At 36.5% G+C, this 72089-nt stretch overlaps 5 protein-coding genes, 2 long non-coding RNA genes and 1 pseudogene across 9 annotated transcripts; 4 read left to right on the top strand and 4 right to left on the bottom strand.

Moving 5' to 3' along the window:
- The first annotated feature begins 14598 nt into the window (after positions 1-14598).
- Positions 14599-23105, top strand: LOC147485629 (double-stranded RNA-binding protein 1-like). 3 transcript variants are annotated; one of them, XM_086572699.1, is made up of 7 exons: positions 14599-15095; positions 15182-15274; positions 15513-15650; positions 16807-17045; positions 17157-17376; positions 17914-18045; positions 22497-23105. In XM_086572699.1, exons 1-7 carry the CDS (start codon positions 14828-14830, stop codon positions 22877-22879), a joined length of 1473 nt encoding a protein of 490 aa, XP_086428825.1. In that variant the 5' UTR covers positions 14599-14827; the 3' UTR covers positions 22880-23105. The 3 variants fall into 3 exon arrangements, with proteins under 3 accessions (XP_086428825.1, XP_086428826.1, XP_086428827.1); XM_086572700.1 differs by having other exon boundaries at positions 14715-15095; positions 22503-23105; XM_086572701.1 differs by lacking the exon at positions 15182-15274 and having other exon boundaries at positions 14717-15095.
- A 3018-nt stretch (positions 23106-26123) lies between these two features.
- On the bottom strand, positions 26124-26954 carry LOC147485628 (putative disease resistance protein RGA1). The gene has a single exon (XM_086573567.1). The coding sequence runs from the start codon at positions 26952-26954 to the stop codon at positions 26124-26126; it is 831 nt and encodes a 276-aa protein (XP_086429693.1).
- Positions 26955-28120: 1166 nt separating this feature from the next.
- LOC147485627 (uncharacterized) lies at positions 28121-34369 on the bottom strand. The gene is given in 14 exon segments (XM_086570305.1): positions 28121-28669; positions 28671-28700; positions 29263-29385; positions 29484-29777; positions 30395-30496; positions 30585-30721; positions 31454-31536; positions 31697-31782; positions 31964-32063; positions 32487-32569; positions 33003-33070; positions 33164-33899; positions 33985-34079; positions 34156-34369. Coding segments are annotated over 14 exon segments (2304 nt in total). The 5' UTR covers positions 34160-34369; the 3' UTR covers positions 28121-28306.
- Positions 34370-38364: 3995 nt separating this feature from the next.
- On the bottom strand, positions 38365-38908 carry LOC147485626 (blue copper protein 1a pseudogene; annotated as a pseudogene).
- Positions 38908-40448, top strand: LOC147485625 (uncharacterized). Its single transcript, XR_015202680.1, has 2 exons — positions 38908-39762; positions 39971-40448. It is a non-coding gene; the product is annotated as an uncharacterized LOC147485625 (long non-coding RNA).
- An 11162-nt stretch (positions 40449-51610) lies between these two features.
- Positions 51611-52825, top strand: LOC147485624 (uncharacterized). Its single transcript, XM_086573566.1, has one exon. It carries the CDS (start codon positions 51611-51613, stop codon positions 52823-52825), a length of 1215 nt encoding a protein of 404 aa, XP_086429692.1.
- A 4646-nt stretch (positions 52826-57471) lies between these two features.
- Positions 57472-58392, top strand: LOC147485623 (uncharacterized). Its single transcript, XR_015203308.1, has 4 exons — positions 57472-57758; positions 57845-57950; positions 58046-58120; positions 58203-58392. It is a non-coding gene; the product is annotated as an uncharacterized LOC147485623 (long non-coding RNA).
- An 8519-nt stretch (positions 58393-66911) lies between these two features.
- LOC147485622 (uncharacterized) lies at positions 66912-67745 on the bottom strand. The gene is made up of 2 exons (XM_086573565.1): positions 67240-67745; positions 66912-67158 (listed from the first exon to the last, which is right to left on the bottom strand). The coding sequence occupies exons 1-2, from the start codon at positions 67743-67745 to the stop codon at positions 66912-66914; spliced, it is 753 nt and encodes a 250-aa protein (XP_086429691.1).
- Positions 67746-72089: the final 4344 nt, after the last annotated feature.

Below are 72089 nucleotides of genomic sequence, written 5' to 3'. Positions count from 1 at the left end.
GGTGTTTTTATTTCTTAGTAAGTGATTTTTTTCATTAATGGTTAAACAATTAATTGCCATGACACTTTTGAACTTGGACTTCAACTTTAAAACTTTTAGTTTGGCTGATTTGAGACTCTTTTCATTATTATTATTTTTAAAATCATTGAAGCTTGCATGTACTTCACGAGTGGATGAACTTTTAATAACCATTAATGAGTTTATATAGTTCATTGTATTCTTGTACTCCCTTGTTGTTCATAAAAAATAATTAGGTGATGATGTAAAAGAAAGATGTGCACTACACTAGTAGTTCTAAAATTGGATGGACCTTAGGACCTTTACTTGCAATTTTTTCATGCTGGTTTTACAGCTTCCATAGTGGACAAATATAATGACCTTTAATTGTAAACCATTACTTTTTTTCTACAATTTTTAATTGTTCAGTTTTTACTCTCGGAATTTAGGCGACACAAAAAGGCTGTCATGTTATGGTGTAGTGTTTATGGGTTAGGGTTTAATGAATTGATGACTTAACAAAATGTATATCTTTTGCGGACTTGCAAAAGAACCAATCGCATTATAATCCAAAAAGTCTTGAATGTGAAGCTCCTCGCTAAAAATCCTTTGGATACAATAGGCTGTTGGAATGTGGTGCTTCCGTGTAATTGCTTGAAATTCATTGTTAGACCTATGAACAAATTATATCCACTTTTTCTTTTCCTTAGTTTCCTTAGTTGGTTTGTCCCCAATATGGAGTTTTTTTTAGCAACATGCATGTAAAAGAGGATTTCTATACATGTCTTCCCTGTTATAGGGTATCATCCTCTAAGGTTTACAAAGTTATTCCTCCCCACCGCAATTGATGGTGGGGTTCACAACTTAGGAATATTTCAATATATGCATGCCTTCTCATATAGGGTATCATCCTCTAAGGTTTACAAAGTTATTCCTCCCCACCGCAATTGATGGTCGGGTTCACAACTTAGGAATATTTCAATCTATATCATGGGTTGGTTGTATCATTGGAATCAAATTGGCAACAAAAGCTATTAAGAACATGAGTGCCTAGCAATCCATGCTGATGTTTAATTGTTTAGTAGGTTGTTTATAAAATAAGAATTAGCATGTTCATGCCCAGACTACCTGGAATCATTTTGAGATTAAGATTACAGAAGTCTGATAAAAATGTTTGAGCTATCCACAACTATGATTAGTAGTAGTTTACGCCTTTTCCTTAATGTTCTTTTATCATGTGGGGTTCAAGTGATTGAATGTAATTGTAATTTGAGTAAAGAATTTCCCTTTGACATTTTTTTTTGGTTGGTAGGAAACTGAAGTAAAAGGGAAACCACATCTTGGATCGAAACAATGGTAGAAAGTTAAAATCTACTTGGTTTTTGTCAGGGTTTGGCCTGGGAAGTTAAAAAGTGTTAGAAGACTCCGTTTTGTTTTATGTAAAGAGCTTGACATCCTTGTAGACTTGGGCATTACAACAGTATGGAAAGATGGTGTTATAATTTCATCGAATCATTGTTGTTACACTTCCTTTCTACTTGTGCTAGATACTAAGTGTAGCTCTTTTGTAATAATTGTGATGTTGGTCTGAAAAATAATGTGATGTTGGGATCTTTTATTAAAATCCCAATATATATATATATATTTAATAAAAAAAACTAATTTTCGACGGACATAAACTGTCGCAGGTATACCCGACGGTCAAAGACAGTAGGAATATCCGACCGTCTAAACCTAATTTCCGACGGACATAAACTGTCACATGTATACCCGACGGTCAAAGATAGCAGGAATATCCAACGGTCCAAAGTTGTAGGAATGTCTGTCGGCAAAGATCATCAACGCCGACGGCCTATTCTGACTGATTTTAACAGTCGGAAGCCTATGCCGATCGAGCATTTTCCGGCCGGTCTTCATGGTAGTTTTGGTCCGTCGAGTAATACCTTTCGCGATAGCCATAGTCAGTCGGGTAAAGTCATTCTTTTTGTAGTGTAAGATGAGTTATTATAATGAGTTAATAGAATGAAAGTCTTGCTTGGGAAGAAACTATGCCGGTTGAAATGACGGAACAACCTGTCTTCCAAGCTGAGAATGATTAAGTTATGGGTACATATAAAGTGTGGTTTGGATAATTAAAGTATGTAATTGTTTTTATGTTGTTAGTCTACTCATACCAGCAAATTCCATTTTGTTGACCCATGTTTGCTTTGTTTTGGCAACGTGGGTGTGTTCTTGGGAACATAGGTGGAAGGCAGTGGAACCACGACATTTGATTTGGATTCTTTTCTGGAGCAGTCTGTTAGTTCTTTTATTAGGTCTGATCTTTTTGGAAGTATGTAATAACGTAGTTTCATATTCAGCATGACATGAGAATACGATGTTGAAGACCTTTTATTCTTAGAGTTTTATTTTGATGATTTTTGGATGGAAGATAGTCTTTTAATAAAGTGATGGTTGAGAAATTTTGGAGATTATTGTTGTTAAGTTGATTCTTTATGATGTGGGTTTTCGGTTTTGGCATGTGTTGTATCCACCCCGTCATAGCTTGGGTTTTTAAACAATTGAACATAGTGATGTTTGAGATATTTATATTTCAAATATTCACTTTGTAATTGTTTAGAAATTCGGGGTGTGACAATAATAGAAACCCTAGAAATGGTAATAAAGTAATTACAGAGGTAATATAGGAAAATACAATAATAGCTCTGCTAACACTCCCCCTTAAGCTGGACTATGGATATCACACATACCCAGCTTGGACAAAACCTCTGAAAATAGTCTACTACTAACTACATGCCTTCGTGAGAAAGTTTGCAAGCTGCTGAGACGTCGGAACATATAAAGCACAAATCTGTCTAGAAGTCACTTTCTCACGTAGAAAGTACCGATCAACCTCTATATGTATGGTATGATCATGTTGCACAGGATTAGCCAAAATGCTAAGAGCAGACTTATTGTCAAAGTAAAGCGTCATCGGAAGAGAGACATGTAGATGAAGGTCTTGTAGAAGACGTTTTAGCCATATCAGCTCACATACACCTTGGGCCATCACCCTGTACTCTGCTACGGCACTAGACCTAGAAACAACATCTTGTTTCTTACTCCGCCATGTAACCAAATTACCACCAATATTGGTACAATACCCAGAAGTAGATCGACGATCAGATCTACAACCTGCATAGTCAGCATCAGTCCACGCCTCGACCCGAGAATGACCATTATTTTGAAACAAAAGGCCACGTCTAGGACATCCTTTGAGATAACGAAGCACACGAATAGCTGCCTGAAGATGAGGAAGGCGCGTCTTGTGCATAAAATGACTGAGAACTCTAACCACATATGTAACATCAGGATGGGTAAGAGAAAGATAGAGGAGCTTCCCAAGAAGCCGCTAATACTGACCAATGTCATCCAATAACTCCCCATCATAGTCGACTAGGTGATGGTTCTGTTCAATAGGTGTCTCAGCAGGACGACATGCAAGTTGCCCTGAAGCAGAGAGAAGATCAAGAATATACTTTCTCTGAGAGGTAAAAATACCAGAACTAGAATGAGCAACCTCAATCCCAAGGAAGTAACGTAAGGGGCCGAGATCTTTCACCTGAAAGCGGGTACTGAGATAGGATTTTAGGTCACTAATACCCTGAACATCATCGCCAGTAATAACAATATCGTCCACATAAACAAGCAATACAACAATCTTCGTACCAGAGTATCGAAGAAACAAGGTGTGGTCAGCTTGACTCTGAACATATCCATATGCTGTCATGGTTGCATCAAATGTTTCAGCCCAAGTGCGAGGAGACTGCTTATGCCCATAGATAGATTTTTTCAACCGGCACACCAAGCCCGAAGTAGAAGAAGAACGGAAACCAAGTGGTGGAGACATATACACCTCTTCTTGTAAAGCCCCATTGAGAAAGGCATTTTTCACATCCATCTAAAAAAGGGGCCATGACTTGGACGCAACAAGAGAAAAAATAACTCGAATCGTATTCATCTTGGCCATAGGAGCAAAGGTCTCCTGATAATCAACCCCATGAATCTGTGCATACCCCTTAGCAACTAACCGAGCCTTGTACCTAGTAACTATTCCATCTGGGTTTTGTTTCACCATGAAAACCCATTTACACCCGACTGCTCTACGGCCAGGCGGAAGAGAAACCAAGACCCAAGTATTATTGACCTCCAATGCATGTAATTCCTCCAACATCGCAGCCTTTCAATGAGGTCAGCTAACGCCCTCAATCGTGACGTGGTATATCAACCAATGAGAGAGAAGCTTGAAAAGATTTGTAACTAGGAGACAAACGATGATCTGAAGTATAATAAGTGATAAAATAAGCCACAATATTAGCATATCTAGCTAGCATTCCTGCAGTACACTTCTCTTTTCGAACAGCAATAGGTGGAGTATCAGTTCTATCAACAACCGGTAAATCAACATCAATAGTAACTGGTACAGGAGGGATAAAAGATGGCTCAATACCTGATAAAAGTGAATCAGTGGCAAGTGGTGAACCTGGAGAAGCAGAAGATGTCGGGCAGTCTGGTGGAGAAGGTTGGCGCCTTGGATATCGACGAGTATAGACTTATAAAGGAGGTGAAACCAAATGTGGAACTGGAGGGGAGACTATAGGCTCTGGCTGAACACTCATCGGAAGTGGAAAAGAAATAGGAACCAAATGTGAATCCTCATAAGAAAAAGGGAGTACTGGAAACCACTCCCCTTGAGATAGAACATCACCTGAAAAGAACGGAGCATGTTCGAAGAAGGTAACGTCCATGGAGATGAAACAACGATGCGATGAGGGGTGATAACACCGATAACCCTTCTGAGTATGAGAGTAACCCAGAAACACACATTTCAAGGCATGTGGATCTAGTTTAGAGATAGACCTGGTGACTTGGACGAAACAATTCAAACACACCCATAAACACGAGGTGGGATTTGAAAATCAGAACGATCAGGATGAATAATGGAATACGGGGTGCGAAAGCCAAGAGCTCGAGATGGAGAACGGTTAATGAGATACACCGCCATAAGGACAACATCAGACCAGAAACATGAAGGAACATTCATGCCAATAGACATAGCACGAGCAAGATCAAGAACATGATGATTTTTTCTTTCTGACTTGCCATTTTGCTGTGGAGTCTGAAGTGTTAAAGGTTTGATACAAAATACCATTGGCCTCACAGAACTGTCGAAGACCATGAGACAGAAATTCCTAACCTTGATCGGAACAAAAGACTTTAACTGTTGTACCAAACTGTGTACGAACCATTGTAGTAAAACTCAGGAAAATGGAGGGGACTTCATCCTTGGATTTCATTAAATAAACCCAAGTACACCTAGAGAAATTGTCAATGAATAACACAAAATAATGAAATCCTAAAACAGAAGTGACCGCAAACATTGGAGTGCACAATATCAAACAAAGACGAAGTTTTATTACTACTTAATGGATAAGGGCTACAATGATGTTTAGCCAGTTCACATGTCTCACAAGATAAACTTGACATGGACACTTTGGAAAAAAAAAGATGGAAACAAATAACGTAGATACTCAAAAGAAATATGACCTAAGCGGTGATGCCAACGTAACACCCGCTTTACATTTTCACTACCGCATCTAAGACTCTAACCGGAGGGCATGGGAAGAGATCAAGAGACAGTCTATCCAAGACATATAAGCCACCCCTCTTCACGACCATCGCCAATCGCTTTCTGCGACACCAGATCCTGAAAAACACAGTAAGATGGATAAAAGGTTACATTGCAGTTTACATCTTTAGTAAGTTTACTAACAGAAATAAGATTGGTGGTCAACTTGGGGACATGAAGAACATCAGGTAACAAAAAGGAATCAGTAACTGGGATACAACCCCGCCTTACAATAGGTGTTTCATCCCTATTGGCAAGATGAACTGTTCGTTTCCAAGAACTAGATGCATAATTCCGAAAAAGAGAAGACATACCAGTCATATTATCAGTGGCACCCGAATCAACAATCCAGGGTGAAGTCCGGGATGCATAAGCACTATTGGTAGATGCAAAATTACCTGCATGAGAATGTCCCGGTTGAGAAGACATGTCACACCCCGAATTTCGACAGAATTCGGAAAAACAATATTTGTCCCTGACTCTTCGATTTTCGAGGTGTGATGCACTATCAACTTCCAAAAACCCATAAACAGTTTAAATTTGCGGATAATTAAAAACCAATAAAATTTTTAACTTAAACAAAAGTCCTCTTCATTACAAAAATTCACAAATAAGATTAGGTTACAAATCTCTTTTCAATAACTCTTTATTTAAAATTACAAATAAAAATACAAATAACATTGTCTCAACTGAAAATCTATATCACCTCAAGAGAAAACAAAACATATCTTGAAATGCGACGCTAACGCAAACCACAAGCACCAACCAACTTTCTTCAGCACTAAACCTGTCAAGACTTATCAACTATGTTCATTTAATGAACACACCCGATAAACAAACATGCAAATCGGGTCAGCATTATAAAAATGCTGGTGTGAGTAGCTCTAATTAAAATACAACATATACTTATACATATACATACACAATCCATAAGGCAGTTAGTTCCTCCGCCGAGGTGCCTTAACTTCCAACAACTAATACGACATTCTTAACTACAATAAGGAAGGCAGGTAGTTCCTCCACTGAGGCGCCTTAACTTCCCACTAACCACACAACAAACCATACGCATAATAAAAAGGCATTTAGTTCCTCAACGAGGCACTTTAGGTTCTAACTAAACTAATAACCAGCCAAACATATTCTATACTTACCGCATTTCATGCTCAATTACAAAGTGGGTCATCTCTGCACAAGTAATTAGTTTGACCCACCCTTCTGTAAAACCATATACAATTATCTATCTAAATATATATCATTAACCAATATATTACCATAATTATATTAATTTAAGGCTTTCTTTGCGTGTCCCTAAAATCACGTCGTATCTATGTCTTACCTAGTTTCTCTGGCTACCACAATCGCTTTCCAACGCCGAACATGTACATCCACATGCCTCCCCTCGCATAATGAACCACTCCGTGCGTAACTACCCTGAGCGGGATGCCGCACAGCAGATAACCCTCACACGAAAGCCATTATGTGAGTACTGCCACTATTCGGCATAAAATATCGCGCGTTTCATTCTAATTTTGCGAACGGAATAATCAAGCTACTATTTGGCTACGCCAGAAGGGCCATTCAGATTCACTGAAATGCCAGAAGGGCCAATCACATTACTTACGCTAGAAGGGCCATTCATATTCACTGAAACGCTTGAAGGGCCAATCATATCACATACGTCCATCACAAAGGCCAAATCACATGAGTTGTGGTAGCTAGGTTCTAGGATTTTTGTTACATAATTTATTCAAGTGTCATACCTTTATATCTCGGAATAATTCCTATTCTATCCCATGCCAGTATACTTAATTGTACTGAAGCTCAACGTTTCTCGTTAGAATAAAAATCCACATTATCACATGCCAATACTATTCATTGCACGATATCCAAGTATCTCTATATCAAATCTCGAAACTTATTATTTCACGTGCCAATCATATATTGCACTATGGAATATCTCAAGCCTTCATAAATACTACAATTCATTTAACTAGCAACTCGTAATAGTAATCAATCCTGTAACGTATTCGTTCAATATATTTATGTGAACTCAATTTCCCATCAAAGCACGCATTATTTTCATTTGTGCACCATACAAATATTAAATAAATAATCAAAATATATGTCCATTCTACCAATGTCAAAATGGAACGACTTTAAAAAGAAAGAACAACTCAAGTCCAAACATCACGCATGATTATTCGAGTCCAAATCACAAGTCAAGTCAAACTGATCAACCGTCAAAAGCCCAATACTAAAGTCCATGAATCTAAGTCCATGTGTAGTTTAATTCTCATAAAAATGTATATATCTAAGTCTTATAAGAATTTCCCTCTTGTTACGTGCCAATATTTATATTATTTACACACTACTCACGTCAAATCTTAATTAGATACTGACAAACAAAGTTATATAATTTTTGACAATATTTTATTACTACATTTGTCCATATTCTTAAATATGTGAAAATATGGAAAAAAAGTCAACATTACACAGTCAACGGTCAAAGTCAAAGTCAACCTGTCATTGTCAAAGTCAACCTGTCGTTTCCATGTTCAACAGGTTAAGGGTCATAGCCATGGTTCATGGCTAAGGGCAAAGGTGCATGGCTCATGGGCTCATGACTAAGGTCATGATTCGGACCTAACCAGCCAAGCCCATGACTCAACCAAATATTCAAATAATGTTAGCCGGATCCACATAACAATAATGACCCAGCCCACAAAATAAAAGAAAACCGGCCCATGTATACAGAATTAAAACTTGCCCAAACAAAACTAATAGAACTGGCCCAAAACAAAACAAATAGAAATGAATCTGGCCTAACAACTAAAATTAGATTTCGGCCCAGCAAGAAATAGAACCGGCCCAACATAAAAATAGAGTTTTGGCCCAACCAAACAAATGTTTAGGCCCAAGCCCCAAGCCCCAAGCCCAAGCCCAACCGGTCATCTTCTCCACCAGCTCCAACAGCTCTACCAGCTCAGCTCCTCCACCAGCAACCACTAACCACCCACCAGCACTCCAACCTCACCAAAAAGGTTCGGTTTTGAACCCCCATAAAAACCCCATCTTCCAATACCAACCAAAACCCGATTCCCCACTCTCACTAGCGCCAGCAGCTCCAATTCCGCCACCGTATTCCATCTAACAACAACACATAACCCAATCGGCAGCCACCTTCCACCCACAATCAATTGCACCACCGATTCTACCCCGACAACCAACAAAACAGTCCAACCAAAACTAATGAAACTAATAACACAATCAACAACACTCACAGTAACAGTTTATATCTATATATGGATAAATAATTAAAATTTATTAGTAATCAAACCCAATTTTATTAGTATAACTTGGTTTTAGCAGCAGATAGAATATTTCAGCACACAACAGAATGAACAGCAAAAATAAACATAAAACTCATATATTTTGACAATAAATTCGTAAATTTTAAATAGACAAAAATTCTAGTTTTTAGTAGTCGGTGAAAGATAAAATCTACTCACCTAATTAACAACTCGACGAATCCCTCCTAGTCCGAATCGTCGCGCTCCAACGCTCTAGCCAACAAACTTTTATTTCTGCCTCCATTTTTTATTTTATTTTTATCTCCAAACCCTATTCTCTAGAAAAATATGTATATATACCTGGGTTTGAAACCTAAGCCCAACACAGACTCGGGCCCAGAAATCAGGCCCACGTATCCCAAATTCAATCCAGCGAATTTTAAATAAATAATTAAATTAATTAATTAATAAATAAATACGTATTTTAATTACGGACGTTACAAGACATAGAAAGAAATTGTTGGAACCTGCTGATCTCGTCTGGAGAAAGAGCACTAGAAGTAGAAGACTCTAATGTACTAGAGTCAGCAGATAGGTGTGTTGAAGACTGAGATGTTGATCGTGGTGGTTGAAAACTAGGAGGACGACCGTGTAATTAATAACATGTTGCATTTACATGCCCAAATCTACCACAATGATCACACTTATTGTTTGGAGGATGAGAACTACCAGAGGTCGTTGGCAATGGCAAAAGCCTAGGTAATGGTGCCCGGAAAGTTTGTGAAGGAACTGACGGTGGTGGCGGATAAGCATAACGGACTGCCATAGCAGAAGTCTTAGACAGAAGACTAGGAATATGAGGCACAGGTGCTCGACAACTCTGATCAGAGAGACAATAGGCATGTGTTTCCTCGAGAGTTGGGAACGGATGCTTGTCAAGCAAATGAACAACAACATACTCAAACTCAGGATTGATCCCAGCAAGAAACTGAAATACTCGATTCTTCTCCATAATTTTTGCATAAATCTCTGCTGCATTAGCTGGCCATTCAATAAAACTATCGTAATGAGATAGTTCTTCCCAACCAGATCGAAGTCTCGCATAGTAAATGCCCCCCAGAGATCGAGTTCCTTGTTTGAAATTTCCAATCTCATTGGAAAGTTAGAAACTCCTTGCATTATTCTGTCTTTGAGAATATACTGTATGAAGAGATTCCCAAATAAGATATGTAGTGTCTGTAAACAAATAGCCAGCAGAAATCGTTGGTTGCATAGAATTAATCAACCAAGTCCTCACCATAGAATCATCTGAGAACCACTTAGCATACTTCGGATCAGTTTCTACAGGTGCCTTTTCTGTGCCCAGAAGAAATCCTATCTTTCCACGGCCTCCAACAAATAGTTTTACAGACTATGCCCATCGAACATAGTTCAAACCATTTAGTAGCTGTGAGGTAATTTTCAAATTCGGATTATCATGAACAGGGTAGAAGGACTGGACATCTTCACCCGTTCTAACCGAAGAAACAATCGAGATAGTAGACTCATCACTATTAGTCATATCGATTAAATAATTACCTAAAAAATAATAAACATATTTGAGATTTAGATCAACACCTATCGCATCTCGCGCTTGGTTATAAAAAAAAGATGAAAGAAAAAAAAAAAAAGAAAGAAAAAAAAAATGCGGAAGCTTAGGATGCGATAAGAACAATTTGCTTTAATGGTTCTGATACCATATAGAAAGTAATTTAGGGAAAAGTTAAGTAAATGAGAGAGCTTATCACTTATATTTATAAAATCATAATAGAAACCCTAGAAAGGGTAATAAAGTAATTACAGAGGTATATAGGAAAATACAATAATAGCCCTGCTAACAATCCCAGCATTGCCAGTACAAGGAACTCAGGTGACCAGAGTACAGAATCGAGGCAAGCCACAAAAATAAAAAACAAGATGGACTCCAAAAAAGACTGCTCAAACTGGACAGACAAGCTGTTTACGAGATGCAAATGGTGTTCCTATCACTACTGAAGGTCAATCAGAGGACTCTCCTGTTATCTTAACAGATGATCAAGAAAAATTACAAGAGGGAACTGACAAGGAGATTACTACAAACTTGGAACCAACAGTAAGAGGTTCACAAGTGGTGGTACATGCTAAAGTCCAGGCAACAAATTGTTTTGAGGTACTTATGCCAGCAGAAGAAAACATTATACAGGAGTCAGACCCTGAGCAACAAAGCAACATGGAATTAGTTCCATATGTGGCTGCCACTAAAAGAGGAGATAAAGAAATATTACTGAAGGAAAATTATGAGGAAGTTAGAACTAAATTTGATCCCTCTGAAGAAGGATTTCTTTCTACAGAAGGGGAGGAAGGACTCTCAGAGGATACGGAGGAACAAAGAGTTGATGCGGTGTCGAACACTCTTCTTGCGGAGTCAATACCAGTAGTTTGTGTGGGTCCTTCCACTGTTAAAACAGAAGAAGTAGGCCAGAGTAGACATGATCAGGGGAATGGAACAGAGGTTGAAGAGCTCAACTCGATCTGGTGGACATGATACTGGAACTGATCCTTCCACTAGACTTCGGCTAGCACTTTATGTGCCTGCTGAGATAACAACTCCTATAGTAAATAGGATTGGTGAAACTATGGATACTCCTCAATCAATTGCAAAGAGGAACTTCAAGTAACCAGAGAGATAAAAACAATATGGCTACACCAACCCAAAGTCATCAGCCTAGAGTTATTCCGATTAACCAACTGCCAAGTAGTAGAGAATGAAACATGTATGAAGGGCTAGTTGTTGGATATGAGGATGAAGATGATAATCTCTCAGAGAATGAGACTGAGTTCTTTACGGATGCTACTATAGTAGCCCCAACTATTGTTTTGCATAAGAGTTCATCAAGGTATGTTGCGCCTTCTAAGGATCAACATCAATGGACTATTGTGAAACCAAAAAGAAGCAAAAGAATACAATAATGTTCTTCAGGAGAAATAAAGCCTACGCTTGCAATGATGAAGAAGGTAAAGTCGCTAACGAAAAACAAAAAGATGAGAAATCTAGAGGACTACACCAAAGAGTTTTGGGATGATACTTTAAGACTCACTTATGTGTGTTGTACTTGCGAAGGTTTCTTTTGCAACTATGAGAAAGTGCAGACTCATCTTAGGAAGGATCATCCTAAGATTGTTAAAGAAATCATGACTAGGAAGTAGGATTATTATCTCTACTTTCTTAGGCTCGACTGTAGGATGTCTAAGATGTTATCTTATGTATGTTATTAGCTTGAAGCCTGTTGTTATAGTGTGGTTGTGTTCCTCCTTTTAATGATCTAACTCTTAGGGAGGCTTGTAAGGTTTAATCTTTTGCAATAATGGAATAAGTCATTTGTTGACGGACTTGGGCCGTGTATTCTGGGCGAACATGGGAAGCAGCCCAAGCCCGTCAGGAGGCCCAACCCTAATTTTTCCTCATGGTCCCTATTGTAGCCTATATAAAGAAACCTTTTCTTCTTGGCCATTTTTCACTATTCACTTGATTAGAAAAAGAGAGGCAAAGAGAGAAAGAAAGGGTGGTAGATCGTTGCCCACACAACGTCCATTCTAAGGATATGAATACAATAGAAGATCAAGAGATTGCTAATTTTGTAGATCTTGGATTCTCAGAGATATCACGGCTAATCTAAAAGTATGAATTCCTAACAAAATCGTGAACACCCTTTATTCCGCTGTGCATGGGTTTTCGCGGTTTGTAATCATTCAATGCAACCATAACGGTTCCTATAATAATAACAGGTGGGGGTCTGCCTTAACCCCAGCTTAATTTTTCAAAAAAAAAAAAAAAATTGTCCACCCAAGATGCATATGTAGATATATAAGACCAATCTGAGCCTATGTTGGGTCAATTGGTACCCCTGATAATTGGTTGGTCGGCTATTCTTGGTAATGTAAGTGTTTGACCTAAAAAAGGATGGCGGTGATAAGAGTTTGCTTGTTGTTGAATGTGAGATCATTCCAGTCAATCCATATGGAGTACATGGTTTTGTAGCTACGGAGCTAAGCATGTCTATGATATTATGTTTGTTATTGTGTCGATTTATAAGACTACTAAAGACAAAGTTGAGATTATCACTCGGATTTCAATTCTCATTTCTTAGACCAAGACTAGAATTAGACCAAATATGCTTGATCCTATTACAATGGAAGAGAGCATGGGAAGTAGATTTCACCTTGTTATTGTATCTCGGACAAAGTAGATGATTGGACTATGTTCCGGTAGCTCAAATTTTCCCTTGTCGGCAAGACATTTCTTACGACTTTCCACAAGAAGATATTCACCTGTTGAGTAGTATCGAGGTGCCAGATGTAATTCCATAATAAAGGCGAATTTTTTTGGTGATCACCGCTAAGATCTTTGTATACCAACTTAAATGTGAGTTCACTATTTTTATCTTCTGACGATCTGATAGTGTCATTATGAATATTCTGACTAGGTGAGATCTTAAGGATTTCGTTTGCCACTATGGCGATGAATAACTTGTTTATAATATCTAAGTTCCATACTCGGTTAATGGGATCAATAAGATTTGACATAAGCCTAAACTAATTTGGCCTTGGTGGTAGCCCAAAGGGTTTATGGTCATGTATGGTAGGAATCCACAGATCCAATCAAATATCAATGTTTGCACCATTTCCAACATGCCAACACAAGTTTGGAATGATTTTATTGCGAACTTTTATAATACTCTTCCAAAATTTTGAAAGAATTAGGTGAGCTTTTTGGGTTAAGAATGGGTGTTTTAGGAGAATATTTTTTGATAATGCTAGATGCTCACTTCTTTTCAGGTTCTCCTATCAATCTCCTGAAAAGCTCATAATATCGCCAAATTAGGTAAATTCTTGATCCAATGCCCATCTTACCGAATGAAAACACATCTCTAGGGTGATTTTGCACGTGGCATGATCTAATATTCTAGTGGGAGATTATTTAGCTGCTTGATGTTTATTTACGGCAAAATCAAAATTATTGGACTATACGCTATCTCACGACGATGTGATCATGTGACTATGCCAAAAACCCAAAATGAATAAAATTGTTTTCCTTTCTCTCTCTAGATAACTGTCATTTAAGAAATGAGATGGGATCTTTTTCATCAATAAAACCTTAAAAATCAATCAAATCCTAAACCTAAACCTAAACCTATGATAAATGTTTCCTAAAGACAGACTCCTCCAACTTCTCTTCCTCTTCACACTCATATCCCTTTTCATCATTCACTCTTACCACTCATCTTTCAAAACCCCATCACCCAATATCACTTTCCATCAATACCCAATGAATAAAGTCAAAATTATTTTGTACCACACATCTCCTCCTAACCCAAAATAGAAACTTTTCTTTAAAAAAAGTATTCATATTTTTTGATAAAATCCAAATTTATGGCCCAAAACCTGAATTATTGCCCTTTTATTCGAATTGAATTATAATTCAAAATTCGTGTTTAAAACATAAATTATTTGCGAATTTACTGATTAACAAACGAACTTTAAATTAAGTCTGTGCTAGAAAACTAGTGACGGCCCAGCTCACAAATTCACCCATACCACAATGGTTTTGTGTTAACGTTTTTAGTTCAATTCCCATTTTAAAGTTACCTCCTTTATCAGCATTTTAATTGCCGGCATACAAAAGTAACGATATTTGGTGGCATAAAGCAAGCACACTAATCTCCTTGGCAAATATTCGCTCACATAAATTTCATTTGAATAATTTATCTCCACACTATAAATACCCCATCTCCTTCTCCACTTGTCTTTCCTCCAAAACATTATTATTTTCTTTCATTTTCAATTTTCGAGAGCGATGTTTAAGACCAAACTTCAAGAACTATGTCAGTCAAAATTATTTCCATTGCCAAATTATTCATCAACTAGGCAAGGAGCAGATCATAAACCTAAATTTAAAGCAACAGTTATTGTTAACGGCGTTTCTTTTGATTCTTCTGATTCTTGTAAATCTTCTAAAGAAGCTCAAAATGAAGCTGCTAAATTTGCTTTTCTACATTTTACTTTGCCTTTTCAACGACCTGTTTCCTCTTCTTCATCAAATTCACCGGTTTCTTCTTTGAAAGGTGATTTTTATTTGTTGTTAAGTGTTTGTGTGTTTTGTTTCAAGAATTGTTTGTTTTTTGTTGATTTGTGTTTGAATTATGTCAAGGAGCTGGGAGGGAACAGGTCATGTCACCTAAGCCTTCAGTTGAGTGTTTTCAGAGGCCTGTTTCTTCATCTAGTTCAGTTTCCTCCTCAACAGGTAGCTTCACCTGATATTATAACTATATCTCATCAAGATTAATGCTGATACTGTAAATATTGTTTCGCCCTCATGTTTTAGATGATATTAATATTTTGATCCTTGATTATAGCAAAATGAAAAGAGTAACTAACAGAATCATTTAAGCTTTAGGGGTATATGGTTGAAAATGTAGGCTTATGTATAATTCTCATTAACTCTTAACAAATGAATACAACAATCTCAATGCTTTTTTCAGGATCTTCAAGTGGAATCACTCTAATGGGAAATAGCCCAAGTGGCGAATGTACACTGTTTGAAAAGAATGAGGAAACCTCAAAGAACCCTCATATACATGCAAATGCTTCGGGTGTCAAAGACGATCAGGAATTTGAAGGTCAGGAGATGCTCCATAATAGCACATTCTCTCGCCTTTACTTTTACTCTTTTTTATCATCTCTCCTGGTGTCATGTAAGACACTGAAAAAGGAAAAAAAAAATAATCACTTTTCTTCCACTAGACTGAAACAATTTGCATTGTGATGTTTTGGTTAGAACTCGAGGAACATATCACCCTAACTGCAAGTGAGACATATTTGTCAAACATCCTATTTGTAGTGACAAATAGTGACATGTGGAGTCTATTTTTGTTACATTCTTCTCTTAATAATCAAACGTTCAGAACATAGGACACCAGGAGACCTCAAACTAATGAAGCCTACCAATTAGTCCAATTACATGATCATGCATAATTGGCATACTGAATTGGTGGATGTCAGGCTCACGTACTTGAATAGCAGTCCATAAGTTTCCATGAATTTTGTCACTTTGTGGGGGCATTTGGGTTCTGTTTGTTGATAGAAAATGTTAAGAAATATATTGCTTTTTAGAAACCTTTGCAGTCGATAAACTCACACCTAAGTTTTCACAATTGTTTCTTCTTCTTCTTCTTCTTCTTGCGCAAGTAGCAACCTCTATAATATGTACAACTGAATTGAACTTCCAGATATCTTGTGAGCTAGACAGATGGACCAATGGGAGTTCAAGAAATTTCCAAGAAATATACATATGTTTCCTAGTTGTAAATTTAGGAGATTTCGTTTGGTAAAGGATTATAATTTGACTTGTTTCCGAGGTGATCATAAAAAAGCAGTGGAGGTTTTCTGTCTTAAAAGTCAAAACAATGGGTATCGTGAGGAAATATGATCTTTGAGATTGATGGTGTGGAAACAATTATGACAATTTTGTTGAATTCTTCTGCTTCCAGTTCCCATCTGATCAGTAGAGTCCCTCAGTTTATCTTTGAAAATCTTCCTAGCAAAAAGCTTTACTGTTCAGAACAGATTCTGTTTCATATAAGATTAGACATGGCTTGCTAAATTACTCTCTTTTGGTGGTGTTGGATTGTTCTCACTGTAATTAGTTTAAATATCATGGTTATCTTGTTGTTCTTGTCTGTTAGTTTTCGAATAAGTATGTTAACTTGTATCTCAACTTCCATCCTATATTATTTTGAGGAAGTCATCTGTTTTACCTGTGAATCTTGCCTATAGATGTGCAATACTTGTACAAGAGCCAGCTGCTAAACTACGCTCAGAAAAGGGGCCTCAGTGTGCCTGTTTATTCGTGTGTACGTGAGGGCTTACCTCATGCTCTCCGCTTTAAAGCTATGGTCACAGTTGATGGTCAAACCTTTGAGTGCCCCAAGTTTTGTCGCACAGTAAGGGAAACAGAACATGCTGTTGCAAAAATCGCTTTGTCCTCGTTGTCAAAGGATGGTGGCATCCAAGAGGCAAGTTTTATGTCACTCATGGCCTTCATAGTTCGTACTTGTTAGCTGTACTTATGGTTCTTTTTAGCTCATCTACATCTAATCAGTTATTCATGTCCATCCTTCTTTCAGGATGATAGTGGTCTCTACAAGAACCTATTACAGGAATTGACTAGAAAAGAAGGTTTCTCCCTTCCAGTTTATACGACAACCAGATTTGGTGAATCTCATGTGCCAACATTTACTTCCACTGTTGAGGTAGAAGGTGATATTTTTCATGGGGTAGCAGCAAAGACCAAGAAGCAAGCAGAGATAGGTGCAGCGAAGGTTGCTTATTTTTCTTTGAAAGAGCGTAAGTTCTTCACCCTTATTCTATTAGTGCCTTGTACCTTCAACTGAAAGAAATATTTCAACTTGCGAGCGTAAATTTTGTTTTTCATGGTGTAAGTAGTTTCTTGTAACTCTGTTGGCCATTGATATATAGATTGTTTCTTTGTCTCATATATTACAGTTTTGGATTTCTTCAATGCTTGCTACAGGGTGTTAAAATTAATTAATGCATGATGAAGATTAAAATGAAAATATGAAAGGTACATGAACGTATTCACGAGTGAAATGGGACTGAAATCCTCTGACAAAAATAATGCCAGATCCCCTTGACTATTTGCTGTAACAGGATCTGGTTCTTATCTAGTGGGATTCCAACTGCATCTTATTGAAAATTCGTTTTATTGTTTTAGGCCTGGGATCATCTTTGTAAAAGTCCATTGACAAGCATGACCCGTCTTTCATTGTTGTTGTTGTTGTTGTTTTTTTTTTTTTTTTTAAACATTTTTAATTTTTAGTTTCTCTTTTTGTTGTTGTTTTAATTATAAGTTCTCTAATTCAGGTCAAATGAGTAGAAGGCATGTATCTCTATCCCAGAGTGATGATGATGCAGAAGAAGCTCTTGAATGCATTTATTCCAGCTCAAACTCCGCTAGCCTCGCCGTCGATTTGCAACAGAAGCTGAATCTCCAAGGTATCTTATTTAACTCCAATAATCGTTTTTTTTTTCAATATAAATCTTTGGGGCCATTTGGCAAGCATTATGATAATCCATTATATGACAAATAATATATTATGAGTTCCATAATTGATTTTGGATATAAAAAAAATTGTTTGGTAAATTTTTTTAGAAACTATTATCTCATTCTCAAAATGAGATAATCCATTAAAACATAAACAAAAAAAAGTAACTTAAAGAATGAGAAACAAAAATTATGGAGCCTTCCTTTTGAAATGAGTCGCCTTTGATTCTTTTTGGTTTTTGGTAATTTCTCTTTCTATTTTTGGTTTGGTCATTAAATCAATAATTGATTTGTATTTGGTTGTTTGGTATTATTTCTTCCATAAATATTTATCTAAAAACTATTTGTGTTAGAATTGATTTTAGAAACATAATTATTTCTACTTAAAATGGTTGCCAAACGGCCCCAAAGTTATTCTCCAAACTCAGACTCTAATCACCCTTTACAACTCATTGAGTGTATGCAGTGGTGGAGCCAGGAATTTAAGTAGGGGTGAGCCACCCAGAAACCAAGCATAAAAAAAAAAAAAAAAAACTATTTTTTTTTAAATAAAAATTCAAACCCGGTCACAAAACAAGTATATTTTGAACATAAAAAAATCATGTAAAATGATTGCAATAAATGTATTATAAAAAAATAAGAAAAGAAAAAAGAATTCAATCTGAACAAATATTTCTTCATAGTTGTCTTCGGTGGCCTTTTTTTTAGTCATCTTTCTTCATTTTTTGGAAGCGTTGCAAGATTAACTTCGGTATCAATGCTATCAATTTTTTTTTTTTTTTCAATGTATGTTATTAAACAATTATTCAACCCATTCATCCGCCATCCGATTGCGCAGACGATTTTTATGATATTCATAGCAGAAAATGTCCTCTCCATGATAGTAGTAGCAACAGGTAAAATCAATGCCAACTTAATCAACAAATACACAAGTGGGTACACAATGTCTTTCTTTGTCTCAACTATTTTTTTGGCTAGACCACTAATTCCATTTACTTTACCAAACTTAGTATTATAACGCACATCAATAATATAATTTTCAAGCTGATCTGCTAATTCCATCTAATCTATCTCTGAAAAATCATCGGGATAAAGTCGAGCAAAATAGATAAACTTTTGCTCGTAAGTAGCGAACGACTCACAAGGATTAAGACATACCATGCAAAGAAGTAATTATGTGTTTGCTTATTAAACCAGTTGTTTAACTCTTGAAGTTGCAAATCAATACAGTGATAGAATAATCCAACACGATAGTAATGTAAATTGGTGTTTCCTTCCGCTCTTCGTTGAGACCTCCCTCGAGCCACATACCTCTCTTCCATATTTGGAATAACCACATTATGTTTGGCACACAGTGAAAAAACTTCAATCAGGAGATTATCCCATCCATCATCTCTCATCGTCTGTAAGCTTACCTTTGTTATTTTAACAAGAGACAACGTTGCAAAGCTTTTGACAAATCATTGCTAATTCATAGTATTGCTTTCATCAAATACAAATTTAAGATAAATTCAAAAGACAGCACTGAACTCAATAATCCGTAAGCCTCACCTCTTTATTCCAAGCTTGAACCATCTTCTGTTACATTATCAAGCACATCAAGTACTGAACCATAAATGTTTATCATGCCAAGAAGTATATAATAGTGTGAGCTCTATCGAGTGTCACCAGATTGTTTAAGACTAGTCTCTTGATTCAACCATTTGCCACTTGAAATTTCTCCGCTTAGTAAGGCTACAACAACTGTAGCCTTCATTGCTTTGACGTAATATATCCCGTCGCTTATATGATGCTCCAACAGTATTTACTACATTAGAGATTAGAGAGAACATTAAAAAGGTTAGCAATTGACTCATGGTTCTTTGCAACTGATATAAGGGCTAACTGAAGCTCATCATGAGCGAAACAATGAACATAAAATGCAGATTCATTCTCTTTCATTATAAATGTTTTTAGGCCATTCAAATCACCCTGCATATTGTTGGCCCCATCATACCCTTGTCCACGCAGTCTAGATATGCTTAACCCATGCTTAGAGAACAACTTATCAATTGCCTTTTTAAGTGTTACTGCACTAGTTTTCTTAACATGCACAACTCCAAAAATCTCTCAATCACGTAACCTTTCTTGTCGACATAATGCAAAACACCTGTCATTTGCTCTTTAATTAATATATCACGTGCATCATCAACTAAAATAGCAAACAATGAATTTTCATAATTCTTTAAAATAGCATTTGTAGTTTCCACAACAACTATATTCACAATCTCTTTTTGTATATCAAGCGAGGTCAATTTCCGTTTTTTAGAAGTATTATCAAGAAAGTTCTTAATGACTTCATTATGATATTTCAAAAATCGTATAAGTTCAAGAAAATTGCCTTTATTGATCGACTCCTCTGATTCATCATGGCCACGGAAAGCTAAACCTTGTCTCAAAAGAAACCTAATACAATCAATTATTGCAGTTAGATGTATTCGATAATCTCTTCGAACTTTGTCAGATTGTCTCTCAAGAAATGTTTCGATATGCTGCTCTTGATTTAGCAATGCCCGTGCTGCCCTGTAAGCAATATTATGAGCACTATTTGGTACTCCAACATGCTCTTTTAATTTGGATTTCCTTTCCCAATTAGTAAACCCTTTGTGAAAAAAAAATCTCTGCCTCGTTGTGCCCCCTGATTAGGTTTAAGGAGATAACCATAGTGACAAAACGCGGCATCCTTGTGAATACTATATTCCAACCAACTAAACTCTCCATACCACTCTTTTGAAAGCGACGATTCCTCTTGCCTATTGTCCTTAGAGGAAAAGTATGATTAGGCTGGTAAGGACCCTAGGCAAATATGCTCTTCTCACTGAGTCATGATCATTAGGATGATAATTTGAAATCTTGTTCCTCAATCTAGGGTCTCTTGGAAGACTAGACAAGTCAAGTTCTTCACGATTTTCATGTTGAACCCGGACGTATGTTGTTCAACACCACCATCCTCAGTTTCTTGGTGACTTCGCTTTAAAGAGGATCCCACTTCAACACTAACAACATGATCTGTGTTACTAGTTGATTGAGAGGGCAACAACTTTTCTTTGATCAAATATTTTAGCGTAGTTATTTAAACAACTAAAATAAACCACCAATCAATTTAATTGAAATTGCACGAATTAAAATAAACCACCAATGATACTCACAAAATAAAATAATAATCACAAACATATAAAAATCTAAATAATATGGTTTAGGAATCAGTGCAAAAAAATAAAAAGACAATAAAAAATTAAATAATATAAAGGTTATCTAGTTACTTTCACAAAACCGGTAGGTGTAAAGGTGTTTGTTTGGGTAGAAGAGTAGAAGACTTAAATTTTAATATAGAGTAATAGAGAACGGACAGGAGAAATAGAGTAAGTGAGTTTTTATTTTTTGATAAATACGAGAGGGTTTCTTTGTTTGGGTTTATATATGGGTGGGCTTTTTAATTTGAGTGATTGTTGGGTTTTCTATTTTGTTTTTTTTTGGTTTTTTTGGTTTTTTGGTACGTCTGTACATCAAGTTCATCAGTACATGCTTTTTGGGTACATCAAGTACATGTGCGCCCTTTTGTTTGGTTTTCTTTCAAAGCAAGTTAAGTGATAAACATCAAGTACATCAGTACGTGTGCACCCTTTTATTTGGTTTCCTTTCAAAGCAAGTTAAGTGATAAGTACATTTTTTTTTAATAAAGTTGAGGGTACGCCAGGGTGTACCCTGGGCCCTCCTGGCTCTGCCACTGAGTGTATGGCTGTATGCGCGCGCGCTCACACATGCGCACACACACTTTTATTAGTTATTCTGCATGCTCTTCTTGATTGCTTCAAATACTGCACATGATGGTTTCCGTTTGGTGGGTCAACCACTTGGATCAGGCATAACCTGTTAATGTGATAGCAGTATCTGCAAGGGTCTACAGTTTGGTTTTAAGATAATTTAAGAAGAAGCAAAAGGCTTACAGTATATTTCAAATGAGGTTCGATTATTGATGAATTTATTGATCGACGTGGTCGTGGTGTTTGGTGGTTTTGGACTATCAACGGATTTTTTGGTCCCCACAAATTGGTCAGTCTAAAATAATGATACCATAGATGGTATGTTATAACTTATAACTTGCAGAACAAGGAATTGATCTTTGTTGTTTAGTTATTATTTTACTGTTTTACATGACGAGTTCTATACACAGCTTTCCTTGAGGCCATAGGTGTAATTTAATTGTACACGTGCCAGAACACGAAACTAACCTCCCTTAAACATGAAATATTAGCATGACTTTTTATGTGTATAATACAGATCTTTCGTCCATGCTAGGCATAAATTTATTTTTAGACGAGTTAAACTTCCAAAACGTATTCATGACATTCATTTTTGGCAGATGCAGGGCAGGAAGCTGTTTCATCTGAACTCACCAACCGAGTGAAAGATGGTGCTGATCATTCATCAGCTCATCTGCTAAAACCAGGAAAAGTCTCTGAACCAAACAACAATGTATCTTTCTCCCCTGACATTACCTATGATCATCTGCAAGTCCCACTTCAATTGGTAGCTTCACCAAAGGATGGTTCATCATCTCCTACCACTGTTCTGGAGCCTGATCTCTATGTCACAAAACAGAAGACAGATCTCAAGTTACTGTGCAACAGGATTCTGGTTTATCCTCGCAAAACAGACCTGAAGTTTCGAAAGGATATCACTGTGTTGCCGTTGCCGTTCAGTGATGACGAATGGGTGGCTGTGAGATTGGATTATCCAAACTAACAAGTTAACTAATGTCTTTGTATGTACAAACAAACTTTTGTTTGTGGCTTCACTTGGCGCATTTGTTCGTACTACTGCCCAGAGTTCAGTTTGTATTCAGTCATACACTCTTACTTGCTGAACTAAATTGTTAACTTACTGCGAAACTCAAAACTATAAACCTTTATTTTCTTTATACCCTTAACTCTAAAAGATATTAAGTAATACACCTGAGAGATTATTTATTTATGTTTTCTTGATTAGAATCTGCTGTATTGATGCGGAACCATTAATCCACATACAGATACGAGGTGGTGTAGTTTTGACACCTTACAACGTATTTGGAAAATTGACGGAAAGGGGATACAGTTGGATATAAGTAGATTTTGTGGCTTGATCATAACTAAAGTTTTCACGATATCTCGAATAAAGGCCTTTTCGGATGCTTTTGTAGATTTCTCTGTGATTCTGTTATTGTGTAGGGATTTTGCAAATTATTGCCGTCCTAAGTTTTTTTGTTTTTTTTGGGTAGGTAAGCGAGGTTTTTGTAGAGGTCCCTGCCTCTTTTTTATTGAATTAAAAACACAGCTTGTTACACTCTCACGTACTCTTTTCCTGATGCATCCTCAGTTACAATACTCCTAAGTTCCTCTGAGAAAGAACTAGGCATTAGTTCAGCCAAGTTTACAAATTAGTTCAACCAAGTTTACATTTGGGATATGTGACGCTAACGCATCCGCTAATCTATTAGTTCTCTGAATATATATAGAGAAAAGCTCCATTTGTGTCTTCATATCTTCAATGCTCCGCATCATCTTATTTGCTACGCATGGGTGCTAACCTCCGCTCTGTAGGAAAGATACTACATTGCTCGAATTTGTTTGTGCTGCCAACCTTGTTATATTGTACTTCCTTGCCAGTTTCATGCCTTGTTCCACCGCCTGCAATTCAATCATAGCAATGTTGTGATAGTAAGACTTGCCATTTGCAGCAGCCCATCCTCCTGCATCTCCTTGAAGTGTGCCATCAGTATTCAAAATGAAAACTCCTCTTTCTGCTGTTTCCCATTTGCATAACTTAATTTCTCTTGTGCTCATCTTTACATTGACATTCCATCTTGTCATGAAATATTGCAGTTCTGCTCCTTGTTCCATCCTGCTCCTTGTTCCATCTTCAAGTTCAGTGAGTGTAGCTTTATCTTTACATCTTGTAGCACTCTCTGGATGATGTGGTCTGCACTATTGTGTTTGTTCTGAAAGATTATTGAATTTCTTTCCATCCACACCCGATAGACAAACCCATTCAGCAATAATCTGATAGCGTCTTGCTTCCCTCATTTTCCTGCACTGATTTTGAGTAACCATGCTATTTCCAGTTGCCAATTGCTATGTCTCACTCTATCATATCCTGTATACCTTAAAAGTTTGGCCCATATGTATTGTGCAAAAGAACATTAAAAAAACAGATGATCCTCTGTTTCCTTGTGTCGCAAGCATAACACACAAAGGTCTGTAGCAACTACCTTCTGCTCCTTTAGTTTGCTCGTAGTTTTCAGCCCACCCTTTAATGCTAACCAAGTAATGAAAGCATGTCTAGGTATTCTGTTGGTGAACCACACTAACTTATGCCAGTTTATTCTTTGCCTTGAGCTCCTTATGTTCTCATATGTGTCCTTCAACCTATAGTCTCCTCTCAAGGAAACAGTCCACACCATTTTATCTTCTCCTCCCACAATATCCACTATTTCCTCCATATGCATGACGATGTCTGGTAGATGTCTCCTAACACAATGGGGGATACTCCATGCACCATTCTGAATCATTGAACTCACTGTAGAGGTCATTCTGCAAGTGGAGTCATGTATGAGTGCTTGAGGAAAGTAACGCTTAAATATACCTGCAGGGTGCTATGGATCGAGCCAGAAACTTGTTCTCTCACCATTGCCAATTTGATCCATGACAATGTCTGAAGCTTCTTTCCTTGTGTTTAGTAAGTTCCTCCAGTTCCAGGGAACAATCATTTGGTATTTTCAGTTGCCAAAAGTTGCCTTTTTTTATCAAGTTCTTGGGCACCCACTCTGCCCATAATGTATCTTTCTTTGTCAACAACTTCCATATTTGCCTCATGATAGCAGCTTCATTGACTTTCTCTAGTTCTCTCAAGCCCAGGCCTCCTTCATTGTATGAAGAGCCACTTGCATCCCAGCTGATGAGTGCAAGGGATTGGTTACAGAAAATTCCTGCAAATTCTGTTAATCTCCTTTACGGTACTTTTAGGAATCATGAACACTGCAAACCAGTATATTCTGTTAAGCCTAAGGACTTTATTTGCCTAGAGTAACTTGTAATCCTGGGAAATTTTGGGATCCTTGCGTGATATTACGAAACCGTCCAGAGGTTGTTGTTGTCGTTGTTCTCTCTCTCTTTTCTCCTTTTTCCTTTTTTTGGGTTTATTAAATATTCGAATGTATGACGTTTAGGAGGTAAAATCCCTCCAGTTCTCATATATTCAATTAGATAGGTCAATCCAACCTTGAAAGGACATATCTAATTGGAGGGCAGGGTAAAAAGATAAATGTACAGATTAGGAATTCACAAAATAGCTTGAAATCCCATGGTGAAAATCCCATGATTAACCCAGAGAGCTAACCTAGATTAATCTAAGGGTGTGTTTGTTAACTGGCAAACTTCTAAATGAAAATATAAGATTTGTTAATTGTTTTCACTATAAATTTGCTTAGGACAAATCTATAATTGGGAAAATTTTAGTTTCTTGCCGTGTTTGTTTGCAAAAATTTATAGTGGGAAAATATAAGATTTGTCAGTTTTGCCAGTATTTGTTTACATGGTTTTTCTCCAGTAGCAAATGATATTTCAATTTTTTGGAGATATTTTTTTTGGTTTTCAAACTCAATAAAGTATAACAAAAAATTAAATAAAATACAAATTAAATAAAATAAAATAAAATACAATACAACTCAACTTTAATAGTATCCACTACACGCACACAAAGACTCAACAAGAACACACAATAAAATATCCAAAAACATCAATGTCAATGTAACAATAATAATATATCGGTCCACCACTTAACAACAATCCCACAAAAACATATAGTTCAAACATAGAAATAAACCAAAAAACAAGGTTGAATCAACGTCAAGCTTGTTCTAGCCTCCTAAACAACCATGAAGTCTTGATATCCTCTTTAAGGCCCAAGAAAACCTTAATAAGCCTATCATTCTCGACCAGCAAGTCAAGCGACCTTAAGAACAGCTCAGGATTTGTGCAAAATTACTTGGTTCATGCCCATGCTCCAGGATCATGAATTCAGTTCCTGCAACAGATTTGGCAAGATCGTGAATTAGATCATGCATTTTGCATTCTGTTAAAACACCATCCTCACATTGCTTCAAATCATGAAAGAAAGACATTCCCAATAGATCATTGAAGTATTCGTTGCCAATATCCTCAACAGTTCTGCATCTTGGATTATAGCTTATGTCGTAAGGTACAAAACCATGCGCTATCCATAATTGGATTAACTTCTCCTTCTTTATCTCATAGCTCTTGGGAAATACCGAGCAGTATGCAAAACACGGCTTTAAGTGTGTTGGCAAATGATTATAACTCAACCTCAGGGCAGGTAAAATTCCGCATTCACCTTCACAAATATTCCAGAGCTCACTCTCTTTCACAAACAACCACTCCCTTTCCTTTCTTTTGAAGCGCATTAGACTTCCTATTGTCTTTGCAGCTAAAGGAACACCACCACATTTCTTCACAATTTGCTTTCCGATTGCTAAAAGATTCAGATGTTCTTCTTCTTCACCATAGCCAAACGCCCGTTGCTTGAACAAACCCCAACAATCTTCGTCTGACAAACCCACCAATTCGTAGCTTGCAGTTGTGCTCATGATTGCTGTATCCTTTTTACTACGGGTAGTTACTATAACTTTGCTTCCCTTGGCACCAGCTTTCAGCAAACTTGCCAGTTCATCCCACTGATCCTGATCTTCGTTCCATACGTCGTCTAAGACAAGTAAGTATCTCTTCCCATTCAATGAATCCCAAAGTTGTGACTGCAGAGTATCCATCACCGAAGTGTCGCATTTCCTTTTAGTGGCTGACTCTATAATTGACTTTAAAAGCCTTCCAACATCGAAGTCATCCGACACGCAGACCCATAACTACAGTTCTATGGTAAAGGTATGCCTTTGATGGAAGTAGTCCAGACCTCGCACCAAATGAAGCACGCAGGCAGAAAAACATGAAATATTGGCTCACATCAATATTGATTACCTTTCTCGTAAACAAATGGTGAGGATAGGCAATACTTTAGGAATAACGAATACCAAGACTGATAAGTTTATTTTTCTTCTATTTTTTTTCCTTTAAAAACAAACATCCATTTCTCAATCACCTAACATGTGTAATTACGCATCATAGGCCAAAAGATGTTGAATAATCCAATTTAAATTAAGCTTTGAGAGAAATAGACAGTAGATGATTAAGCTGTAGTTACGGACTTATGCCCACACGTCAAGTTTTAATATTCACAGATTAGTATACGTAGAAGAAAAATAATATACCAGAACCAGTATTCAAATCTCAAGGCATCAAACCGACCTCTGAAGTCTGAAGAAGGACGAAATCACCTTTGCTAGTTTCTAATTTTTAATGAGAGAACACGAGTCCATATACATCTAATACTCACAATCAATCACGCTTGTAAAAGGCAAGAATCATGATTGAATTTTCTAAAAATACAAAGGCAGATAAAATCATCTCGATAACTTGATGCGTGCCTTATGTAGAAAATTTACCCAAAGCAGAGAGAGATTTGATGTAATAGTGAAAAAAAAAATTGAGAAAAAAGAGAGAAGAGAGATAAGAGATGAGAGCAGAGAGAGTATACCCGAAAAAGAGAGCGAGTTGATGAGAGGGCGGCAAAGAGAGAGAGAGAGAGAGAGAGTGGGAAAAGTTGTTTCTATTTGCAGTGAGAAAGAGAGGAGAGATCGAGAGGGAGAGTTGTTTCTATTTTCCTATCGTGGGAAAATACCGGGTGACTAATTCAACTTTAGGGGGAGGTGTTTTCTATTTTCCCACTTCTAGTGGGATAATTTGATTTGCCGGCTAATTCCAAATAGTGTTTGCCAGGGCCCTTAAATACACCCAAACACTGACAAATGGTGCTTCTAGTGGGAAAATACAATTAGCCACCCCCATTTGCCAGTTAACAAACACACCCTAATATCTCAAATTTACCAACAGAGTATCGTATTCATTGGCTGTTTACATATCATAATAGTTTAAAATAATGTAATTTGAAACATGTAACTTAAAAGTACAAAAATAACAAAACTTGAAGGCCAACTTGCAACTGTAACCATAATGAGTGGGAGAGGTTACAAATATATCGATTTCCATTTCAAAGATTAGTGAAAATTCACATCAGAATTCCTTCCATGCTACTCAAGGCCTTTCTAGCAATCTTGAAATTGTTGGAGATGCTTTTATTGGCATGGCCGGCATTCACAACATATTGCTTCATGAAGAACTGAAGACCATTCCGTAGAGGTTCAAGCTCAGGGGTAACACCGATACGTGTGAAAATATTCCAAACAGTAGCTTCTGGATTTTTAAAGATGGCCTCAAAAAGCATCCGAAAGTGCATAACTCTTTTTGGAGTCAGCTGCTTAAGGTCAGTCAAGTCAACAGCCTTCAAGACTGCAAGAGAAAGGGAGAAAGACACAAGCATTTCTGCAGTGAATGTCGCAAGGTTCTTTGACTGGACTAGCTCCATTGAGTCGAAGTTCTTTGTAATAGTCCCACAGGCAATACTGAAAAATTAGAACACCATGGAAAACAATGAAACATGTAAGGTTCAAAGAAGCTCTAAATTGTTCTTTATAATAATCCACAGGAAATACTGGAAAAATAGATCAAAGTGAAAAACAATGAACACGTAAGGTTCAAAGAAGCTCAAAACTGATTTTGGGGCATAAACAAGGACTAGGACGGCCTATTTTACAGAAGAACACCATATGTGGTCTACATACCGATTGATTCATTACCAAAGAGCTTTAGTTTAGCCTTCTTTTTTTAAAATTTGGTGTGGTTAAAGTGCAATTTCTGTCGGATTACATTTACAAGTAACATATCCTCACAACACGCACATAACAGAGTCACAAAGAGAATGAGATGAACTTTGTGACCAAATATTCACAAAAGATTATCCCTCGGCCCCGTCATAATATTTTCACCAATGAATCAGTGAAACATTCAGGTGTTAATACGAAGTATTATGGAAATCATATTATTTGTTATTTGTCCTTCCACAAACACTTCCATACACATTCAATAGTCATCAAATACAGAAAGGAATAAAGAGAAATCAGATACCTGTAACGTGAATTTGTGGTTCTTGTCATGACTACAAAATTTGGAGGCCAAAACACTATAATACTTGTTGAAAACTTTCTCCTGTAAACAGCAGTGTAAAAGCACTCGCATGATTTCTCTATCCTGCATATGGAGATGAGATCATAATTTCATTTAAACAAGAAGTAACTGATGAGCTAGTCAAGATCATGAGAAGACTAAAACGGGCAAAGAATGCTGACCTGCTTCCCGGATAAATCCAACTTCAAAAGCTTCTCAAAAGCATCTAAATAGTCCTCCCCACCCATTAAGACACAGAAGATTGCTTTCCTGGCATCTGTGTTCATCCTCTGTGCAGTGGCAAGCTGCAGGAATTTCTTGGCTTCTGATGGTTCTCTGTCTATTGTCATGGCAACTTCTTCAGCATTATCCGTCGTGGAGGCAATATCGCCAGACAACCACCATTGACCTTTATTGTTAGGATCAAGCAGCTTGCTCCATTTGAGGCCCCGGAGTATTACATCTTCAACTCTCAACTGCAATGGTGATTTATGAGAAGAAAAAGGTAATAGAAGGAAACATGACTACATTGTCAAAATGAGGTAATAATATTGTGTTTATGTGTAACAACCAATTCAAGGTTCTTCCCCCACCGCACACACAAACACACACACACACACACACACACACACACACACACACACACTCACACACCTTTATTTTTCTTCATTTATCTTGTAGGTTATTCAACGTAGATGGTCAATCCATTTTCACCAAATGAGCTTAAGACATCCCAACTAAGCTGACACTTCATGTGCTACCATCCGAGAAGAGCCAATGGCTCCCTTGAACTAAAGTAGTGTGAAGATGCTAACCAAGCCAAAGATGAAAACTCATACTGATACCCTATCTTTGAGATACTTCCAAGTCTTCTATGCTCCAGATTTTGCATATATTAGACTGAATTTTCTACCTTTAATTCTAACTATTTCGTTAGTTTTGTAACTGAAATATAATAAAGCATATTGGCACAGTTTTAACCAAAACGTTCTTAACGATATCATTCATTGCATTGAAGTTTTGACTTTAAAAACAAGCAGGTAAGCATGAAAAGCTATGCAGAGATAAATGCAAACAATCAATGAGAGAAGACCTTCTGTAGCCATTTTTTCATTCGAGTGTAATGAGCAGGATCGTCTTTAGCCCTTTTCTTGTTGTTCTTGATATCAAATATAGTTTCTAGCATGAATTCCATCTGCAGAGAATCAAGGACTGCCAAATAAGTGACCACCAAAAGGTGTGCTAAACAGGTATCTAGGATTTATAAGAATACATGTGCATACTCTTTTATTGTCAATCTTTGGCTGGTCATCTGGCATACTTGCAGAAGGGGACTTCAGATCGTTTACTCTGTTCTGGACGCTAAAAATAAAATCTTTCATGGAAGAGGGGTCGTCCCCCCTTAATTTCATCCCACAACCTATTCAAGTAAAAGCAATATATGTATGCAAATATAAGTATATAGACAAAATAAGCTCAGTTCTTAGCCTTCATACCATACATGCTACCACCATTACATAATAGGAGTTTTATTTTATTTTTTTTTTTTTTTCAAAAAAACAGGATACTGAGAACAATTGATTCAGAAATGAAAAAATATTTGGAAAAGCAACAAAACCACATGAGCAACAGCTTCGATGTTGATGATGAACTAAGAAAAGGTAAAAAATTAAGTGAATTAACAGCAGTGGAAAAATAAGAATGGGATGACTAATGACTTAGAGCCAGAAAAGTAAACTCTATGTCTTGATTGAAATTGGCTTTGCGGTGCCCTGAACAAATCTACAAACTTATTGAATGGAATTGTAGCATTTAATTTGTACACGAGGGAGGCTGTGAGTCTCCAGGGGCAGGTTTATCAGTGAGTTATTTCTCGAGATACTGGAGGATATGATGCCCCTAGTTCTGTTGCTTGCATATGAAGAGGAAACAGGTGGAGGGTCTTTCATTAAGGGTGGCAGGGGGAAGGGCTTAGTTCTGTGGCGGTCACCTTGTGCTTCTTTGGAAAGGAACACATTTCAAAAAGTCCATCGTGGAAACTCTGATGGGATGATTTATAAAGTCAAGATCATATTGGCGCGGGTTATATCCGTAACTTATTGTTATGTTCACATGGTAAACTTCCAAAAAGAGAAAAAGAAAAAAGACTTACATTGTAAAATTGTTAATATAGTGGAAACATCTATCTCCAACAATCGCTTGCTCAAAATGCTTAGAAAGTCGTATATCAAATCACTGAAAATTACCAGCACAAAGTTGATTATTAGAGATGGTGGAGAACTTAGACAATAACAATTCTGAGTTTTCTAGCAATCTAGTATGAAGCTGGTGTGCACCATACAAAATTATTATGCTACTTTAAAACACTTTTTTTTCAGCAATGGAGGTCACCAACCTAGAGCAAACACCAAATGTGTACAGATAAGATAGCAAAAGGGTCAGATTTCGCAAGGACAGGTTGTCTTCTTTCATAAACTCATCCTGCAAGTAGAAATAAGATTGTTGTAGAGAATAAAATATACACGAGCTGAAACTCGCATTTGAACATAAAATTTTCCTCATATCTAGAACATGGTAGGATTCATTTGACCAGCTACACAAACTGAACTGTGAAGGCACACAGTTCCAGTAACATATATTTAACTTATTAAATTAGACATACCTCAAAAGATTTAGCTAGAGATGCAATCAGTTTTGCACTAAAGTCACTCCCAACCAAACAGGCCATGCCTGCAACAAAAGCTGCAAACCCAGCAGCATACCTGCAAAGAAAGGGCAAAAGAATAACATAACCAATCAATAGATATTTAATAAAAAAGCAAAAGACCCAAAAGAACTCAGATATAGAAATTTTGTCTCCATAGACTATAGCGCCAAGGAGACTCCTTAAGTGACTCGGATGTGTTTGGGCAAAGGATTGCAAAGGTTTAGGTTATAAAGATGTGGTCAATGAGTAGGACTGCTAGGGGCAATTTCCATAGGAATAATGTCATATTTCAGTCCTATCAATAATCAATTTTTAGTTGGGACAGTCCTTTTTCCTTTTGATCAGTTTCCTAGCCATCCAACTTTAATTTTCCAATTTTTTGCAAAAATTTTCAATGAGACCTTGATTGAAAGATGATGTAGGAGAAAGCAAACAAAAGAAAAAACAATAACAAAAATAGTAAAATACTGCTCTTAACTGTTCATTTCCACGTGGTCCTCCTGAACAAGATGCTAAAACCTCCTCACTGATTATCTGAGCACCAGTGACGCGAGCTATTGACTGCAAAATAAAGAGGGTAAACAGTAAAAGAACTGAAAATTAACAGCATATGGGATTACTGATCTAATCCATATGAACAAGCAGATATATGCATATCACAACCTCCACTTAAACAGATCTCAAGATTAAGAAGTCAGCTAATTCATATGAGGTCTCAATCCAAATTCAATTACTTCAACAGGTTAATTAATTGATAAAACCTCAAAAAATGATGTTATCAGCCAGATGTTGCAAACATCTGCTGGAGTTTAATCTGACTCCTGGGAAATGTTGTTTGGCACAAGTGAAGTGTGTAATCAGTTTCAGCACATGTGGAACACAACTTCTAAAATAGCAGTCACTGTTCATAAACCAGACAGATTGCATGTTTGCAATTTCTGAAAGTTAAGGGAGTAGGATGCAGATTGAAACACATATAGATGTTAATACTTACTCTGTAGATGCTAGACATCTCCTCTGTGATTGATTCAACATTTGTCTCAGAAAGTCTATTGAGAAGACCTGGATATCTTGCAAAGTCAATACAGATACCAGAACTACTTATTTATATTGCTAGTTATACAAAAGTTCAACACATTAAGCTCAATATGTTACCTCGAACATGTCTACGAATTTGAGTGTGCTCTTCTGATTCATTTCTCGCACGAGCTCTCAAGTGAGGAGCAATGTACTTCACATTTTCAGTTAATTCTGGCAGCATCTCACAAGGCTCTTCCTTTTCCACCTCATCATCAGCCTCCACAACTTCATCTTCATCTGTCTGATCTTCTTCTGCTTCTGCTTCTTCATCTTCATCTGATTCATTTTCCATTTCCTCTAACTGAACATCCACTTTTCTCTTCTTACATTTTTTCTTCAAATACATCTCTTCATCTCTATCCTCATTTTCTTCACCATCCATAACTTCCTCATCCCCCGCAGAATCAAGTATAGACGGAACTTCACCAAACAACATATTCATCTCGTCATCCAAACCACGTAACTTCCCGTTCTTTACCTTCAACTTCTTGGCAAGTTTCCTTTCTAATTTCAAATCGTCTTCAGCTGAAACCATCCCTTTATTCATATCCATTTCTAAATACTCCTCAAACTTCCCTTTGGTTTTCCTCTTTAAACTCTTCTTCTTCTTCTCCTTCTCCTCCTCTTTCTTTACCTTTTCCTTCACCTCCTTTGAACCTAATTCCGCTTCACTCTTACTTTTATCCGTCAAAGAAATCCATTCATCATAAAAACTCTTATTTTTCTTCCCTTTCTTTCCCATCTTCAAACAACTCTCTTCTTCAAAAACCTCATTTTTTTCTTCTTCAAAAATTTTCCCAGATTTTTTCTTCTGTATTAATTTCGTAAAAATTGTATATATTATAAAGTTGTAACTAATGTAAAAATAAAAATAACAGCTTGAAATTTCAAATTACCTGAGTTTTAATCCATGAATTATCTCTTTTCTTCTGTTTTTCAGCACGAACTAATTTCCGTTTCTCTTTCCTCCATTTCTCCCAGTTTTTAACCTCTGAAATCAAATTCAAAAACATTAATCGAAAAAACAGACAAAAACAAAAACAAAAACGAGTAAATTATTTTTTTACCCATTTTGTCTTTTGCAGTTAACTTTATCAACGAAGCAATCCAATTCCAATTCCAATTCCAATCTAAGCAGTTAAAATCACGTGATTAATCGTATATCGGCAGTGGAGCGATATGTTTTTTTTCCGATTTCTCACTTACTACTCAGTTGCCTATAAAATAGAGGGAGGAGGAGTTGCTTTAAAAAAACTGACGATGGAAAATTGGGTATTCTTTGGTACAGAAGAAGCTAAGGCCCACTTATACTTGTTTTGGTAAGGCCCATTTACATTCATTTATGTTAAGAAGAGATCCAAAAAAAGTAAATAAGGCCGAAGTCAGTAGCTAAGGTCCATTTGTACTTGTAAATTGCTACTTTTACATTGAATATTTGAATGAATATGGGATATATTATGTATTGCTAAATTGTTTCTTAATTATTATTGAACCTAATATTGTTGCTATTCTATATTTTGATGTATAATTGTATAATTTTATATTTGTATATAATAATATAAAACCGATTAAACCACCGATTAATTAATCGCATATCGCTCCTAGACCAATTATCTCTAAAAACCGATTTTAACTGCTTAGTTTTGGGCTGGGCTGGACCGTAATTGGGCTAGAATAATGGGTTTAATTAATTATATGTATTAGAAGGCCTCTAAAGCCCATAGTTCACGTTGTTTGATTTGATTTGAGTAACAAGCTGTTCTTCACCTTTTCGATATGTATCAGATTATATAAGTAGAAATGTAGAATATATGTAGTAGTTTAGTACCAGTTCTGCTAATAACCATGGTTTATAGAAAGAGCGAGAGAGAGGGATCCGATAACCATGATTTATAATATGCTCATTTACAAAATGAGTTAAAAGCTAATATTTTGTAGATATAATCTATTAACTATGCATGAAAGCCTATAACCTATTTAAAAATTGTTGTCAATTTTAAATTTTTTTGATTTTATAGTCATCTTTCAACATTGTTAAACACCATCAAATGAACTGAAATTTTGTAAATGTGATCTTCATGGTTTGTTAGACATATCTATAAAAATTTAAGTTCTAGTTCGTCTTGTGGGTGAAGTTATGGGGCATGGTATGAACCATGGTATATTGATCCCCCTCCCCCTTTGTTTTTCTCTTCTTCCAACTTTCTCTCGGTATTTTCCTCCTCTCATCTCCTCCCTTGCTACGCTCACGCCCCCACTGCTATGCAGTTATTCTAGTATGTCAAATTGTATTAGTGCGCTATATAAGCTCAAAGTAAGGACTGCAAGAGCTCCAAGAGTGAATGACGCCACCATACTGCAAGTGGAGGCCACCTGATAGAGGAATTGTGATGGTTGAAGGGGTCCCTAGACTAGCTGGTTTAGGGGCATAGGAATGACCGAATGGCAAGTCAATAGTTTTAATGGTTCTGGCAGAAAAATATAAACTCTGCCTCTTATATTGCTGAGTGCTTGCAATTTTAGAAGGAATTGAGGTTGCAATTTCAAAAGGGTGCTGATTGAATCAGACTTGGTTGCTGCAGTTAGTGCCTTTGCTGGAGGTCTAGTGCCATGGGGAGCAAATAAAGGGCTAGGTGGAGACAGTGTATGCATTGTAAAACTTAGTATCGTTTCATTTCAAAAGCTGGAGGTAAATTAATTTCAGTGCGGATCAAGCTCTGCTAGGCATGGTTACTTATGAAAATAACATGTTGCAGGCAGACTTCCATGAATCACAAAATGGGAGTCTCTTGAAGTGACTTACTTTCATAGTTCGTGATTCCGAACGAAACTCTAGAATTCCTCTCGGAATTTCGGTTTTAAAAAAAAAACGGAATTCCAAATATAGAGTTGAAATATCCGAAATTCCGAAATCATCCGAAATTCCAAATATAATAAAAATCAAAATTTAATGAATTTTGGTTTTTAAATTTGTCGAAATTCCAAAAATTTTGAAATTCCGAACTATGCTTACTTTAGATTCGATTAATGTAGCTTGTAAGGTGGGGTTACAACTTACAGGTGATTGAATCGACTTGGTTGCTTTACAGTTAGTGCCTTTGGTGGAGGTCTAGTGCCATGGGGAGCAAATAAAGAGCTAGGTGGAGATAGTGTATCCATTCTAAAACTTAGTATCGTTTCATTTCAAAAAGTGGAGGTAAATTAATTTCGGTCTTGGATCAAGCTCTGCTAGGCATGGTTACTTATGAAAATAACATGTTGCAGGCAGACTTCCATGAATCACAAAATGGGAGTCTCTTGAAGTGACTTACTTTCATAGTTCGTGTCTTCGTGATTCCGAACGAAACTCTAGAATTCCTCTCGGAATTTCGGTTTTAAAAAAAAAACGGAATTCCAAATATAGAGTTGAAATATCCGAAATTCCGAAATCATCCGAAATTCCAAATATAATAAAAATCAAAATTTAATGAATTTTGGTTTTTAAATTTGTCGAAATTCCAAAAATTTTGAAATTCCGAACTATGCTTACTTTAGATTCGATTAATGTAGCTTGTAAGGTGGGGTTACAACTTACAGGCTGATTGAATCAGACTTGGTTGCTGCAGTTAGTGCCTTTGGTGGAGGTCTAGTGCCATGGGGAGCAAATAAAGAGCTAGGTGGAGACAGTGTATGCATTCTAAAACTTAGTATCGTTTCATTTCAAAAGCTGGAGGTAAATTAATTTCAGTGCGGATCAAGCTCTGCTAGGCATGGTTACTTATGAAAATAACATGTTGCAGGCAGACTTCCATGAATCTCAAAATGGGAGTCTCTTGAAGTGACTTACTTTCATAGTTCGTGATTCCGAACGAAACTCTAGAATTCCTCTCGGAATTTCGGTTTTAAAAAAAAAAAGAAAATTCCAAATATAGAGTTGAAATATCCGAAATTCCGAAATCATCCGAAATTCCAAATATAATAAAAATCAAAATTTAATGAATTTTGGTTTTTAAATTTGTCGAAATTCCAAAAATTCTGAAATTCCGAACTATGCTTACTTTAGATTCGATTAATGTAGCTTGTAAGGTGGGGTTACAACTTACAGCCCTTACTATATATAATTCTATATTGACACAGAGAATTTGATACAGTTGACCAACACAGTGACGTGCATTGCAACATCAATGTTGCAATATGAAAAATCATCACTACAACATCAATGTTGCACCATGAAAATCACTGCAACGTCAATGTTGCACAGAGAAATATCATTGTAACATCAATGTTGTATCATGAAAACCACTGTAACGTCAATGTAGCACCGAGAAATATCACTTCAACATCAATGTTGCACTATGAAAAATCAATGGAATTGATAATTTGTTATGAAGAAAAGATGAGAATGACAAAATAAAAATGAAAATATGATAATGGAAAGAGAATAAGTGTTTTGAATGAGAGAAAATAGATTTTTGACTCTTATTTTCACTACTGCAACATTGATGTTGCAACATGCCATATCATTGTGTCTTGATTGTGTTATTTTTCCTGTGTCAGTGTAGTATTACTCTCTATATATATACTCTCTATAGTGTTTTAACTAGAAAAATTAAAATGAAATAAGAACAGGACCAGAGCATTAGCATATAACCAGTTCACTAAATTCTGCTGGCCTCCAATGGGTTTCTAAATATTGATCATCATTTTCTCTTTTATCATTTCCATTAATGTGGTCCAACCTTCAACCACTTTAATGAAGGAATTCAAGTAGGCGACGACAGTGATGGATTTGATTATAAAGCTCAGGCAGACGGGAAAAAATTTCGGGTTGGCGACAAGCATCCCATGGGTGGCCAGGGTTTCTCTACTTGCAAAAGTCTCATTTTTTTGGGTCGTTAATAAAAGATTACCTAATTCATTATAAGTGGATTAGAAATAGTCATGGTAACCATTGACGTCCAACAGCATTCTTCACCCAAAAAAGTGAAGTCGAAAAGCACTGAAGGTTTGCTATCAACCAAAAATACAAACTGTGCAGGTAGAGTGTTAGTTCAAATGTATGAGTTGTAAGCACAGAAAGAACATGAATTCCGACAAAGGCATTCATAAATGATAGTAAATCAAATAGGGTCGCACGGATTGCTCTAGGAGACAATTCTCATGCAATCCATCGAGTCTTCATACTCGTTTTATTTATTTAAAGAGATTACATGATGTAAAACAAAATTAAACTAAACAAATTATTAATAACGCATCAGTGGATAGTTTAATAGAACATTGGCATCTCGAATACACTCTCAACGCCAAGCTAGAGCTGGAGCTGGAGAAGTATAAGTTTCGGACACTGTTGGAGACGGAGCTGGAACCATTGATTTTGGTTGTACCGCGATGAATAGCTTTTGACCACCAAGTTTACAATGTTGGCTTACGCCGCAAATGTACCATTTTCTTCCTGGGGTCACAAGAGTTATAATGTCCGATCCAGTAGCTAATGCCTCGTTTGGTGGTGGAACAACACAGTCCTTAAAGCTAGTTCCATTCACTTTGAAGACGTTGTGAACTCCCACCGGATAATTAAAAACTGCAAAATAAAAGAAAAACGTAAATCTGTTATCGATTGTATCGATTGATATATAACATTTACCAACTTAAAAACATGTGTAATTTAGCAAAATTACCTAGTTGGTCGCCAACATAAAACGTCTTGCCCTTTGCCCAAGCTGCATAATCAAACCTAATTGTCCACCCCACCTCATCCCCAACTACAAAAACCTTTGCAAGAGCACTAGGCAGGAAGATTGCAATGACACAAAGCAACACAAACAAATGGTTAGAAGCCATTAGATATTAACTTAGTACTAAATTACTTGGGACAAGTTTTAATTACTTTGAATTTGTTCAAAGTGTTGAGCTTAGATCGGTGCTCAATAAATGGTGTTTGCGTGATCTATTTATACAATTCTTTTGTGAGTTTGTTGGTGAAGTAAATTCGCCGGCATGGTCGTGCATCCCAAAGTAACTTTTACTAACTAAACTTCCCAAGATATATTTTTTAGACCATATGTGCTATATATTATGAATCTCAAAAAAGATTAGAATATACGCATTAAGTTTCTATGTTTTTGTATTATGTGGTTATGTTCATATGAAGATGGCATATATGGTAGAGAGCTACCTAGAAACTTGAACAAGGGATTACTAACATTTAGCCTGCATAGTAACAGAAGAGAAGATTTAATCCTCTTATTCCAGACAATTGAAACGGGTCTCATGGCCAACTGGACCCACACAATCGAATTCTATCTATTCCATTGCGGGCCATGCCGTCCTCAGCCAGTCAGCCTTTTAGTATGACCAACTACTTCTGCATTTCTGTATATGAAATTTGGAATCTTGGTCGTTTTTCCAGCTCTATAAGTACATTTCTCTTACAGCTAGCTTGTAACAAACATCAAAGTTGAGTTAATCACTTACAAATCCTATAATCATAAGATCATATATATAGCTATCTGTATCAAGGGTGTAAAACTGTAATGGCTTCTAAGCAAATGCTCATCATATTCCTTGTCATTATGGTCCTTCCAGCTATCGCTCTAGCAAAGAGTTTCTGGTTGGAGACGATAGTGGCTGGACAACTGGATTTGATTATCAAGCTTGGGCTAAGGACAAAAAATTTAGCGTTGGAGATGAACTAGGTAAAGTACTACTAGTTCAACTATAAAGTTATTTTACTTTATTTATTTATTTTTTGTAACCATAAATAAAAGAAACATGGTAATACATTAGACCTTCACTGTTGACTCCTTGAGAAGGCAGTACATACTACTTGATTTAGTTGATTCTAGATATCTACATTATTGTCATTACTAAAACCAGATTACGTAATTTGTTTGAATGATGCAGTTTTTAAGTACCCCGAGGGAGCTCACAATGTCCACAAGGTGAACGGCACTGGGCATTAAGCCACCGTTGAGCGAAGCTCTGACCTCTGGAAATGACGTAATCCCACTTAAAACTACAGGAAAAAAGTGGTACATTTGTGGTGTTGCAAACCATTGCCAGGGTGGTCAGAAATTGGTGATTACAGTAGCTAGCTGATGCTGGAAAATCAAGCACTGGAGATGGAATTTCTAGATCTTGGATTAAGCTGTTGATTGCTGCAGCAGTCACAACAGGAATGATTGTCATGGCCTGATCTAAGGAATTAATAATGCATCACTCTGTTTATTTTTTCCCTATTATTCATTGTATTTTTTATTTTTTTGCTAAAGGGTGATTATTCATTGTATTTTACATCTTGTGAGTGTCTTGAGTAGATCACTGTTAGAAAAATAGATTTGTACAAATCCATTGAGATATGAATCAGTAATTTGTCTCCCAAGTTATCCCATATTGATATGAAATGGGTTTCTGAAAAGAAACAGTACGTAAAGTGAGAAAAACCTTTTCGAAAGGGTGTACTGGTTCGAAACAGTGCATTATGCCGAAAAGATGCAACCTTTTCGAATATCTTTGGTTGGTTCAAACAACATGCATCATGCCGAAAAGGTGTGACCTTTTCAAATAGGCACCGGTTCAAACAAGAAATTCTATGCCGAAATAGAGTGTCTTTTCGAAACATGTGACTTTTCAAAGAGTTGCTTACTTTTTCCCAAGAGTCACTGTGTTGTTTCGAAGAGGCACCACTCACCTATAAATAGTGGATGAATTTGGAGAGAAAGATACACCAGATCACACAGAGTTCTTATCTTTATCTTCTCCCTCTGTTCTTAGTCAAATATTATGTTGTGTTCGCTGATTCTATAGAATTGAAGTGCTAGCTTTCTATAGAAGGAAATCTGTTCTATCTTGGGAGACAGTTTCACATCAACCTTCAAGCACAGTGAGGGGGAAAATCTGTCTTAAGTTGTTAGGAATATACAACTTAATTGTACTTACTCTTTACCAATTACCAAACTATACAAACCTTTTGTCTTGTAAGTGTCTTGTACTTCTTAATTAAATCCGAGCCTAGTGTAGATACACTATATCTTAAGTTATTGAGTCAAGGAATGCTTCATTCTTTAAAAATACGTTTTCGTATAACATATGTATAGAGCCAAGTTCAACAAAGAGAACTTTAGACGCTACAACTAGTAACCATCCTACACAAAGCGAAATTGAGGAGGAACCTAGACGTAGCAAAAGGTCAAGGACGTCAACGTCTTTTGGACCTGATTTTCTAACATACTTGTTGGAAAATAATCCTCAAACGTTCAAGGAGGCAATGTCATCTCCAGAAGCTACTTATTGGAAAGAAGTAATAAATAGCGAGTTTGAATCCATAATGCATAATCATACATGGGAATTGGTGGATTTACCACCAGGTTCCAAGACTTTGGGATATAAGTGGATATTCACAAAGAAATTTAAGACTGATGGATCAATCGACAAGTATAAAGCTAGAGTTGTGGTTAAAAGCTTTAGACAAAAGGAAGAATTGGATTATTTTGACACTTATTCTCCAGTTACAAGAATAACTTCCATCAGGATGCTAATAGCAATAACATCAATACATGGATTTGAGATACATCAAATGGTTGTAAAGACGGCATTCTTGAATGGTGAGTTAGATGAAGAAATATACATGGAACAACCCGAAGGGTTTATTGCTCCTGGACAAGAAAGGAAAGCTTGCAAGCTTGTTAAATCCTTATATGGATTAAAGCAAGCACCTAAGCAATGGCATGAGAAATTTGACAATGCAATGTTGTCAAACGGTTTCAAAATAAACGAGTATAACAAGTGTGTCTATGTCAAAAGCACTCAAAAGGGATGTGTCATTGTTTGTCTCTATGTAGACGATATGCTAATTTTGGATAGTAATATGAATGTCATAAAATCTACCAAACAAATGTTGTCTAGTAAGTTTGACATGAAAGATTTAGGTGTCGCTGATGTTATCCGAGGAATTAAGATCTCTAAGACGGAGGATGAACTTGTTTTATCACAATCTCATTACATTGAGACGATTCTTGAAAAGTTCAAGAAGTATAACATCACACCAAAAAGGTCACCAGTTGACGTAAATCTTCATTTAGCCAAAAATACTGGAGATAGCATATCTCAACTAGAATATTCTCGTATACTTGGCAGTTTAATATATGTCATGAACTGTACAAGGCCTAACATAGCATACTCTGTGAGCAAGCTAAGTCGATATACGAGTAATCCTGGCGAGATCATTGACCGCCATAATCGAGAGTTTTGGGATATTTAAAGTATACTTTCGAAATTTTGGTTTGCACTATACAAGATATCCAGCCATTCTAGAAGGGTACTGCGATGCTAATTGGATATCTGACACTAAAGACTCAAAGTCCACAAGTGGATATGTCTTTACACTTGGAGGTGCAGCTGTTTCTTGGAAATCCTCAAAACAAACGTGCATAGCGAGGTCCACTATGGAATCAGAATTCATTGGCTGGAGAAGAAGCAGAGTGGCTTCGAAATTTCTTAGAGGATATTCCAAATTGGGCTAAACCTGTGCCAGCAGTATGTATACACTGTGACAGCCAATCTGCTATTGGTAAAGCACAGAGTAGCATGCATATATAATGGAAAGTCTCGACACATACGTCGTAGACATAACACCGTTAGACAATTGCTCTCAAATGGAGTTATCTCAATCGACTATGTAAGGTCAAAAGATAACATTGCGGATCCGCTTACAAAAGGTTTAACAAGAGAGCAAGTGGAAAGATTATCAAGGGGAATGGGCTTAAAGCCTTTGAGATAATCAACCAAGAGTCCTCATAATGGAAAAACCAACCTAGTTGACTGGAGATCCCAAGATCTAGGTTCAAGGGGTCAATTGAATTATGTCTGTGACTCAATTAGCACTAGAGAGTAATAATATACTCTAACCTATTCCTATATAAGACAGTGCATATCTGCCGTGAGACCCAGGATAAATCAAGCTTTTAATGATTTACTATATCTTGGAAAATTATGTTATCCAAGTAGAGTATTGCAAGATACTCTTTATAGAAATCACCTATGTGAGTGTGAAGTGGGGCCGCTTCTATGAGAATTTTAAGGCAAATGTCTCAAAAGCACTCTCTAAAACCAAGAAGTGTTCAAGGCCAAAATGAACACAAACGTGAGAACCAACAGTATTCGAGAAGGTACTGCGTGAAGATGATTGTCTAGGTTTATACAAACGGCTGACAGTTCAAGGACATTAATTGAAGTCTACTGATTGTCCAATTAAATCCGATCGTCTTTCACTAAGGCAAGTTCAAGGCCTCCCATGCTATTTGACCTGATGCGGTATCTTTTCATTTGTAAAAGAACAGAAGCCAAATCTTCATTCATGTGGGGGATTGTTAGAAAAATAGATTTGTACAAATCCATTGAGATATGAATGAGTAATTTGTCTCCCAAGTTATCCCATATTGATATGAAATGGGTTTCTGAAAAGAAACAGTACGTAAAGTGAGAAAAACCTTTTCGAAAGGGTGTATTGGTTCGAAACAGTGCATTATGCCGAAAAGGTGCGACCTTTCGAAATGTGCACTGGTTCGAAATAGTGCATCATGCCGAAAAGGTGTGACCTTTCGAAATAAGCACTGGTTCGAAACAGTGCTTTATGCCGAAATGGTGTGTCTTTTTGAAACATGTGACTTTTCAAAGAGTTGCTTACTTTTTCCCAAGAGTCACTGTGTTGTTTCGAAGAGGCACTACTCACCTATAAATAGTGGATGAATTTGGAGAGAAAGATACACCATATTACACAGAGTTCTGATCTTTCTCTTCTCCCTCTGCTCTTAGTCAAATACTATGTTATGTTCACTGATTTTATATAATTGAAGTGCTAGCTTTCTATAGAAGGAAATCTATTCTATCTTGGGAGACAGTTTCCCATCAACCTTCAAGCACCGTGAGGGGGAAAATCTGTCTTAAGGATATAGTGTATCTACACTAGGCTCGGATTTAATTAAGAAGTACAAGACACTTACAAGACAAAATGTTTGTATAGTTTGGTAATTGGTAAAGAGTAAGTACAATTAAGTTGTATATTCCTAACAATCACTCCAACATAAATTTTAAGAAATAAATCTAAAATAGATAGAGTATTGATTCTCTACTCTATGTACAAATCTAGGCTTGCTTTCCCACCATTGCTTATGTCCATTTGTTAAGGTTGCTCATTTCTTTGCACAAAAGTCTGTTGCAAAGTTTACTTCCCTCCATGTGTTTGAAAGAAGTATACTTGCATTTCCCTTGATCCTTTCTCAGTCGGCTTTAACTTTCCTTTCCAGTGCACCGAGTTGGTTTGGAATGCTTTGATTGCTATAGTTAAGTCTGACTCCACCCATATTTTTGTGTACCCCATCTCCACTGCTTGTTATACCTTCCACTATTGCTCTTGATTCAACCACATAATTTGTATTAATTCCAATCCCTCCAGTGAGTACTCCAATTACTTCTCTTGTCTGTCTCCTGAATATTGTAATGATATTTGAGATAAAAGATTAAAAATGATTTTCATAATTCTTGAATTCTATACCTCTTACATATTTATAGTATACACTAAAACATATATACAGAAGGTTCTAAATTGTCTTCTTGTGTTGAGCTGGAGAATTCTCTTGTATGGTTGACTGTTGACTGGTGTTGACTTGTACACTTGTTTGATTCTGTTCAATTCCCTCCCTCAAGCTGAAGGGATTCTGGAGCACTGAAAGCTTGGCTGTAAGAAGATGAAATCTCTGAGAAAAAAGAGCTTTTGTCAGAATATCTACAATTTGATGTGTAGTATTAAGATACTTAACATCCAAAACTTTGTTGATAACAAGCTCTCTGACGTAGTGATAGTCTATTTCTACATGCTTAGTTCTTGCATGGAAGACCGGATTATGGGCCAAAGAAATTGCACTTATATTATCACAATGTATCACTGGTGCTGAAGACAAAGGAATTCTGAGATCTTTGAGTAATATACAAATCCAGTGGATTTCTGCCGCAGTTTGAGCTAAGGCCCTGTATTCAGCTTCAGTTGAAGAACGAGTTACTGTTTTCTGCTTCTTAGCTGACCATGACAAAGGATTGTGACCAATAAACACACAGAAACCAGTGATAAACCATCTGTCCATGGGGTAGCCTGCCCAATCAGCTTCACAAAATGCTTGAATTTGAAGTGAACTCTTTGTAAACCAGACTCCATAATGAATTGTACCCTTAAGATACCTCAGAATCCTCTTGACCACTGACATATGTGGAACTCTTGGTGTATGCATGAATTGGCAAACTAAGTTAACAGCAAAAGAAATACATGGTCTACACCAAGTAAGATATTGTAATGCTCCTACAAGAGATCTGTACTTAGTTGGATCCACTAAAAGTTCTCTTGTGTGATTGTCTAGTTTACAACTTGTAGAAAGAGGTGTAGAAACAGGCTTGGCATCTGTCATCTTGGCTTTCGATAAAAGATCAAAAGTATACTTTGCTTGAGAAAGAAAAATACCTTTTGAATTTCTTTTAGCTTCTAGTCCCAAGAAATAGTGTAATGAGCCCAAATCTTTCATAGCAAATTAAAGCAAGAACTTAACTGAGAAATGATGTGATGATAAACTTTGGAGCAGCTACCAGTAATTAGGATATCATCAACATATACAAGCACATATGTCATAAAAGTTCTTAATGAATAGAGAGTGAACAGCATCAGATGTGACAAAACCAAAGGATAAGAGAGCTTGATACAATTCTTCATACCAAGCCCTCGGGGCTTGTTTTAGACCATATAGAGATTTCAAAAGCTTGCATACATGAGTTGGTTTTACTGGATCAATAAGCCTTGAGGTTGCTTCATGTACACTTTTTCCTTGAGATAACCATGGAAGAAAGCATTCGAGACATCAAGTTGTCTAATGTCCCAATTGAAAAACACGGCTACAGATATAATCAACCTTATTGTAGTTGGCTTGGCAACATGACTAAATGTCTCGTCATAATCAAAACCAAACGTTTGATTAAACCCTTTGGCCACTAATCTTGCTTTGTGTTTGTCAATGGTTCCATCGGCTTTTTGTTTAAGCTTAAAGACCCACTTGTTGTCAATAAGATTCTGATTAGGAGAAAAAGGGACAAGTGTCCACGTTCCATTTTTGATTAATGCATTGAACTCACTTAGCATAGCAGCCCTCTAGTGAGGATCCTTGTTGGCTTAAGTAAAAGAATTTGGTGTAGTTGGAATAGAAGAGAGAGTGGACTGAAGAGCATGAGGCAGGGGATGTTTTGTACTTAGAAGGGATTTTGGTTTAAAATGCCATTCTTTGCTCTAGTGGTCATAGTGTGAGAGGATGCAGAAGGAGGATTTGAATTAGAATTGACAACAGTTGGAATTGTAGTTGAAGATGTAGAAATTGTAGGAACTGGAGTAGTAGAGATAGAACTTAAAATAGACTTTTGAGAAAAATTGTTAGAATAAGAATTGTCAGATGAGGGATTAATATCATTGCAAAAAGAGGAAAGAATAAAGCTTTGAGAAGCAATGAAAGTGGAGTTATCATACATGTTTTTGAAAGGAAATTCCTCTTCATTAAAAACTACATGTCTAGATATGTAAATTCTGCCAGTTTTGATATCCATGCATTTATAGCCTTTGTGATTAAGACTATAACCAAGAAAAACACATACTTTTTATCTGAGATCAAGTTTATTATTGGTGTAGGGTCTCAATCAAGGATAGCAGGTGCATCCATAGGCTTTGAGATTACCATAGTTTGGAAATTTATTGAACAACTTTTCAAGGGGAGAAATGTTATGAAGAGTGATGGAGGGGAGTATGTTTATAAGATAGATAGAACTTGTAAAAACAGAACACCAGAATTTAGGTGGAATACAAGATTGAGACAAAAGTGTTCTAGCCATATCTAAAATATGACGATGCTTTCTTTCCACAATGCCATTTTGTTCAGAAGTGCGAGGACATGTGAATTGATGACTTATACCATTTGAGGTAAGAAAATTTTCAAATTTTGTGCTCGTAAATTCACCACCATTGTCAGTTCTGACACATGATTTTGTAAGCCACAAGATTTTCAACAAGATTTTTAAAAGATTGAAAAGCATGACAAAAATCTAATTTATTACAAAGTGGAAAAATCCAGCAATACCTAGTATAATCATCAACTATACTGGCATAAAACCTAAAACCATTTACATAAACTACAGGAGGAGGGCCCCAAAGATCCATGTGTAACAACTGTAGGGGCTTTGTAGTTCTGCAAGTAGAAAGACCAAAAGGAAGCTTTGTGCTTTTGCATACAGCACAATCTGAACACAAAGGAAAATGCTTTGATCCTTGCAAATCAATGCTTTTATTTTGAAGAAGTTTGGTGAGAACTGAAGTTGAGGGATGCCCGAGTCTTCTATGCCAAGTAGAAGCAGGAGCTTTAGTAGTGATGAAGGCAGAAGGATAATGAGTAGACTTTGATGTAGGAGAAATGAGATGAATTGGGTAAAGACCATGCTCAGTTGGACCATGTAAAAGAGTCATCCATGTTGCAATGTCCTTTACACAAAAACCATTTGGAGCAAAGATGAGTACACAATTATTGTCATTGACAAATTTATGAACAATGAGTAAATTATGTTTTATATGAGGAACATGCAAAATATTTTTCATATGAAATTTATGAGATAAATTTAATGGAATAACTGAAGTAGAACCAGTATGAAGAATTGACAAACCTTGTACATTGCCTACAAGAACCTTGTCAACTCCTTTGTAATCAGAATGAATTGAAAGGTTTGATAGATCATTAGTAAGGTGATTAGATACTCCTGTGTCAGCATACCAGTAGGAATCTCGAGAATTCTAAGAATTAGGATAACCATGATGCTGAGAAGTAGAACCATTAGAACCATTAGAACCATTTTGTTGAGTTGTAGAACCAGGATATCTATTTTGTTGAGAATTAGACCCAATGAAATAACCACTGTATTGATTTCCAACGCCATTATCAGAGCCAAAACCACTAAATGAAGAACTGAAGTCACCAATGTTAGCAAGCATTACTAGTTTAGTTGGTGGGATTCTGCCAGCATAAGAATAATTCATTTTGTTGTGGCAATCAATGGCTAGGTGCCCAAATATATTGCAAATTTGGCATTGAGGCCTTGAACTTGACTGTTGACCTCCATTATTATAGCCATTACTTCCAATGTAACCATTGTTTCCATTATAACCATTATAGCCATTACCTCGACCTCTTCCATTGTAATTTCCAGTAAAGTTTCCTCTGCCATTACCACGATAACTTCCTCTACCTCTATTGCTATAACCATCATTACCTCTACCTCTTGAGGAGTTTTGATGAAAAGCTTCAAATGCTTGCACTGAATCATTGTTGAAGCCGTTTTTGAGATCCTGAATAGACAACTCTTCACTCAATATTAAGTTATGAAGCTCATCAATTCTGACTGGATTAGTGGGAGATCTTGTTCTTATAGAGGTAGAAAACGGACCATATTCTTTAGGAAGACCTCTTAATGTATGAAAAATAAGATCTGCGTCTGAAACTGGTTCGCCAGAGGCAGCAAGATTGCACTACGTCAAAACAAAGGATTTAGGACAGACATGACGCCCCAGAATAGGACGGCTTCTAACTATATAAAACTAAACCACGGCTAATTCCTTGCATTAGACAGCTTATATCAGTCTATTCATATTCGTCGGTTTTCCGCTATCTGCTTCCATCTTCAGCATGTTGTCGAGTCACTCCCCTCTCCTTTGAGCGCCTAAAACCATTCCACCCCAAAAAAAATTGACCCAATTTATTTTCCCTCTTAAAATTTCAGGTTCCCAACAAATACCAATCTCTCACTCCGTCTTTCTCTCACTACTATACAACGTTTCTGCGAAAAGAAGGTAACCACTTCTTTTTCTCTCTTTTTTCCACTGAAATTGGTTTCGCACTTAAATCCCCAAATTCAACATCACAACATTCACGAAATTAAGCTACACTCTCGATATCCAGCAAACAAAAAAGAAAGGGGCAATCCATTCTTTTCTTTTCCCAGCCGTACTACGACTTGCCAACAAAGAATCCTCACATAGGTAATTCCTTCACTCGGTAGCCACTGTTTTGCTTATTAGTGTCTTTCTTCTGTTTTGGCGCTTCGGGGGTTTGCGTGTTATTCACGTTTTGCTGATTAGTGTCTTTCTTCTGTTTTGCCGCTTCGGGGGTTTGCGTGTTATTCACTTTTTGTTGATTAGTGTCTTTCTTCTATTTTGCCGCTTCGGGGGTTTGTGTGTTATTCACTTTTTGCTGATTAGTATCTTTCTTTGTTTTGCCGCTTTGGGGGTTTGCGTGTTATTCACTTTTTGCTTGTTCTTCACTAACAAGTTTGTGATGTTTTGATTTAATAGGTTTTTCTCCTGTTGGAATTTTTCTTCAAGTAAAGGCTGAATTTTTCTCACTGCTTCTCCAAGGCAAGGTATAAAATAGTTTAACTACATTTATTCTTTGTTTCTAAGATTTAACTTTAGAACTAGGAAGTGTTGAACCTGTCGAAAATGGCTCTGACATCCATGTTAAGTCTGGAACAATCATTGTGAAGCTTTTAAGTGGAAACGTAGGAAGTCCAACGTTGTGAAGATTTGAAACAATCCTGTCAAGCTTATGTCAGAGCTGTTTTTACTGACAAGCTTTTAAGTGGCTCTGACTTAACATTTTGGAACAATCCTGTTTCAAAGGATTTAAGAAATGATTGTTCTCTACCTCTTCCCCATACGTTGTGAAGATGGGCATACCAGAATTTGAAGTGGAATAGGGAAAGGAGTTGAAATCCATGTTAAGAAACTTGAAATTGAGATTAGGGACTTTCAAAAATTGATTGTTACTCGTACACTTGGGCTTAAGAAGCTTGGCATTCCTTGCAAACATAGAAAATTAATATTGAAGTACATCCACAATTAATATTAAGATGACTGCATGCCTGCAATGCTAGCGTCGGGCTGTTGTTGTTTCATGCATGATCAAGTAGTATTTGGGGCTTGATGATAGTGAAATTGTGTATCTCGTAGCTTTTGCACAAAGTGAATTTAGCTTGAAAATTGTAGCTTCGAGCATCATGAAGTCGCTTACAATATTCTAGCTTTAATTAGGTCGTTTCTCTATCACATTTTTTTTTGTGATAAGTAGTGTTTGATTGTGAAGAGGTAAATTTAGCTAACGCATTGGGTGGTTCGTATAATTTTAATCATCTTCCTCAAATCCATATTTATCTAGTTTCGTTCTAACTTGCAAGATTAGTTTTTATGCATGATTGACATTATTATAGTGATCATGTGTTACTATTATGGTTTTATTTAATACAACTTAATCAATGTCTTGTACCTCCTCAGGGGAAAACAAAACAAAAACAAAAAGAATAAAAGATTGGAGGCTAGAACTTAATATTCTCAGATTTAAAAATGAACTATATGTATATTCTAGTTTCCGTAGAAACAAATATATTTGTTCCTAAAGAAATTTGTTCTCCTACTCCGCAATAGACATGTTATCCATGAGGGGAAATCTTTAAGAAAAGTGTATGTTCAATGATTCGTGAAGTTGTAAACCTACTTCAGTATCCGCTTTTGTTTATGTTATCCTCAGATATATGGTTTTGCTTGTTTTTCTTATTTGAAATTTCAAAGCTTGAAACTTTTATTTTTGTTATGGGGTTTGCTTGTTTTTCTTATTTGAGTTTTCAAAGATTAAAACTTTTATTTTTAGTTTTCAGTTTAACAAGTTTGTGTTGTTTTGATTTAATAGGTTCTTCTTCTTCACTTGAATTTTCTTCAGGGAAAGGTTGAATTTTTCTCACTGCTTCTCCAAGACAGGGTATAAAATGGTTTAACTTTCTTTATCATTTGTTTGTCATTTGTTGTGTTTCTCTTGTTATTTTATGTTATTATGTCGTTGGTATTATTGTTTTCATCCGATGGTATAAGTATAAGTATAGTTATGAGTTGTATTTTTTTTTTGTCAGTCTTTAAGAACATCAAGTGCATGGTCGATTGAGTTAGCTATTTTTTATTGTTTGGATATTCAGCCTCTACTGATTTACAATATATATCTATAGATTTCAGTTTGAGTTGGACTAGTTTATTTCAAACTTTATATTTTCAAATAACCTGATTTCTTGTTTGTAAATGATATGACTTCTTTGGCATTAATTGGTCTTGGCCATAGAGAATAAAGAAGTTGCTATTAACATGGAATCACCAAGTATATATATATATATATATATATATATATATATATATATATATATATATATATATATATATATATATATATATATATTGTTTGCATTGTTATTTGTGATTTGTTCCAATCTTGAGCAAACCATTTAGACTTGGTAGGTGGGTTGTTGGGGTGCTAAGTGTGTTAGGAGGCAGAAAGGAATTTGAGTACCACTTTCTATGATACCTTTCCTAGGTTTCAAGTTCAATACTCTTTTTGAAATCATACTAATATTATATATGTTGATGTATTTATCTAGAAAATGTCTTCAATGCTTCCAAGCAAGAACTGGATGAAAGCACCAACTTCGCTTCATGAATACCTTCGAGGTGTTAAATCATTCATCCAGTTCACGCAAGAGAAATTAGGAAAGGAACTTGACTGGTATTGTTGTCCTTGTGCTAAGTGTCGTAATTTAGGGGGGAAGTCAACAACAAAAGATATTGCCGAGCATCTTATCTGTGATGGTATAGACGAGACATATACATCATGGATACATCATAGAGAGTCATCTTCCAAAAGTAGTAACTATGTTGAAGCTCCCACTAGTTCTTCTACTAGGGGTCCTGAAAATATGTTGCCAAGGATGGAAGAGATGGTCAATGACACATTTGGACGAAGTCATCCTGTTGACTTAGATGCATGTCTTAACGAAGTTGATGATGGAGATTCACCCAATGCCATACCGCAGGATGTTCAATACGACAAGTTGATGGAGGATGCTTTAAAATCAATATATCCATCATGTCGGGGTGAAGATTCGAAATTATCGACGATTTTATCGATTGAGTTGTTGAGCATGAAGGCTAGACACAAGTGGTCTAATAGTAGCTTCACAGAGTTGTTGCAATTCCTTAAAAAGACTTTACCAGAAGAGAATACACTACCTGAGAAGACCTATGTTGCTAAGAACTTGATCAAACCTCTTCGCATGAAGTGCGAAATTATTGATGCATGCCCAAATGATTGTATTATATACTGGGGTGACAAATATAAGGATTTGATTAGTTGTCCCACTTGTGGTGAAAACAGATGGCAACCGGTGAACCCGTTAAAACCGAAGGCTAAGATTAAACCATGGAAGAAGCTAAGGTATTTTCCTTTGGCTGAGAGATTGCAAAAGATGTATATCATACCATGGATTGCAGAGAATATGAAATGGCATGCAAATGCAGTTTCTGACCAACGCTATATGCGTCATCCTGTTGATTCTTCCATGTGGAACTCAATTAATCTTAAATGGCCTGAGTTTGCTGCGGAGCCACGTAATGTTAGATTAGGGATTGCAACAAATGGATTTAATCCATTTGGGAACAAAAACAACATTTATAGTTGCTGGCCTGTTATGATTACTCCATACAATCTGCCTCCATCATTGTGCATGCGGAAAGAGATTACTATGTTGACACTTCTAATTCCTGGTCCAAGTAGCCCAGGGGATAACATCGTCGTCTTCTTGCAGCCTTTAATCGAATAGCTAAAACAGTTATAGGGTGTTGGAGTTGAATCATATGACTCCCATGCTAAAGAGACATTTACTATGAAGGCAATTTGCTTGTGGGCGATACACGATTTTCCCCGCTTCACCATCTTTTCGGGCGTAACGAAACAGCCGGAAGGTATGCATGTCCTATTTGTAGTGAAGATACAGATTCTACTTGGCTGAAGCATGGAAAAAAGTTTGCTTATATGGGTCATCGAAAGTTCCTAGCAGACCCGAATCATCGCTTTAGAGTCCAGAAGGCACAATTTAATGGAAAAGAAGAACATGGTAAGCGTCCTATTCGTTTAAAGGGTTCTCAAGTAAAAATTAAAATGATCCAAATTCAGAACAAGTTTGGCAAGGTGCCGGATACACCGGAAGGAAGGAAGAAGAAGAGAAAAAGGACTAAAGAACTAGAAAATTTAGCATTTTCAAAGGATTCTATCTTCTTTACATTGTCGTATTGGGAGGTATTTTTAACATTTGTGTAGTAGTATATCATGTAACTTTATGTATACATATCCATATATTCACTTATATATTTAATTCCTACAGCATCTGCCTATTTGCCACAATCTAGATGTGATGCACGTGGAAAAAAATGTTGCGGAGAATCTGTTTGCAACAATCATGGGTACAGGTAAGAGTAAGGATGGACTCGAAGCCCGTCTAGACCTTAAAGCTAGGAAGATAAAGAAACACTTGTGGCCGGTAATGAAGAATGACAAGTGGTCTTATCCAATAGGTGTTTTTTCTCTTTCACGCGAGAGAGAGTTTTGCTTTGTAGAACTTTGCACCAATTGAAGGTTCCCGCTTGGATATAGTGGAAATTGGAAACATAATGTGGACTTGGAGGATTTTCAGCTCAAGAACCTAAAATCCCATGACTATCACATCCTTTTACAACATTTATTACCCGTGTTATTGATGCATCTATTCAAAAAACACAAGCCATTGCGTGAAGCTATTCGCCAGTTGTCTTTATTCTTTAACGTCTTATGCTCCAAAGTCATTTGTTGTGCGAACCTTTCGAACATGAGAAAACACATTGTGGAAACTTTGTGTGTCTTTGAAAAATACTTCCCGCCTTCGTTTTTTGTTTCAATGATACACCTTGTTGTGCACTTAGCGGAAGAGGCACAAATTTGCGGACCTGTTAGATATAGGTGGATATATCCTTTTGAGAGGTGAGTAAAGTTCTTTATATATATCTTTCTTGTGATTAGTATGTAGTCATTTTGTATTAATTAATGGCACATGCACAGGATGATGAAAACTTATAAAAGGTATGTGACCAATTAGACTTTTGTTGAGGGTTGCATCCAAGAGCAATACCTCGTGGAAGAGGCGATGATGTACTGTATGGAGTACATTCATGATGGCAACTTTGGAAGCCATAAGAATGGGAGAAGGGTGATCATGAATGAGGATATTGAAAGTGCACACCCTATGGATAAAAAGGGAAAGCAATATGTTCTTCCAAATATAGAGTATCAACAAGTTCGCAAGTGGGTTTTGACGCATTCTCTGGAAAATGCCGAGTGGGAAGAGTAAGTTGTGCATTTACCATTGTTTTGGTAGTCAATACTTGAGTTATGCATGTCAACCGTCCCTGAATTTTTATTATTTTCACAAGAAGTACCAAGTATACCTCCAAAGTCAAAATCAAGGGGTAAAAAATCGTAGGGCAGTCAAGCAAAAGAGTTGGACTACATTCCTTGGTTAAGACTACAACTACAAAATGAAAATATATCTCCTTTCAAGAGGATTGTTGATGGTCCATCTTTTACAGCGTGTCATATAACAGATAATACCGAATGGGTATGTTTTTATATCGCCGGATTCGAATCAACAACTACAACACGTAATAGTGGGGTTTCTATGAAGGTCGTGGACTAGTTTTAGGGCAAGCGCCAAGGATAGGAACCTTGTTGATGACGAAGTCACTTACTATGGAGTTGTCAAAAGAATTCTTGAACTTGATTATGTATAATTTAAACAAACTGTGTTCTCATCGTGATTGGGTGCGATTGAGGATAAAACAAATGGTTGCACAGTTGATCCTGATACGAACTTGGTATTTGTAAATCTTGGGAGGTTCATGAGGAATACAAGTGAGGTTGACGAGCCCTTTATTCTCGCTTCTGAAGCTAAACAAGTCTTTTATTGCAGGGATTTGAGTAGAGATAATTGGCATGTTGTCTTGGATGCTCCAAAGAGGTTGAGTCAAGAGATAGATGCTTATGAAGACCCATTGGTCTTCGAGGCCAGAACAAGTGCTAATGATTTTTCATCAACAACTCTAATTGAGGACGTTCTAGAAGTTGCAGAAGACTGGATTTAATCTTAATGAATAATTTTTTTTTTATGTTGATGAATAATCTTAATTGAGGACGTTCTTAGGAAACTTATCAATGAATAATCTTTTTTTTTATGGTTGATATTTATTGGAAAGTTTTTTTGAATTGGGTATCTTTTGTTTCTATTCATCTTTTCCAATGGTACAGGTGAGTTAAACAATATGGTTTGAACATCTTGGGTGTTCTGTTTAGTGGGTTTTTTCTGTTTTTAGTTTTTTCTTCGAGTGGTGCAACATATGATACATGCTACATCTATTCCATGTTTTGTTTAATTTCGTCGCCTTGGATTTTAACCATTTTGTTGAACTTTCTATTTAGGTAAAAAGAAGTCATGTCAGAAGCATCTGAAGCAAGTGGATTTGAAGCAAATGAATCAGAAGCAAGTGAGACAACGACAAAAACAAAAGGTAAAGTAACATTTTTTATTTGATTATTAATTTTTATTTAATAACGTAAGTTGGCTGGGAAAGTGTTAAACCTATAAAAATGACCCATGATAGTTGATTAGATCTTGGTCTTTTAGTGCATGACTTTCAGTGGCATGTACTGGTATCTGGTTTATAGCTTAAGCTATAGGAACTTGATAATGGATTTGTATACGAGTTGGGGATTCTGGGTACTGGACAAAGATATACGCTTAGAATCCTAGTAATAACCCAGCCAAAACAAAAAAGAAGAGGAAAATCCGTCTATTCCCCTAATATGATTAGTGAGGTCATTATTTTGTGCTTATTGTAACTTGTAAGGCCTTAATTATGCTATGTTGACATGTACGGCTCGCCTTGTTGTGCTTTTGCATTTTCAAAAATATCACTATGTTTGTATGTATTCCACACTCTCTTATTGTATAAGGAATAGGAATTCAGGTCACCTTATCAAAACAGTGGTATCCTTGTTTATCATGCATTTACAGAGAATAAAAGGAATTTCAGACACATAACTGATTGGCAGAGTGGTTTGAGTGCCTCCTAAAGTTATACTCAATTGATCACATCTTATTATATTAGGTAAGGTAAATTATCAATCATAAAGTCATTGTATTGTTTCATTATTTTTCTGTTCCATTACCATTTTGAAGAGCTAGCCATGTATGAAAGGTTCATCACTCTGTCTTTCACAATCGAACTATACTTTGTGTGCACGAGAAAGTAAACACTTCCATATAGGAATTTAGAGAGGTCAACAACCGTTTTCTATATGAAGCTTTAGCTTTCACCATCCCTACATATATATATCCCCAGACATCATACATTAGAAAGGGAAATCATACTTCTCACAAAAATGGTTTTCAATCACGGTCATGTGACTCTGAAGTCTGAACGATTTGCTAAAAATATTACGCACTAGAATGAAGTGAGGCAGCAGAAATTTTGTGGTCTATTGTGATATAAAAAACAGAAATTTTACACCGGTCACCGGACTAAGCAGTTTTAAATATACGATTTTTTTTTAAATGCTTCACATAACTTAAGCATCTTCTTAGTGATGTTTAATACAGGGTAATTGCAGTATGCGCACAGGTGAACCTCGAGGTATGAGCATATAAAGAACATTGTAATTAGCCTCCAGGGGGGCTGATGGACTCAAGCCGGCCAATTGCTATTATGAAAGTTCTTGTTGCCAATGCCTTGCAAGTTTTGGTCTCTCTTTTCTAAGCAAAACAAAACATTCGGTCTTCAATCAAATCTATACTAATATTTTTAGAAACAAAATATGGCACCAGATTTTAGAAACTTGTTAATATATTAAGCAGGAGTCTTAAGGGAGGGCAGTTGATTAGATCTTATTCAATCAAATCTATACTAATATTTTTTCGTAGTTCTGATGTTAATTAGATCATTCTTTTTCATATTCTTGTTAATTAGGTCATTTGATCTTTATCCACAGATCATTTGAAAAATAGATCACAATAAATTGATTTTGTCTATTATCATTTTTCTAGTAGTGAAGCTTTTCTCAAGGCCCCATTTTGTACTTAATCGGTTGCTAATTAATCCACTTAGGTCCAAGATTCCAAGTGAAGTTTACGATAATGGACAAGCTACTGACAAGATATCGAGCAAAGTATGCCACTATAGTCGGGCAGGTGGTTAGGACACACCTGCCCACCTATGTACAAGGATCAAGTAGTTCCGTGATTTAACAAAGGATGCTTTGTGGAAGAAAGTATTGGTAAGTGCAAGTCACTCCACCTTATTTTATTTCAGTAAACATTTTAATTTGTATTGTATCCAAATTTGTTTAATAATGATTTTGACATGTCCAATTTACAGGTTGAAATTGATCTTCCACTCATCCGAAAAGAATGCACTCTTCGTAAGCTTAATACAGCTTGGAAGCAGAAAAAATATGAACTTCGTCAAGTGTATGATAAATTTCCGACAGATGCAGAGCGAAAAAGAAATGTTCCTAGCAAGGTGAAAAAGGAAGAATGGGAGGCATTCGTCGACATGTGCTCAACAGAAGAGGATAGAACCAAGCGATTCAATGGAAAGTTAGCAAGGGAACAAATGAAGAACCCACATACAACTGGTAGAATGGGAGCAGTTCCAGTTATTGAGCAGTTGGTAAACATCTATTTAATGCCATAAAATTATCGTATGCACTCAACTATTATTAGTCTTTATCTACATATTTGTTTAATATGTTACAGAAAAAAAAATAGCCCAACTGGTGAGGTTTCAAGGACAGAAAGATATGTGGCCATCCATACGAGGAGAGATGGGAGTTGCATCAATTTTGAAACAAAGCAATCTCTTGTAAGAGACAACGAGACATTTATTTAGTAATTGCTTATGTGTGTATGACCAGGTATTACGTAATTAAGAAACGGTGACTTTGATTTCTTTTGTAGGAGGAAATTGACAGACTTGTTAGCAATGAGCCTGATATAGTGGAAAGGGATCTAGACAATGATCCCATTGCTTTGGTGTGATGCTGCTTCCCATCTTGTTTTTTTTTTCTAGTGGGTTTTCTCCAAAGTTCTACCTAAACTTTTGTTTGCTTAATAGGTTATTGGTCGTGATGGAAGAGGGCGTGTTCGTGGTCTAGGTAGTGGTGTCACTAAGACTGTTTACCATGCTTCAGCTCCTTATAAGGAGATTGCTCAAAAAGAGAAGAGAGCGCGTGAAAACAGTGAGTCAGGCTATGAGGCGATCATGGCGAGACTTGATGAAGCAGACAAGGCTCGCAAGATACTTGAGGATGAAGTTGCAAACCTTAAGCGACAATCTTCAAGGCTTGGAAATGCATCTCAGGTAATAATTTAGATAAAAGGTCTGTAGCACTTCTCTTTTATTGTAGTCATGTAGCTTGGTAAAAATCCTAAAACTAACCGACTTCAAACAAGCTGCGATGGGGAAGACACGCAAGATGGGGAAGGACGGTAGACGGTCCTACCTTTCTACCCTGAGTGAGCTTCTTTCTTCAAGTCAACCAGGGCTAAGTTCTACCTTAACTTAAGTGCGCTTGTAGCTCGATAAGCGACTTCGTACCTCCATTCCAAAGGACTGGTCCCGGGGATTCCATTCATAGGGGATCGTGGCTCGATCATAATTCATAATGATTTTTAAGACAATTCTATTTCATTCATTCTCGGTAACCGTCTACTCTTTCTGTCTAGAGGACAGAGCCCCGAGCGCTAACCTAAAGGCCTAAGTGGAGGCATTCCTCTGCTAGTCCTACTCGTGCTTTCGCTTGTCTTTCCTTTCGGGTTGTCCCACGAGTCTTCCCCAGGGATTTACTTTGTGTTCCAGGGTATAGGCCTAACTTAAGTGTGCTTGTAGTTCCATGAGTGAGCCTTCCCTGCATTATTTCAAGGACTTGTCCAAGCTACGATTAGACGCTACGGGGATTCAGCATAAACTCGTAGTTCAACGTCGAGGTTGGTCTACGATCAAGAGGTCTCTTGAGCCTTATTCAACAACCAATTTTAACCTATTTTTTGAATCAAAGCAAAGAAGTTGTAATGAATAAAAGAAAAATCTCGCCCCGATTCGGGGTTCCGTGTTTTGAACGTGGAATTCCTTCATAAATTCATTCAGTATGGCGTAATCATCCGATCGAAAAAAAATGACCGGATGGATAACTCAAGGGGAGTGGAGTAAACAAGACGGGAGGAAGAATCGGTTGAGTCTAGCAAATTCCCGATCGTAGACCAACCTCGACCAAGCCTCCCCTTACTTAGGCTTTCATTGAATGCAGGAATTCTTAAACATTGTCAAAAAAGGATAAGCGGGGCCTCTCTCTCGAAGAAGGGAAAGGTTTGGAAGGAATTCCCGATCCAGATAACTGGGGCGGTGTCCGCCAACTTCTCGGGTCGACTTTCCTTATGATTGAAGACTAGCCGAAAAGGGAAAGCAAACTCACTTATCAAGCAAGAAGCATAAAGGTTTTATCCCTATTGGTGTATGCGGAACAAAATAGATCCCGTGGACTAACTCAAAAAGAGCGAAAAGAAAGAGCAGAGAATGAGCGGACCATTCTCGCATAATACTTTTTTTCTTTTATTTTCGTGTTATCGCGCATAATAGGGCACCACTCCATCTAGTAGGTTAGGCAGGGAAACTCCATAACTGTATTTAATAATCAAAGTCAGACTTGAGGTCTTGCGTCTGCATAGTCTGATAGGCAAAGATAGCGTCTGACTACTAAGATGGAAATCCTACACAGAAAGTCACTCAGGGTAGAAAGGTAGGACCGTCACTCAGGGTAGAAAGGTAGGACCTGCAATCATCCACACGTAGGAGACAAACTGAAAGTATCAGTAGAGTAATCAGCATTGTAAATCCCAACTTTGAAATAAAGATCATTACCGTTACTGTAACTTTGTCAATACCTATCCAAAACAAGAGAACCTTGACACTGACACCTACTAAATCAGTAAGCTTGTCATTTGAGATGTTGCCTGTTATTGTAGACTTATATTTCAGATGGCGACCTGCAATGTGTACATTACAGCTCCCTTTCAAATAAGCTGTAAACTTCCCACTTTGGTCTATTTCATACCAAGTGATCCCTTGAGGTAAAAGTCCCACTGGGAAACCATATGATCCTAGGACGTCATAAGCAGATAGCACGATGGCTGATGACGATGTAGTTGGTTTTAAGTTTTAACAAACCATGTCAGTGTGATTGAGGGTTAGTATCATTCTCGTTTTTTTTTTTTTGTTTGGCCGAAGAAGAGTATAATTTGATGGACCCCTCAGACTGGGCAGAGTTGTTAAATCCAGTGTTTCTGATCATTAGAAATAATTTGGCTAAAGAACTACACGTTTACACTGAAAGAAACTTATCATTTGTCTTGAGAAGCAACAAATCATGATTGGCTTGGAGACTAGAAAACCATGTGAGGGTGCTTCGCTTCTAAGGAGTGGCACTGGGCCATCCCTCTTAGGATTGTAGTACTCTTATCATTGGATTTTATTAGGATCTTTCTACTAGTCTCTCCACACAATAATAGATCACTCCACACAATAATAGCTCACTTCACTATCAGCCATATGTTTTCTCGATTCATACCGAAGTTCGAACCCCGATATGGGAATAAACTATTAGTTCTTAACAGAATTTAAAAGATGCTTAATGCTTCTAAGGATGGATTGACAAGACCGGTCCACATCTTCTTACTCCACTGTATCAAACAAAGCATGTAAACCATTTCTATTGTCTCATAAATAACTGCAACATCGGGGAGAGACATAGTGAGCCAATTTGCGAGGCTACTTGTTGCAAAGAAAAAATTCTGCTTGTTGGGCACAGTAAGAGCTTTAAACTTTGAGTTGTGCCAATTGAATCGGACGAGTCAACGGTGAAATCCATTGACTCATTTTCTTCACCTTCACCTTCTATTTCACTCTCACTTGCGACACACTCTTGTTCTCCAACGTCATCAGCTGGAACAGTGAATTCCAAGTCGAAAAATAGCCCATCATCATTGTCGTCGTCGTCTGCCACGTGGCGGATAGTGGTGGTTGGGTTGGTGTTGGTGTTGGTGTTAGTGTTAGGAGGGGTAGAGTGTAAGTTTGTTTCAGTTGGGCTACCACTAGTTGTTCTCCAGTATTTGAGCAAGCTGAAAACCTCCATAGTTGGGAGAGCCAGAGCGGTAGAACTATATAACAGTTCTTTTAAATTCAGTTCAATGATATGCATGCATTTATAACTATATAAGTGATTGATTTATGGCTATTATTGCATTTAGTTTGATTTTTTTTATGCTGAAGCATCTGATTTTTTTCACAGAACTGTTTGTTGCTTACCTAGTTCTGTTTTGTGCATTGCTTCCCTTTCAGAATTTGTGCTGATAGTTAGTCATTAAAGACTCTAAATTTGGAGCTAAACAAGCACAAAATCGGTATAAAATGAACATACACCCCACAAATTGCTTCCCAGGACACCTATTATTCTAGACGTCATGTCACATTGTCACATATTGCTAGATTAAATTGGCCATTATCGCAAATCTCTCTTTGCTTTGGGTGTGAACATTTTTTGGCCTAGTGGGAGTGGGGGTCCAAAATGTCCCCTTGATTATAGTTCTAGTATGGGTCTTTTAGGTATTGGTCCTAGCTGATAATAGGAAATTAGACATTAAGGACTAAATAATGTGTATTTAGGGATTGACCTTAGTTCTGTCTGTGGATCAGTTTGGTCGTGAGCAATCTGTTTATATTTTCCCCTTTTCATATGATGTCAGGATTCAATATTTTTGATACCCAAAATACCCATGGGCAGTCACGTGAGTCACATGTATTTTGAGCTCACAAATAGCCGCTGGGAATTGTCACTTTCCTTATTCGATCACCTATAAACACCATCATTTTTCACGACCTTTCTTCCCCAACACACTTCTTCTCCATAACCCTTCTTCTTCAATATCCTTCTCACAATCTATGTGCAAGTCGGTACTTGAAGAAAGTATAACAAATTACAAATGGGTGGAGCTGATGTGGAAGTCTATAGGACACCAAAGGTATGTTCATGCTTTAATGGCAGAAAAGTAGGACTTAAACCTAATTTTCTCATTTACAGGTAGGACTTAAACATGATATTTTTATTTTACAGATTTGTCAACTTTGTGAGCAACAAGGGCATAAAGCACCACCATGCCCTTACTTGAATTGTAGATGCAAAGAACCTGGGTGTAATGGCATCATGGAAATTATTAAAGGAGGTGATGATGAGGGTAATGTGGATGTGATGCTTCTCAAGTGTGAGTATGATGATTGCAAAGGTGCTGAGTATCTCTACAAAGATAACAAGCCCATGGTCCCTGAAGAGAGCAAAACTCCGTTTGTAATTGAGTGTGATAATTGTGAGAAAAAATGCACATGCACTATACCAAAACAGGATATTCTTAACAGCACAGAACCGTTACTAAAAATATTTGTAACGGTTTATTTCCGTAACTGTTTGGGCGTTATTAATATGTTAAGTTATTTATTTACGATTATGAACCGTTACAAATTCTTTTTAGTAACGGTTATTTAGCGTTACTAAAATTAATTACTAATGGTTTTCTAAACTCAATCGCATTAAATATTTTAAAAAATAGTAACGGTTTCCTTCAATTTCTAATAGTTTGTACACGTAGCTTAATGAAGATATTAGTAACGGTTATGAGAAATTAGTAACGCTTTTTCGTGTAGTATGTATTACTAATTGAATCATTTACTAACGGTTTTTGCACCCATTTCTAATGTCTTTCCTACTTTATAAGTGTTACTTAATGAAGAGCTAATAACGTTTTTTTGCCGTTACAAAACAATTTCATATTGAAAAAAAAATTAATTTTCTCGTGCCACACGTTTACCACCTTCACCAATCACCTGCATAAAATGCCCCCATTTTTTTTGAAAATTCCACAAAAGTTGCCAATTAACAAAAAACCTCACAAATACATCCAATCAAGTATGTACTCCTTTATATTACTACAAATCACAACCAAAAAATCATACACATAAAGAACATGCGAATTCGGAAATTTGATGCACAAGAAATAAACATTTTAGATTTGTCAAGGAACTCATCCTCTTTTTCTTCGACTGTCTAGGCCTCGACACTCCATAAATCTTGAGTCCTGAGAATAAGATAAATTAAAATATGTAAGACAGGCAAAATGAAAAAAAACATCCATACTTGAATTCAGTGAATGCTAATTTCAAGTCTAATTCCAAATATTACCCAAGTATCTCAAAAACTTTCCAGCCAAATGATTTTTTGCAAGACAAAACCTATATGAGTGCATAATGTCATAATCATACTATTTAGTGTTGAAACAGTACCAAATATTCGCTAAAGTGAAAAGTCTATTACAACTAAGAACGTAAAAAAAAAAAAACATCCCAGCCAGCAAGGTGTTTGACTACTGACTAGTAGTAGTCCTAGTTAACTAATGTAGTAACAACTAAACTTTTCTTATTTAAAGGTCCCTAGTAGAACAACAACCAATGCACCCTAAATAGCATCTTAATACCTTAATTACTAGGCCACAACATACCATTGTGTGTAAGCCTGCATAGTACACAATGTTGGCACCTAAACAACATTCCATACGATAACACTTTAATAAACCACAAACAACTTCCACCCAAGTCTTGCACGTTATTTAACTTTGAAGGAAAAAAGAAATAGAGGTGATCCATAAAATGCATAAACATTTGTTCGTTGACCAAGAAAACTAATTGACAAGACACGAGTGGCAACAAATAGGACATGTCAAAATGATGCCAATGTGATTCTGTAGCACACGAGTCAATATATCCTTAACCTAGATTCGTACCATCTTCAAACAAGTATGTCTCATTGCTCTAAACATCTAAAGTCAATTTATATTATTCCAACTCAATCAACAACAGAAATACCATTGGAATTTATCTGACAACATCTATACTCTACCCTACTTATTGCAAAATGATACATATTCTACATAAGCCATCCAACAATTAAAGATCATTTCATAAAAAGTACAATTCTAAATAAAACTAGTCCACATTACGACCAAGCACTCAACTGGCATGTTACTACAATAATCAATACAACTAAATCAGACAAGTAGATATGTGTAATCTATTATTGATGAAATACAGTTAAACACTAATAATGTCACTCCACAATTCTATATCCCCTTATACAAAACAACAATACCATCGATAGTCATTTGATAGCATATTGACTCAAAAATACCTCCACAGTTCTATATCCCCTTATACAAAACAACAATACCATAGATAGTCATTTGATACTATAGATAGCCAACTACAAGCTGGAAATCTGCTCATTTGCTGAAAAAAAAACCACCAAATTACTAGATTTAATTGAAAAACATAATGAAAGAGAATAAAATCAAAAAAATATGCCTTTATATTAAATCACAGTATAATGCTGAACCAAGACAAGAATTGGAAAATTCGTGAATCGCAGTATTACTACACAGTACACAGCAATACGGTAGAGTAAAACATATTAAAGAATCAGGTTAGTTTACTGAAAAAATTGTAATTCCCTTGATTTAAACCAAGAAAATAAAACACGTCACCACTAAAATCATGAACTCCAACACTCACCATAATTACACATATAGAACACATGATACATGAAAATAAAAAAATCGGATTTTTCCATTGAAGAACAGAATATATCAAAATAAAATCGAATTTTTCCACTGATGAATACAAAATATCAAAATAAAAATCATACCTTTGGTTTTAACTGAAACAACTAGCACCAAAATTTATTTCAGTTGTGGATTAAAGGCCACGCAGTGTGAAAAAGGTGAAAAAGAAGAAATTAGATTACGAAAATTATCATCAAACCCTAGAAAAAGAAGAAGAAGAAGAAGAAGGAAGGGAGTACTACCGGATAGCGATGGCGCGGCGGTGGCAGAAGTGTTAATTGGGTTTAGAGAGAGAGAGAGGCGATGAAAAAACAAGAAAACAAAATAGCATAAGAGATATCATTTTTAGATGGGGAAGAGAGCACAATCTTTTTATTTTTTCCCTCTCTCGCCCAAAAATTCTAATTTAGGCCACTCAAAATTTATTTTTGGTCTTTATTTTTTTATTTTCTAAAATAATCGTAACCTTTACGGTTTTTTGACAAAACAAAAGTTTTAAAATAACATTACAAAATAATTCTCAAATCAGGGAAAATTAACGTAACACTTTATATATAATGTTAACTCCCAAGAACCGTTAGGAACCTAGTTACGCTTGAAAAACGTTAGGAACCAAAAAAAAGTGTGCGTTACTAATATCCTGTTTTGGTGTAGTGATGTCTTGTTGAACTACTATGAGATGCACATCTCTTATTGAAATGAAATGAAATAAACTGTCATTTATCTAAGTCGGCAAAATACTACATATTTGTTCCAAAATACCGAGTATGCATGAACTTCTTAAACCATTCATTTGCCCAAAATGCTAAAAACAAGTTGGTAACTTCATAAACCAACACATTTGTCCAAAAAAAAAAAAAAAAAAACTAACCAACAACACAAATTTGTTCCAAAATACCAAGTCTCGCATGAACTTCTTAAACCATTCATTTGCCCAAAATGATAAAAACAAGTTGGTAACTTCATAAACCAACACATTTGTCATTTGTCTAAAAAAAAAAAAAAACCAACAACACAATTCAATTAGGTCTGACTAAGTGATGGTGGAGGAGTTGAAGACTCTTGGTTTGAAGCTCCTAATGCTTCAAACCAGCTCAACCAACCCCTTCTTGTGGATCTAGCCATTTGCTGCTGCTGCACATTTGGTAGAGGCTGCTGCTGCACATTTTGGGGAGCCTGCTGCTGTTGTGGTGGAACTTGCTGCTGCACATTTGCCTGCTGTTGCACACTTGGAGGAGCTGCTTCTTGTTGCTACTGGAAATTGCCTTGTAGTTCATCTTGAATGAAGCTTTTCTTAGCTGTTACATGATTAAAATGTTAAAATCCAATAAGTTGGGACAAATATACAAAAACTATGTTCACTTTTCTTACCTCTCTTCTTTGGCCTAGTTCCATTCTTCCTTGCATCACATGTCCTTGTATTATGATTTAACTTACCACATTTGCCACATTTTCTTAAGACTTTACTAGTTGCTTGAGTTCATCTTCATCTCTGATTCTTTGCTTCTTGGGCCTTCCTACTTGGGGTTTAAATTCAGGAGGGTTTACCAAATCCTCATGATCAATCTTGAAAAAACAAATGAAGTTAGCAAAGAAATGAACTTACTTACAATTATAAACTTCAAAAAACAAAAGAAAAAAATAGAACACTTACAATTATCTCCCAATCTTCCTGTTTGGCAATAGGATGTATGTGAGTAAAATAAGTTGACTTGAATGCCTCTACTGTAAAGTATTCACTACAATACTTGCTCAATTTATCTCTTCTTTGTCTGATCACACATATTGCATGCACACAAGGAACTCCTAACATCTGCCAGACAATGCACTCACATGTCTTCTTCTCCAAATCTACACAATAATGTTTCTTATTTTTTGTGTTTTGAACTAAACTGATATGGTCTGACACCCCAGAAACTTTATAATTCTTATACTTAGCTTCTCTCTTCTTGATAATATGAAGAACTGTTGGAACTACAACATCATAATCACCCAACTCCCTAGACACCATCATCCTATCATACATGAGTTTCACAAGAGAAAGATTGTGCATGTCTACAAACTGCACTAAAAGCTTGTCTCTCATTTTTAAAATCCAGGAATTAAATTACTCAGAGAAATTATTGGTAATTTCATCACACTTATAGGTGTGGCCAAAGTAAGCTCTAGCCCAACAACTTTTTTCTTCTAAATCTAACCAATCAGGTGCCTTTTGATCTGTCTTCACTATATCACTCATTTTCTCTGTAAATGAAGTCATTATGTACTTTCTGGCTGCATCCCATGCAAGTGTCTCCCACATATCACCTTTGAACACTTTCTTAAAAAATTTAAATATATGTTCGAAGCAAAACCTGTTGACATAATAATATATTAGTTACAAATGTTAATTAGAAATGTTACTTACACTTAGAATCAAATGAAAGAAATATTACCTATGGTTAGAGTCTGGAAAGTATGCATGCACAACTGGTATTAGTCCTTTCTGTCTGTCTAAGATGAATGTGAGTTTTTCCCTGTGCTGATCAAGGTTAGGTTTTAGAAGTTTCAACAACATCTGCCAGTTGGCTTTGTTTTCACCTTGACATATGCATATGCCAATTGGGAACAAGTCATTCATTGCATCAAGCCCAATAACAAACAAGCAACACCCACCATACTTTCCCTTTAAAAATGAACCATCAAGACCAAGAATTGGTCTACACCCTTCCAACCACCCATCAATTGATGCCTTAAAGGCAATGCACACACCTACAAACTCTCTTGTATTCTTAGTATAGAACCATCTTGCAATAGTCCCAGGATTTTTGCTCTGAACTTGCCTACAAAGCTCTGGCAGTAACCTATACCCTTCCTCATAGTTTCCATTGATATTTTCCAGAATTTTCACTCTTGTAGACCAGGCAGTCCAATAAGAAATGTGAACACCATGTCTTGACATGATTTCAGCTTGAATATCCTCGGGCACATGGCGGGATGTGTCCTAAATTCATCTTCCAAGACATTTGCAACCCATGGAGCATGCATTGTTTGTACATATCCTTCTCATTTTCGACATGTGTACTCACCACAAAAACTTTCTCAACCGGAAAGTGTACCCATCAGCAATAATAGTTGCATTGATCCTCCACTTGCACTCTGCATCTATACACTTCAATTATGTGCCTTGTTCTCATCATTTTTCTGTGGTTTGAAACTAAATTTGCTTTTTATAGCTAGATTCTTAAAAAATTCTCTGCAATCATCTACTGTAGGCCATGTCATCCCAGGAATTAAGGCTAAGCTACCCATTCTGTCTACATGATCTTTTGTAACCTTTTCCATTTCTTCTTTTTCAAATATGTTATTGCTCAACATAGAAATGTCTACATCAACATTCACAGCAGGTGGTGGTCTCATGTCACCATCACCATTCTCTTCTGCATTATCCTCAGCATTTGTCACAAATTCCTCTTCCAAGCTGTCACTCTCATCTCCTCCAGTACCTTCACTCATAAATGGTCCAAAATTTGAACTATATGCATATTCATCCCCCCATCATCTCCACTTTCAGATTCTTCTTCTTCTTCAATATCAACTTCAATAAATTTAGATATATTATGTGAAATTGCAGATACTGCATCATCAATTTGTGACTGTATACCCTCATCATACACAACATTAACTTTGGGTGTAGTGGGAATATGAGATAGGGATTGACTCAGCCCTTGATTCAACCTAGGTGACCTCCTAATAACCCTATCATTTCTGCTTAACCCCTTCTGTTTTGATGTAGTTGGAGTGGTAGGATTTTGCGTTGTTATTGGAGGAGATAATGGTGGGGTTAGAGTGGTAGGATTATGTGTTATTGTTGGAGGAGATAATGGTGGGGTTAGAGTGATAAGATTTTGTGTTGTTGCTGGAGGAGATAATGGTGGGGTTAAAGTGGTAGGGGACACTTGTGGAGGGGGACCAGCTGTAGAAGACAGAAATAGATGAAACTTCTTGTCTTTTCCAGGTTTCATAAGATTCCACAAATGCATAAGTACTTGGTCACTTTTAATCTTACACAAATCACCACCAATTAAGCATGCAATATCAACAAATGAACAAGGACTCACCCCTAGACCCAACAACTTGTTCACATCCTTGTTTAGATCCATAAAAGAGAGTTCATCCCCATTTAACTCCCATTTCTCTATCTTCCCATCCTTATAGTTAGACATCTTCAAAATCTCAGTTCCAGTTTTCCCCCAACATCCCCCATAATGGATAACAAACTTTCTTACACCTAATAAGTCGTGAGCCATACATACCACTGAAAATAACACAATTTAATTAATGATTTCACATAATTTCACACAATTTAATATCACATAATGTATAAACACAATTATATACAGTAATTTAGTCAAATTATACAATATAATTGCATGATTACTATAAATAAAAAGACCCAACTTGTTAGAGTTAAGTGCAAATATGCAATGACAAACATCAATTGACAAATAAGGGTACCCGACAAACATATATATTAATTAAGGGGCCCATATACCCATTAAAGAATATTCAGTGCCAATTAAAGAATTAGTAAAAAAAAACCCAATTTCTTCTAAACAATTAGGGTTTGGTCCTACCACATCAATTAAAAATTGGACTCAAAATTTGAAGTGGTGCAAGCCTTTAAAAACAAGTTTTAAACATGCACAAACATACAGAAGAAGAATGCAAACAATTAGATTGAGTACTTACATGTAGAGATTTGTTTTCGTCGTATTTCGCTTCCAAGAGGTTTCCAAGAGGTAGCATTCACTTTCTTTCATAAAACCTTCAATTCGTATATAAGAAAATGGCTGAGAGATTATGGGAGGTAAGGTTCAGATGAGTGTGAAGTGTCAGAGGTGAACGAAGTAAAACCCTAATTAGATCCATCAATTTCGTGGTTTATTTGTGTTAGATTCCTCGAGATATGTGTGAGATAGACGATACGAGATTAAAGCACTACACACATGACACGTGTGACCTAATACTGATTCTAAATGCTCACGTGCAGTGCACATGGAAGGGTATCATAGGCATTTCACAAATATAAATAGATTGCTCACGGCCAAACTGGTCCACAGACAGAACTAGGGTCAATCCCTAAATACACATTATTTAGTCTTTAATGTCTAATTTCCTATTATCAGCTACGACCAATACCTAAAAGACCCTTCTAGTATCACCACAGCCACCACTACAAAGAAAGAATACGGCTCCTTCGAAATTGCATGTTTTAGAATTTATTTCTTGCCCGCGTGAAAAAAATAAATTGACAACTGCCCGTGGGCCCACCTTAAAAGTGTGATCGTTGTGTTGGGCGGGAAACTAAAAACTCGTCTCGTATCTCAAGACAAATTAAATAAAAACATCCCCTGGCTTTTATCTACTCCTTATAAATAAGATTGTCAGTGATAGATTGATAGCGGTGATTGAGAGTGATCAAGAAAATGAAGATCTTAGGTGAGCGATTATGGTTTACAAGAAGATGAAGGAGTGGAAATTATTGAAGGTGGTGTTGGTGTTGTGATTGAAGGAGTTTTAGACGTGGTTAGTGTCATGTTAATGAGGGAGTTCTTGAAGTGGTTTCTGCTGATGTTAATGGTAGTGAGAATGAAGAAGTTGAAGTTGAAGTTGAAGAAGATGAAGTTGAAGTTGAAGAAGATGGGGATGATGATATGTGGGGGGAGGGTCTCCCTAGCCATAGTACAAAATATCCCGATATATCGCGATATTTGGGGATATCTATCCATATTTCAGAAAAAGATATATAAATATCACGATATGTTTAGAGATATATACGATTGCAAATATCAATGATATTTTGATAATATTTGTGATATTTGGAGATATTTTGCGATATTTTGAGATATTTGGCGATATTTTATATATATAACAATTTTATTTAATATTTACCATTATATTTCAAATAAATATAAATAATGTATCATGATATATTAAGAAATATCCACAATATCCACGATATTTGTCGATATTTTGGATATATCCACGATATTTGCATATGAAACAATGTCAAATATCCCCAAAGAGGAGGATATATCCACGATACATATCCAGAAATTGCATATCGATAAATACCCATATCTTGATATTTTGTACTATGTCCCTAGCTACTACTCATACATTTGATGTAATGTTTGCATTAATCTTCTAGTGGATAAAAAAAGCATTTACAATAGTATTACAGTCGCATCCTATTTTAGTTAATTTCCTTTATGAAAAACTTACAGTGATCAATTTTCTTTTTTTGTAATGATGATGAAGAAGATGGTGGCGGTGTTGATAATTAGCATCAGTTGTAGTCCAAAAAAAAAACTATATCTAACATGTGGTTTAATTCTTTTTTAGACGGATTGATGAGGTTTAAAATTCTAAACCCAACTAACCAACGAGCTTTATCCAAGTTAGTTAGTTAGTCACTTAGTCACAAAATTTCTGAAATAAATTGTCCATTATCGCTTACCGTTTTGAGTGTGCGACCATGGTAACCCAACCCCTACGGCCCACCCAAACCATGGGTTCAAATTAGAACCCGGGCCCCAGACGAGAAATAAGGCTTCAGAATTTAAGATCCAGAAATATATGATATAACTAGATCCAAGTACCCAACCCACACCAAACCCGTTCCCTAGCCTGCCCAGTTGGACACTTCCAGTAGTTGGAGTGAGGGAGCGAACATTTTTGGGCCTAGGGGAGCAGGGGGGTTGGGGTCAGAAGTCAGAACACGGCTCGACCCAGTTTCGACCCGAACTAAAGGAATTTGTTAAAATGCGTTCCATGGAGCCAATCACACTCAAGTAGATGGGTGTTATGTACTGCTCTGATTTTTTCGTGCGGCCTCGATTTCCTCACACTTGCAATATTGGTTTCCTTTGACTGTTTAGTGTTTACTACAACAAATCGGATTATTTGCTTTGGCATGTATTAACGGGTTTGCAAGTCTCATATCATGGATGTATTGCTTCCTTCAATAGTTCCATTGTTGGTCTCAAAGATGAAAAGAGTTCTCTTAGGGTGTGTTTGTTAAATTTTAACTCATGGAAAGGAAAGGAAATAAAATGGGTGGTCCACTATGGAATGGAATGGAATGGAAAGGAAATAATTTTAAATGGTATGTGTTTGGTAAACTGGGGAAAGGAAAGTAAAAACTGGGGAAATGAATAATCATGTTTGTTTGCAAAAGCTATGGAAAGGAATAATTGTATTGTTGGGTAATGGGTGTATTAGTAGTAAGCCCTATCTATCT

This window comes from Coptis chinensis, chromosome 7 (genome assembly GCF_015680905.1).
Source record: "Coptis chinensis isolate HL-2020 chromosome 7, ASM1568090v1, whole genome shotgun sequence".
Taxonomy (NCBI): Eukaryota; Viridiplantae; Streptophyta; class Magnoliopsida; order Ranunculales; family Ranunculaceae; genus Coptis; species Coptis chinensis.
The sequence above is the reverse complement of the archived record's forward strand: the minus strand, read 5'-3'. Positions and strand labels throughout refer to the sequence as shown.

Bases quoted from the DNA above. Each gene is read 5' to 3' on its own strand.
- LOC147485629 (XM_086572699.1), top strand. From the start codon at position 14,828: ATGTTTAAGACCAAACTTCAAGAACTATGTCAGTCAAAATTATTTCCA. The intron at 15,651-16,806 runs GTCAGGAGATGC...TCTTGCCTATAG, and splicing joins AGACGATCAGGAATTTGAAG to ATGTGCAATACTTGTACAAG. The intron at 18,046-22,496 runs GTATCTTATTTA...CATTTTTGGCAG, and splicing joins ACAGAAGCTGAATCTCCAAG to ATGCAGGGCAGGAAGCTGTT.
- LOC147485628 (XM_086573567.1), bottom strand. From the start codon at position 26,954: ATGGATACTCTGCAGTCACAACTTTGGGATTCATTGAATGGGAAGAGA.
- LOC147485624 (XM_086573566.1), top strand. From the start codon at position 51,611: ATGTCTTCAATGCTTCCAAGCAAGAACTGGATGAAAGCACCAACTTCG.
- LOC147485622 (XM_086573565.1), bottom strand. From the start codon at position 67,745: ATGTCAAGACATGGTGTTCACATTTCTTATTGGACTGCCTGGTCTACA. The intron at 67,159-67,239 runs GTAATATTTCTT...TTATGTCAACAG, and splicing joins TTTCCAGACTCTAACCATAG to GTTTTGCTTCGAACATATAT.